The following is a 72,089-nucleotide window of genomic DNA, read 5'->3' on the forward strand; positions in this document are numbered from 1 at the left end:
CCGACAGAGAGGGCTGCCTTGCTTCTAGCTCTTAGGAAACTTTGAAGTATTTTGTTTTTTAATGTATTATTTCTTATGTAATTAGCCCATAATCTTTTTTGTGTTGCCAGGAAGAACTATTGGATATCAGAGCGGTGGTTATTCACCAGCACTACCAGCATTACGACCAGGAATACGACTTTCCTGAAGCGAATCCTTTGTTTGCAATTGAACTGATTCCAATTGAAGAGCGGTCTTCTAGTCCGACTTAGGAGGCGTGACCACCCACCGCTTCCGAGTATATTACCTGCCAATGTTCAGTCTCTGGATAATAAAGTTGAGGAGCTCAGGGCGAGGGTTGCTTTCCAGAGAGACATCAGGGATTGTAACATACTCTGTTTCACGGAAACATGGCTCTCTCGGGATATACTGTCTGAGTCGGTCCAGCCAGTTGGGTTCTCAGTTCATCGTGCAGACAGGAATAAATATCTCTCCGGGAAGCAGAAGGGCGGAGGTGTATGTTTTATGATTAACGACTCATGGTGTAGTTATGATAACATACAGGAACTCAAGTCCTTTTGTTCACCCGACCTAGAATAACTCACAATCAAATGCCGACCGTATTATCTCCCAAGATAATTCTCTTTGGTTATAGTCACGGCCGTGTATATCCCCCCTCAAGCCGAAACCACGACGGCCCTCAAAGAACTTCACTGGACTTTATGCAAACTGGAAACCACATATCCTGAGGCATTTATTGTAGCTGGGGATGTTAACAAAGCAAATTTTAGGAAAAGGCTGTAGAAACATTCGACCACTGCTAATCCAACTTCCGGGATGCCTACAAAGCCCTCCCCCACCCTCCTTTCGGCAAATCTGACCACGACTCCATTTTGCTCCTCCCTTCCTATAGGCAGAAACTCAAACAGGAAGTACCCGTGTTAAGGACTATTCAATGCTGTCTGACCAATCGGAATCCACGCTTCAAGATTGTTTCGATCACGTGGACTGGGATATGTTCCGGGTAGTTTCAGAGAATAATATCGACGTATATACTGATATGGTGACTGAGTTTATCAGGAAGTGTATAGGAGATGTTGTACCCACTGTGCCTATTAAAACCTACCCTAACCAGAAACTGTGGATAGATGGCAGCATTCGCGAACCACCGCATTTAACCATGGCAAGGTGACTGGGGATATGGCAGAATACAAACAGTGTAGTTATTCCCTCCACAAGGCAATCAAACAGGAAAAATGTCAGTATAAGGACAAAATGGAGTCCCAATTCAACGGCTCAGACACGAGACGTATGTGGCAGGGTCTACAGACAATCATGGACTACAAAAGGAAAACCAGCCACGTCGCCGACACTGACGTCTTGCTTCCGGACAAGCTAAAGACCTTCTTCGCCCGCTTTGAGGATAACACAGTGCCATCGACGTGGCCCGCTACCAAGGACTGTTGGCTCTCCTTCTCCATGGCCGACGTGAGTAAGACATTTAAGTGTGTTAACCCTCGCAAGGCTGCTGGCCCAGATGGCATCTCTAGCCGCGTCCTCAGAGCATGCGCAGAACAGCTGGCTGGTGTGTTTACGGACATATTCAATCTCTCCCCATCTCAGTCTGATGTCCCCACATGCTTCAAGATGGCCACCATTGTCACTGTACCCAAGAAAGCAAAGGTAACTGAACTAAATGACTACCGCCCCATAGCACTCACTTCTGTCATCATGAAGTTCTTTGAGAGACTAGTCAAGGATCATATCACCTCCACCTTACCTGCCACCCTAGACCCACTTAAATTTGCTTACCACCCCAATAGATCCACAGACGATGCAATCACCATCACACTGCACACTGCCCTCTCCCATCTGGACAAGAGGAATACCTATGTAAGAATACTGTTCATTGACTATAGCTCAGCATTCAACACCGTAGTACCCTCCAAGCTCATCATTAAGATCGAGGCCCTGGGTCTGAACCGCGCCCTGTGCAACTGGGTCCTGAACTTCCTGACGGGCCGACCCCAGGTGGTGAAGGTAGGAAACAACACCTCCACTTCACTGATCCTCAACACTGGGGCTCCATAAGGGTGCGTGCTCAGCCCCCTTCTGTACTCCCTGTTCACTCATGACTGCGTGGCCAAGCACGCCTCCAACTCAATCATCAAGTTTGCAGATGACACCACAGTGGTAGGCTTGATTACCAACAAGGACGAGACAGCCTACAGGGAGGAGGTGAGGGCCCTGGCGGAGTGGTGCCAGGAAAATAACCTCTCCCTCAACGTCAACAAAACAAAGGAGATGATCATGGCCTTCAGGAAACAGCAGAGGAAGCACCCCCCTATCCACATTAACGGGACCGCAGCGGAGAAGGTGGAAAGCTTCAAGTTCCTCGGCGTACACATTACTGACAAACTGAAATGGTCCACCCACACAGACAGTGTGGTGAAGAAGGTGCAACAGAGCCTCTTCAACCTCAGGAGGCTGAAGAAATTTGGCTTGGCACCTAAAACCCTCACAAACTTTTACAGATACACAATTGAGAGCATCCTGTCGGGCTGTATCACCGCCTGGTACGGCAACTGCACCGCCCGCAAACGCAGGGCTCTCCAGAGGGTGGTGCGGTCTGCCCAACGCATCATTACCGGGGGCAAACTACCTGCCCTCCAGGACACCTACAGCACCCGATGTCACAGGAAGGCCAAAAAGATAATCAAGGACAACAACCACCCGAGCCATGGCTTGTTTATCCCGCTATCATCCAGAAGGCGAGGTCAGTACAGGTGCAACAAAGCTGGGAACGAGAGACTGAAAAACAGCTTATATCTCAAGGCCATCAGACTGTTAAATAGCCTTCACTAGCACATTAGAGGCTGCTGCCTATATACATAGATTAGAAATCACTGTCCACTTTAAGAAATGGAACACTAGTCATTGTAATAATAATGTTTACATATCTTGCATTACTCATCTCATATGTATATACTGTATTCTATTCTACTCTACTGTATGCCGCTCTGACATTGCTCGTCCATATATTTATATATTCTTAATTCCATTGCTTTACTTAGATTTGTGTGTATTGGGTATATGTTGTGAAATTGTTAGATATTACTTGTTAGATATTACTGCACTGTCAGAGCTAGAAACACAAGCATTTCGCTACACCCGCAATAACATCTGCTAAACACGTGTATGTGACCAATAACATTTTATTGGATTTTATTGGATTTTATTGTCTCTGACCAGCCCTAAGATGCTATTGTCTATCTGACCAGCCCTAACATCCTATTGTCTATCTGACCAGCCCTAACATCCTATTGTCTTTCTCTGACCAGACTGACCAGCCCTAAGATCCTATTGTCTGTCTCTGATAAGCCTGACCAGCCGTAAAACCCTATTGTCTATACATGACCAGCCTGACCAGCCCTAAGATCCAATTGTCTATCCCTGACCAGCCCTAATATCCTACTGTCTATCTCTGACAAGCCTTAACAGCCTATTGTCTATCTAACCAGCTCTAAGAGCCTATTGTCTATCTACGACCAGCCTGACCATCCCTAAGATCCTATTGTTTATCCCTGACCAGCCTGACCAGCACCAAGATCCTATTGTCTATATCTGACCAGCCCTAAGATCCTATTGTCTATCCCTGACCAGCCCTAAGATCCTATTGTCTATCCCTGACCAGCCTGACGTTCCCTAAGATCATATTGCATATCTCTGACCATCCCTAAGATACTATTGTCTATCTCTGACCTGCGCTAAGATCCTATTGTTAATCCCTGACCAGCCTGACCAGTCCAAATATCATTTTGTCTATTTCTGACCAGCCTGACCAGCCCTAAGATCATATTGTCTGTATCTGAAAAGCCTGACCAGCCTTAAAACACTTTTGTCTACACATGACCAGCCTTAAGATCATATTGTCTATATCTGACCAGCCCTAATATCCTATTGCCTATCTCTAACCAGCTTGAAGATGCTATTGTCTATCCCTAACCATCCTGACCAGCCCCAAGATCCTATTGTCTATCTCTGACCAGCCTGACCTGCCCTAAGATCCTATTGTCTATCTCTGACCAGCCTGACCTGCCCTAAGATCGTATTGTCTATCTCAGACCAGCCTGACCTGCCCTAAGATCCTATTGTCTATCTCAGACCAGCCTGACCTGCCCTAAGATCCTATTGTCTATCTCAGACCAGCCTGACCAGTCCTAAGATCTTATTGACTATCGCTGACCAGCTCTAAGATTATATTGTCTGTCTGACCAGCTCTAAGATTATATTGTCTGTCTGACCAGCCCTTCAGATCCTTTTGTTTGTCTCTGAACAGCCTAACTAGACCTAAGATCATATTGTCTATCTCTGACCAGCCTGTCCAGCCCTAAGATCCAATTGTCTATCTCTGACCAGCCTGTATCATCCTTTTGTTTAACCTTGACCATCCCTATGATCATATTGTCTATCTCTGCTACACCCGCAATAACATCTGCTAAACACATGTATGTGACCAATAACATTTTATTGGATTTTATTGTCTCTGACCTGCCCTAAGATGCTATTGTCTATCTCTGACCAGCCCCAAGATCCTATTGTCTATCTCTGCCCAGCCCCAAGATCCTATTGTCTATCTCAGACCAGCCTGACCAGCCCTAAGATCCTATTGTCTATCTCTGACCAGCCATAAGATCCTATTGCCTATCTTTGACCAGCCTGACCAGCCCCAAGATCCTATTGTCTATCTCAGACCAGCCTGACCAGCCCTAAGATCCTATTGTCTATCTCTGACCAGCCATAAGATCCTATTGCCTATCTTTGACCAGCCTGACCAGCCATAAGATCCTATTGCCTATCTTTGACCAGCCTGACCAGCCCCAAGATCCTATTGTCTGTCTCTGACCAGCCTGACCAGCCCCAAGATCCTATTGTCTATCTCTGACCAGCCTGACCAGCCCCAAGTTCCTATTGTCTATCTCTGACCAGCCATAAGATCCTATTGTCTATCCCTGGTGTGACGGAGAAGTGATATGAAAACAGTCACATTCATCTAATCATTTGTTTGCAAAGTACAAGGAAGAGGGAAGGGATGGGAGTCTGATGAATGAGTGGAGTAAGGGATGGAGTAAGGGATGGGAGTCTGATGAATGAGTGGAGTAAGGGATGGGAGTCTGATGAATGAGTGGAGTAAGGGATGGGAGTCTGATGAATGAGTGGAGTAAGGGATGGGAGTCTGATGAATGAGTGGAGTAAGGGATGGAGTAAGGGATGGGAGTCTGATGAATGAGTGGAGTAAGGGATGGAGTAAGGGATGGGAGTCTGATGACTGAGTGCAGTAAGGGATGGAGTAAGGGATGGAGTAAGGGATGGAGTAAGGGATGGGAGTCTGATGAATGAGTGCAGTAAGGGATGGGAGTCTGATGAATGAGTGGAGTAAGGGATGGAGTAAGGGATGGAGTAAGGGATGGGAGTCTGATGAATGAGTGGAGTAAGGGATGGAGTAAGGGATGGAGTAAGGGATGGAGTAAGGGATGGAGTAAGGGATGGGAGTCTGATGAATGAGTGGAGTAAGGGATGGAGTAAGGGATGGGAGTCTGATGAATGAGTGGAGTAATGGATGGAGTAAGGGATGGGAGTCTGATGAATGAGTGGAGTAAGGGATGGAGTAAGGGATGGGAGTCTGATGACTGAGTGCAGTAAGGGATGGGAGTCTGATGAATGAGTGGAGTAAGGGATGGAGTAAGGGATGGGAGTCTGATGAATGAGTGGAGTAAGGGATGGAGTAAGGGATGGGAGTCTGATGAATGAGTGGAGTAAGGGATGGAGTAAGGGATGGGAGTCTGATGAATGAGTGGAGTAAGGGATGGGAGTCTGATGAATGAGTGGAGTAAGGGATGGAGTAAGGGATGGAGTAAGGGATGGAGTAAGGGATGGGAGTCTGATGAATGAGTGGAGTAAGGGATGGGAGTCTGATGAATGAGTGGAGTAAGGGATGGGAGTCTGATGAATGAGTGGAGTAAGGGATGGAGTAAGGGATGGAGTAAGGGATGGAGTAAGGGATGGAGTAAGGGATGGGAGTCTGATGAATGAGTGGAGTAAGGGATGGGAGTCTGATGAATGAGTGGAGTAAGGGATGGGAGTCTGATGAATGAGTGGAGTAAGGGATGGGAGTCTGATGAATGAGTGGAGTAAGGGATGGGAGTCTGATGAATGAGTGGAGTAAGGGATGGGAGTCTGATGAATGAGTGGAGTAAGGGATGGGAGTCTGATGAATGAGTGGAGTAAGGGATGGGAGTCTGATGAATGAGTGGAGTAAGGGATGGGAGTCTGATGAATGAGTGGAGTAAGGGATGGGAAGCTGATGAATGAGTGGAGTAAGGGATGGAGTAAGGGATGGAGTAAGGGATGGGAGTCTGATGAATGAGTGCAGTAAGGGATGGGAGTCTGATGAATGAGTGGAGTAAGGGATGGAGTAAGGGATGGGAGTCTGATGAATGAGTGGAGTAAGGGATGGAGTAAGGGATGGAGTAAGGGATGGGAGTCTGATGAATGAGTGGAGTAAGGGATGGGAGTCTGATGAATGAGTGGAGTAAGGGATGGAGTAAGGGATGGAGTAAGGGATGGGAGTCTGATGAATGAGTGGAGTAAGGGATGGAGTAAGGGATGGGAGTCTGATGAATGAGTGTAGTAAGGGATGGAGTAAGGGATGGAGTAAGGGATGGGAGTCTGATGAACGAGTGCAGTAAGGGATGTCAGTGTTCTCTCAGCCCCAGGAGAGATGACAGCTAGCTACCTCATGGTTGTGTGGTCTAAGCCCCTCCTCAGCCCCTGTGTTTTGGTTATGAGGTCCCTGGTCAAAAGTAGTGCACTATATAGGGTTAACTGTGCCATTTGGGATAAACCCCAAACCTTTCTATCTGAGAACAGAGAGAGAAAACTCAGCGGCTCCAACTTTGACTTATCTCACATAAATAAAGGGTGGGTCCCCATGACAACCCCATAACAGCTCCTATTCCTCCCCAATTATCAAATGGACAGGGCTCTCTCTCTAGCACCCACACTAGAGGAGGATTAACCCAAATTGCACACTATTACCTATTTAGTGCAGTAGGCCCTGGTCAAAAGTTTGCACTATATAGGGAAAAGGGTGTCATTTGGGACACAGAGCAGACCGTCTCCTATCCCCTCCCTGGGACACAGAGCAGACCGTCTCCTATCACCTCCCTGGGACACAGAGCAAACCGTCTGCTATCACCTCCCTGGGACACAGAGCAGACCGTCTGCTATCACCTCCCTGGGACACAGAGCAGACCGTCTGCTATCACCTCCCTGGGACACAGAGCAGACCGTCTGCTATCACCTCCCTGGGACACAGAGCAGACTGTCTGCTATCACCTCCCTGGGACACAGAGCAGACCGTCTGCTATCACCTTCCAGTGTCTTCGATCTGAGACTAAACAGACAAGAGGTTCCTCTCCTTCTCTCCTCTCCTCTCCTCTCCTCTCCTCTCCTCTCCTCTCCTCTCCTCTCCTCTCCTCTCCTCTCCTCCTCTCTCTCCTCTCCTCTCCTCTCCTCTCCTCTCCTATCCTCTCCTCTCCTCTCCTCTCCTCTTCTCTTCTCATAACAAACAGAGACATTCTTTCTTCATGAGAGTAATGCACACACACTGCAGCCAGCATGTTGATGTTGTGGTCCAATCAAACCCTGATGGAGTTATTGGATAATTCTATGGAAACAGTCTCAGTGGAGCCTGACTCGAGAGCAGGTGTTAGAGTGTGTGCGTGTCTTTGTGTGGTAGAGAGCAGAGCAGAGCCGTGCAGCTGATTGAGCAGGGTAGGGGCTATAGGAGGACTAGGACACAGCAGGGTAGGGGCTATAGGAGGACTAGGACACAGCAGGGTAGGGGCTATAGGAGGACTAGGACACAGCAGGGTAGGGGCTATAGGAGGACTAGGACACAGCAGGGTAGGGGCTATAGGAGGACACAGCAGGGTAGGGGCTATAGGAGGACACAGCAGGGTAGGGACTATAGGAGGACTAGGACACAGCAGGGTAGGGGCTATAGGAGGACACAGCAGGGTAGGGGCTATAGGAGGACTAGGACACAGCAGGGTAGGGGGCTATAGGAGGACACAGCAGGGTAGGGGCTATAGGAGGACTAGGACACAGCAGGGTAGGGGCTATAGGAGGACTAGGACACAGCAGGGTAGGGGCTATAGGAGGACTAGGACACAGCAGGGTAGGGACTATAGGAGGACTAGGACACAGCAGGGTAGGGGCTATAGGAGGACTAGGACACAGCAGGGTAGGGGCTATAGGAGGACACAGCAGGGTAGGGGCTATAGGAGGACACAGCAGGGTAGGGACTATAGGAGGACTAGGACACAGCAGGGTAGGGACTATAGGAGGACTAGGACACAGCAGGGTAGGGGCTATAGGAGGACTAGGACACAGCAGGGTAGGGGCTATAGGAGGACTAGGACACAGCAGGGTAGGGGCTATAGGAGGACTAGGACACAGCAGGGTAGGGGCTATAGGAGGACTAGGACAGCAGGGTAGGGACTATAGGAGGACAGACAGCAGGGTAGGGGCTATAGGAGGACTAGGACACAGCAGGGTAGGGGCTATAGGAGGACTAGGACACAGCAGGGTAGGGGCTATAGGAGGACTAGGACACAGCAGGGTAGGGACTATAGGAGGACACAGCAGGGTAGGGGCTATAGGAGGACACAGCAGGGTAGGGGCTATAGGAGGACTAGGACACAGCAGGGTAGGGACTATAGGAGGACTAGGACACAGCAGGGTAGGGGCTATAGGAGGACACAGCAGGGTAGGGGCTATAGGAGGACACAGCAGGGTAGGGGCTATAGGAGGACACAGCAGGGTAGGGACTATAGGAGGACTAGGACACAGCAGGGTAGGGACTATAGGAGGACTAGGACACAGCAGGGTAGGGGCTATAGGAGGACACAGCAGGGTAGGGGCTATAGGAGGACACAGCAGGGTAGGGACTATAGGAGGACACAGCAGGGTAGGGGCTATAGGAGGACACAGCAGGGTAGGGACTATAGGAGGACTAGGACACAGCAGGGTAGGGACTATAGGAGGACTAGGACACAGCAGGGTAGGGGCTATAGGAGGACACAGCAGGGTAGGGGCTATAGGAGGACTAGGACACAGCAGGGTAGGGACTATAGGAGGACTAGGACACAGCAGGGTAGGGACTATAGGAGGACTAGGACACAGCAGGGTAGGGGCTATAGGAGGACACAGCAGGGTAGGGGCTATAGGAGGACACAGCAGGGTAGGGGCTATAGGAGGACACAGCAGGGTAGGGGCTATAGGAGGACTAGGACACAGCAGGGTAGGGACTATAGGAGGACACAGCAGGGTAGGGGCTATAGGAGGACACAGCAGGGTAGGGGCTATAGGAGGACACAGCAGGGTAGGGGCTATAGGAGGACTAGGACACAGCAGGGTAGGGGCTATAGAAGGACTAGGACACAGCAGGGTAGGGACTATAGGAGGACTAGGACACAGCAGGGTAGGGGCTATAGGAGGACTAGGACACAGCAGGGTAGGGGCTATAGGAGGACTAGGACACAGCAGGGTAGGGACTATAGGAGGACTAGGACACAGCAGGGTAGGAACTATAGGAGGACTAGGACACAGCAGGGTAGGGGCTATAGGAGGACTAGGACACAGCAGGGTAGGGGCTATAGGAGGACTAGGACACAGCAGGGTAGGGACTATAGGAGGACACAGCAGGGTAGGGGCTATAGGAGGACACAGCAGGGTAGGGGCTATAGGAGGACTAGGACACAGCAGGGTAGGGACTATAGGAGGACTAGGACACAGCAGGGTAGGGACTATAGGAGGACTAGGACACAGCAGGGTAGGGGCTATAGGAGGACACAGCAGGGTAGGGGCTATAGGAGGACACAGCAGGGTAGGGGCTATAGGAGGACTAGGACACAGCAGGGTAGGGACTATAGGAGGACTAGGACACAGCAGGGTAGGGGCTATAGGAGGACACAGCAGGGTAGGGGCTATAGGAGGACTAGGACACAGCAGGGTAGGGGATATAGGAGGACACAGCAGGGTAGGGGCTATAGGAGGACACAGCAGGGTAGGGGCTAAAAGAGGACTAGGACACAGCAGGGTAGGGACTATAGGAGGACTAGGACACAGCAGGGTAGGGGCTATAGGAGGACACAGCAGGGTAGGGGCTATAGGAGGACTAGGACACAGCAGGGTAGGGGATATAGGAGGACTAGGACACAGCAGGGTAGGGGCTATAGGAGGACACAGCAGGGTAGGGGCTATAGGAGGACTAGGACACAGCAGGGTAGGGGCTATAGGAGGACACAGCAGGGTAGGGGCTATAGGAGGACACAGCAGGGTAGGGGCTATAGGAGGACTAGGACACAGCAGGGTAGGGGCTATAGGAGGACTAGGACACAGCAGGGTAGGGACTATAGGAGGACACAGCAGGGTAGGGACTATAGGAGGACTAGGACACAGCAGGGTAGGGACTATAGGAGGACTAGGACACAGCAGGGTAGGGGCTATAGGAGGACTAGGACACAGCAGGGTAGGGGCTATAGGAGGACTAGGACACAGCAGGGTAGGGGCTATAGGAGGACTAGGACACAGCAGGGTAGGGGCTATAGGAGGACACAGCAGGGTAGGGGCTATAGGAGGACTAGGACACAGCAGGGTAGGGGCTATAGGAGGACACAGCAGGGTAGGGGCTATAGGAGGACACAGCAGGGTAGGGACTATAGGAGGACACAGCAGGGTAGGGACTATAGGAGGACTAGGACACAGCAGGGTAGGGGCTATAGGAGGACTAGGACACAGCAGGGTAGGGACTATAGGAGGACACAGCAGGGTAGGGACTATAGGAGGACTAGGACACAGCAGGGTAGGGACTATAGGAGGACTAGGACACAGCAGGGTAGGGGCTATAGGAGGACACAGCAGGGTAGGGACTTAAGGAGGACTAGGACACAGCAGGGTAGGGGCTATAGGAGGACACAGCAGGGTAGGGACTATAGGAGGACTAGGACACAGCAGGGTAGGGGCTATAAGAGGACACAGCAGGGTAGGGACTATAGGAGGACTAGGACACAGCAGGGTAGGGACTATAGGAGGACACAGCAGGGTAGGGACTATAGGAGGACTAGGACACAGCAGGGTAGGGGCTTTAGGAGGACACAGCAGGGTAGGGACTATAGGAGGACTAGGACACAGCAGGGTAGGGGCTATAGGAGGACTAGGACACAGCAGCGTATGGGGCTATAGGAGGACTAGGACACAGCAGGGTAGGGGCTATAGGAGGACACAGCAGGGTAGGGGCTATAGGAGGACTAGGACACAGCAGGGTAGGGACTATAGGAGGACTAGGACACAGCAGCGTATGGGGCTATAGGAGGACTAGGACACAGCAGGGTAGGGGCTATAGGAGGACACAGCAGGGTAGGGGCTATAGGAGGACTAGGACACAGCAGGGTAGGGACTATAGGAGGACTAGGACACAGCAGGGTAGGGGCTATAGGAGGACACAGCAGGGTAGGGGCTATAGGAGGACTAGGGCACAGCAGGGTAGGGACTATAGGAGGACTAGGACACAGCAGGGTAGGGGCTATAGGAGGACACAGCAGGGTAGGGGCTATAGGAGGACTAGGACACAGCAGGGTAGGGGCTATAGGAGGACTAGGACACAGCAGGGTAGGGGCTATAGGAGGACTAGGACACAGCAGGGTAGGGGCTATAGGAGGACACAGCAGGGTAGGGCCTATAGGAGGACTAGGACACAGCAGGGAAGGGGCTATAGGAGGACACAGCAGGTTAGGGACTATAGGAGGACTAGGACACAGCAGGGTGGGGACTATAGGAGGATTAGGACACAGCAGGGTAGGGGCTATAGGAGGACTAGGACACAGCAGGGTAGGGGCTATAGGAGGACTAGGACACAGCAGGGTAGGGGCTATAGGAGGACTAGGACACAGCAGGGTAGGGGCTATAGGAGGACACAGCAGGGTAGGGACAATAGGAGGACTGGGACACAGCAGGGTAGGGGCTATAGGAGGACACAGCAGGGTAGGGACTATAGGAGGATTAGGACACAGCAGGGTAGGGACTATAGGAGGACTAGGACACAGCAGGGTAGGGGCTATAGGAGGACACAGCAGGGTAGGGACTATAGGAGGATTAAGACACAGCAGGGTAGGGGCTATAGGAGGACTAGGACACAGCAGGGTAGGGGCTATAGGAGGACTAGGACGCAGCAGGGTAGGGGCTATAGGAGGACACAGCAGGGTAGGGACTATAGGAGGACTAGGACACAGGCATAGGAGGACTGGACACAGCAGGGTAGGGGCTATAGGAGGACTAGGACACAGCAGGGTAGGGGCTATAGGAGGACTAGGACACAGCAGGGTAGGGACTATAGGAGGACACAGCAGGGTAGGGACTATAGGAGGACTAGGACACAGCAGGGTAGGGGCTATAGGAGGACACAGCAGGGTAGGGGCTATAGGAGGACACAGCAGGGTAGGGGCTATAGGAGGACTAGGACACAGCAGGGTAGGGACTATAGGAGGACTAGGACACAGCAGGGTAGGGACTATAGGAGGACACAGCAGGGTAGGGACTATAGGAGGACTAGGACACAGCAGGGTAGGGGGCTATAGGAGGACACAGCAGGGTAGGGGCTATAGGAGGACACAGCAGGGTAGGGGGCTATAGGAGGACTAGGACACAGCAGGGTAGGGACTATAGGAGGACTAGGACACAGCAGGGTAGGGACTATAGGAGGACACAGCAGGGTAGGGACTATAGGAGGACTAGGACACAGCAGGGTAGGGGCTATAGGAGGACTAGGACACAGCAGGGTAGGGGCTATAGGAGGACACAGCAGGGTAGGGGCTATAGGAGGACTAGGACACAGCAGGGTAGGGACTATAGGAGGATTAGGACACAGCAGGATAGGGGCTATAGGAGGACTAGGACACAGCAGGGTAGGGGCTATAGGATGACTAGGACACAGCAGGGTAGGGGCTATAGGAGGACACAGCAGGGTAGGGACTATAGGAGGACACAGCAGGGTAGGGACTATAGGAGGATTAAGACACAGCAGGGTAGGGACTATAGGAGGACTAGGACACAGCAGGGTAGGGGCTATAGGAGGACACAGCAGGGTAGGGACTATAGGAGGATTAGGACACAGCAGGGTAGGGACTATAGGAGGACTAGGACACAGCAGGGTAGGGGCTATAGGAGGACTAGGACACAGCAGGGTAGGGACTATAGGAGGATTAGGACACAGCAGGGTAGGGACTATAGGAGGACTAGGACACAGCAGGGTAGGGGCTATAGGAGGACTAGGACACAGCAGGGTAGGGGCTATAGGAGGACTAGGACACAGCAGGGTAGGGGCTATAGGAGGACTAGGACACAGCAGGGTAGGGGCTATAGGAGGACACAGCAGGGTAGGGGCTATAGGAGGACTAGGACACAGCAGGGTATGGGCTATAGGAGGACTAGGACACAGCAGGGTAGGGACTATAGGAGGACTAGGACACAGCAGGGTAGGGGCTATAGGAGGACACAGCAGGGTAGGGGCTATAGGAGGACTAGGACACAGCAGGGTAGGGGCTATAGGAGGACACAGCAGGGTAGGGGCTATAGGAGGACTAGGACACAGCAGGGTAGGGGCTATAGGAGGACTAGGACACAGCAGGGTAGGGGCTATAGGAGGACTAGGACACAGCAGGGTAGGGACTATAGGAGGACACAGCAGGGTAGGGGCTATAGGAGGACTAGGACACAGCAGGGTAGGGGCTATAGGAGGACTAGGACACAGCAGGGTAGGGGCTATAGGAGGACTAGGACACAGCAGGGTAGGGGCTATAGGAGGACTAGGACACAGCAGGGTAGGGACTATAGGAGGACACAGCAGGGTAGGGACTATAGGAGGACTAGGACACAGCAGGGTAGGGGCTATAGGAGGACTAGGACACAGCAGGGTAGGGGCTATAGGAGGACACAGCAGGGTAGGGACTATAGGAGGATTAAGACACAGCAGGGTAGGGGCTATAGGAGGACTAGGACACAGCAGGGTAGGGACTATAGGAGGACTAGGACACAGCAGGGTAGGGGGCTATAGTGAGGACACAGCAGGGTAGGGACTATAGGAGGACTAGGACACAGCAGGGTAGGGGTATAGGAGGACACAGCAGGGTAGGGGGCTATAGGAGGACTAGGACACAGCAGGGTAGGGACTATAGGAGGACTAGGACACAGCAGGGTAGGGGCTATAGGAGGACTAGGACACAGCAGGGTAGGGGCTATAGGAGGACTAGGACACAGCAGGGTAGGGGCTATAGGAGGACTAGGACACAGCAGGGTAGGGACTATAGGAGGACACAGCAGGGTAGGGACTATAGGAGGACTAGGACACAGCAGGGTATGGGCTATAGGAGGACTAGGACACAGCAGGGTAGGGGCTATAGGAGGACACAGCAGGGTAGGGGCTATAGGAGGACACAGCAGGGTAGGGGCTATAGGAGGACTAGGACACAGCAGGGTAGGGGCTATAGGAGGACACAGCAGGGTAGGGACTATAGGAGGACTAGGACACAGCAGGGTAGGGGTATAGGAGGACACAGCAGGGTAGGGACTATAGGAGGACTAGGACACAGCAGGGTAGGGGTATAGGAGGACACAGCAGGGTAGGGGCTATAGGAGGACTAGGACACAGCAGGGTAGGGACTATAGGAGGACTAGGACACAGCAGGGTAGGGACTATAGGAGGACTAGGACACAGCAGGGTAGGGGCTATAGGAGGACTAGGACACAGCAGGGTAGGGGCTATAGGAGGACACAGCAGGGTAGGGGCTATAGGAGGACTAGGACACAGCAGGGTAGGGGCTATAGGAGGACAAGGACACAGCAGGGTAGGGGCTATAGGAGGACACAGCAGGGTAGGGGCTATAGGAGGACTAGGACACAGCAGGGTAGGGGCTATAGGAGGACTAGGACACAGCAGGGTAGGGACTATAGGAGGACTAGGACACAGCAGGGTAGGGGCTATAGGAGGACACAGCAGGGTAGGGACTATAGGAGGACACAGCAGGGTAGGGACTATAGGAGGACTAGGACAGAGATGTGATAGCACCCTGTACGTTAGTCTTAATCAGATGTGATAGCACCCTGTACGTTAGTCTTAATCAGATGTGATAGCACTCTGTACTTTAGTCTTAATCAGATGTGATAGCACCCTGTATGTTAGTCTTAATCAGATGTGATAGCACCCTGTATGTTAGTCTTAATCAGATGTGATAGCACCCTGTACGTTAGTCTTAATCAGATGTGATAACACCCTGTACGTTAGTCTTAATCAGATGTGATAACACCCTGTACCTTAGTCTTAATCAGATGTGATAGCACCCTGTACGTTAGTCTTAATCAGATGTGATAACACCCTGTACTTTAGTCTTAATCAGATGTGATAGCACCCTGTACGTTAGTCTTAATCAGATGTGATAGCACCCTGTACGTTAGTCTTAATCAGATGTGATAGCACCCTGTATGTTAGTCTTAATCAGATGTGATAGCACCCTGTACGTTAGTCTTAATCAGATGTGATAACACCCTGTACGTTAGTCTTAATCAGATGTGATAGCACCCTGTACGTTAGTCTTAATCAGATGTGATAACACCCTGTACGTTAGTCTTAATCAGATGTGATAGCACCCTGTACGTTAGTCTTAATCAGATGTGATAGCACCCTGTACGTTAGTCTTAATCAGATGTGATAGCACCCTGTACGTTAGTCTTAATCAGATGTGATAGCACTCTGTACTTTAGTCTTAATCAGATGTGATAGCACCCTGTATGTTAGTCTTAATCAGATGTGATAGCACCCTGTATGTTAGTCTTAATCAGATGTGATAGCACCCTGTACGTTAGTCTTAATCAGATGTGATAACACCCTGTACGTTAGTCTTAATCAGATGTGATAACACCCTGTACGTTAGTCTTAATCAGATGTGATAGCACCCTGTACGTTAGTCTTAATCAGATGTGATAACACCCTGTACTTTAGTCTTAATCAGATGTGATAGCACCCTGTACGTTAGTCTTAATCAGATGTGATAGCACCCTGTACGTTAGTCTTAATCAGATGTGATAGCACCCTGTATGTTAGTCTTAATCAGATGTGATAGCACCCTGTACGTTAGTCTTAATCAGATGTGATAACACCCTGTACGTTAGTCTTAATCAGATGTGATAGCACCCTGTACGTTAGTCTTAATCAGATGTGATAACACCCTGTACGTTAGTCTTAATCAGATGTGATAGCACCCTGTACGTTAGTCTTAATCAGATGTGATAGCACCCTGTACGTTAGTCTTAATCAGATGTGATAGCACCCTGTACGTTAGTCTTAATCAGATGTGATAGCACCCTGTACGTTAGTCTTAATCAGATGTGATAGCACCCTGTACGTTAGTCTTAATCAGATGTGATAACACCCTGTACTTTAGTCTTAATCAGATGTGATAACACCCTGTACTTTAGTCTTAATCAGATGTGATAACACCCTGTACGTTAGTCTTAATCAGATGTGATAGCACCCTGTACGTTAGTCTTAATCAGATGTGATAGCACCCTGTACGTTAGTCTTAATCAGATGTGATAACACCCTGTACTTTAGTCTTAATCAGATTTGATAGCACCCTGTACGTTAGTCTTAATCAGATGTGATAGCACTCTGATTAAGAGAGTACATCACTTCCAGCAGATCTCCTTGCTGCGGGTGGCGTTGATCATGCACTGCTTCTCATGGGGTGAGCCTGATGTTTTGCATGTCACTCCTCATGTCTAAAACGTGGGGAAAAGGGGACATTAAGTAGACATTTCAATGCATCTAGAAATGCAATGTTTTACCCAATATTGTATCAAATTTGATGAGTTACTGACCTGTTCGTCCACAGGCTCGATCTGCTGTTGTCTCCACAACTGGACGTTCGCACTCTGATCACACTGGCACAGGATGTCCATGCACCAGACGGTCTGAGGGATACACTCATATTGGACTGGAAAACAAAGAGACATGGTCAGTGGTGGGTCTTTTACAATGCTGTATCAACATCTTCATCTGGACAGAAATTGCATTGTTTATCATAACACAAACCCACCTTGGACAAAGTGACAAGTGGTCCCTCAACACCCAATCATCATGTCTCATTGTTTGTTCTGGTTTCCCAATCAACAGCTCAACTTCTCTGATGAGTCTTGGAGGTTTATAAGCACTGTAAGTCTGCACCAGCACATTACTTCCGTCTCGCTTCCGCATTGTCTCCGTGCTGCTGTGCTGTTTGTTGCTACTTGGCTACCTGCCAAACTATTCACGTTTTACTTTTAATAAACGTTTAATCAATCTCTGTGTTCAACAAATTTACCAACTTTTTAGTTTTGTCCTCACTCATCTTTTTTCGTTAAACTTTTTCACCCCGGACGTTTTATCCCGAGACAGAAGAGTCATTTTCCTGTGCGTTTTAGCTGCCAATTTTACTTTATTTTCCTTTTTTCCATCGCAACTTTTTCCCTTATTCAACTTTTTCACTCCGGACGCTTTATCTGGACATGGTTCGTCAACATCTTCAACAGCCGAAGCTAAGTAGTAACATTAACATGATGTCTTCTAATTGCAGTCGCTGTACTCATAATATACAGGAGAACGATTGCCTTACGGCGAGAATAGCTGTGCTACAAGCCCAGCTTCAGACGCAATCGTTAGGCAAGGGTAATTTCAGTGTAGGAAAGGAAGAAACAGCGTCTGTGCCACCAGTAAGTACAGACAGTAACGTTAGTATAAATCCCCCGCACAGTCCCCGCGGCCGGACAACTTTCTCATGGCTTCTGGAGGGAAATACTGTTGGAATGCTCAACCGGTGTCGCTCATTCAGCCGACAGAAACCTTCAACCGGTTTTCCCCATTATGTAGCGAGTCGGAGTCTGAGTCTGAGTCTTCTCTTGTCTCTACTCCTCCCGTTACGGGGTCTGAGACGCCGAAGGCTCCCACCATTAGCTCTGACAAATTGAAAACCCTAGTCATTGGCGACTCCATTACCCGCAGTATTAGACTTAAAACGAATCACCCAGCGATCATACACTGTTTACCAGGGGGCAGGGCTACCGACGTTAAGGCTAATCTAAAGATGGTGCTGGCTAAAGCTAAAACTGGCGAGTGTAGAGAGTATAGAGATATTGTTATCCACGTCGGCACCAACGATGTTAGGATGAAACAGTCAGAGGTCACCAAGTGCAACATAGCTTCAGCTTGTAAATCAGCTAGAAAGATGTGTCGGCATCGAGTAATTGTCTCTGGCCCCCTCCCAGTTAGGGGAAGTGACGAGCTCTACAGCAGAGTCTCAGCACTCAATCGCTGGTTGAAAACTGTTTTCTGCCCCTCCCAAAAGATAACATTTGTGGATAATTGGCCCTCTTTCTGGGACTCACCCACAAACAGGACCAAGCCTGACCTGCTGAGGAGTGACGGACTCCATCCTAGCTGGAGGGGTGCTCTCCTCTTATCTACCAACATAGATAGGGCTCTAACTCCTCTAGCCCCACAGTGAAATAGGGTGCAGGCCAGGCAGCAGGCTGTTAGCCAACCTGCCAGCTTAGTGGAGTCTGCCAATAGCACAGTCAGTGTAGTCAGCTCAGCCATACCCATTGAGACTGTGTCTGTGCCTCGACCTAGGTTGGGCAAAACTAAACATGGCGGTGTTCACCCTAGCAATCTTATTAGGATAAAGACCTCCTCCATTCCTGCCATTATTGAAAGAGATCGTGATACCTCACATCTCAAAATAGGGTTACTTAATGTTAGATCCCTCACTTCAAAGGCAGTCATAGTCAATGAACTAATCACTGATCATAATCTTGATGTGATTGGCCTGACTGAAACATGGCTTAAGCCTGATGAATTTGCTGTGTTAAATGAGGCCTCACCTCCTGGTTACATTAGTGACCATATTCCCCGTGCATCCCGCAAAGGCGGAGGTGTTGCTAACATTTACGATAGCAAATTTCAATTTACAAAAAAAAAATGGCGTTTTCATCTTTTGAGCTTCTAGTCATGAAATCTATGCAGCCTACTCAATCACTTTTTATAGCTACTGTTTACAGGCCTCCTGGGCCATATACAGCGTTCCTCTCTGAGTTTCCTGAATTCCTATCAGACCTTGTAGTCATAGCAGATCATATTCTAATTTTTGGTGATTTTAATATTCACATGGAGAAGTCCACAGACCCACTCCAAAAGTCTTTCGGAGCCATCATCGACTCAGTGGGTTTTGTCCAACATGTCTCTGGACCTACTCACTGCCACAGTCATACTCTGGACCTAGTTTTGTCCCATGGAATAAATGTTGTAGATCTTAATGTTTTTCCACAAAATCCTGGACTATCGGACCACCATTTTATTACGTTTGCAATCGCAACAAATAATCTGCTCAGACCCCAACCAAGGAGCATCAAAAGTCGTGCTATAAATTCTCAGACAACACAAAAATTCCTTGATGCCCTTCCAGACTCCTTCTGCCTACCCAAGGACGTCAGAGGACAAAAATCAGTTAACCACTTAACTGAGGAACTCAATTTAACCTTGCGCAATACCCTAGATGCAGTTGCACCCCTAAAAACGAAAAAACATTTGTCATAAGAAACTAGCTCCCTGGTATACAGAAAATACCCGAGCTTTGAAGCAAGCTTCCAGGAAATTGGAACGGAAATGGCGCCACACCAAACTGGAAGTCTTCCGACTAGCTTGGAAAGACAGTACCGTGCAGTACCGAAGAGCCCTCACTGCTGCTCGATCATCCTACTTTTCCAACTTAATCGAGGAAAATAAGAATAATCCAAAATTTCTTTTTGATACTGTTGCAAAGCTAACTAAAAAGCAGCATTCCCCAAGAGAGGATGGCTTTCACTTCAGCAGTAATAAATTCATGAACTTCTTTGAGGAAAAGATCATGACCATTAGAAAGCAAATTACGGACTCCTCTTTGAATCTGCGTATTCCTCCAGGGCTTAGCTGTCCTGGATCTGCACCAGCTCTGCGAGGGCCTGGGATCGGGAGAGACACTTAAGTGTTTTAGTACTATATCTCTTGACACAATGATGAAAATAATCATGGCCTCTAAACCTTCAAGCTGCATACTGGATCCTATTCCTACTAAACTGCTGAAGGAGCTGCTTCCTGTGCTTGGCCCTCCTATGTTGAACATAATAAACAGCTCTCTATCCACCGGATGTGTACCAAACTCACTAAAAGTGGCAGTGATAAAGCCTCTCTTGAAAAAGCCAAACCTTGACCCGGAAAATATAAAAAACTATCGGCCTATATCGAATCTTCCATTCCTCTCAAAAATTTTAGAAAAAGCTGTTGCGCAGCAACTCACTGCCTTTCTGAAGACAAACAATGTATACGAAATGCTTCAGTCTGGTTTTAGACCCCATCATAGCACTGAGACTGCACTTGTGAAGGTGGTAAATTACCTTTTAATGGCGTCAGACCGAGGCTCTGCATCTGTCCTCGTGCTACTAGACCTTAGTGCTGCCTTTGACACCATCGATCACCACATTCTTTTGGAGAGACTGGAAACCCAAATTGGTCTACACGGACAAGTTCTGGCCTGGTTTAGATCTTACCTGTCGGAAAGATATCAGTTTGTCTCTGTGAATGGTCTGTCCTCCGACAAATCAACTGTACATTTCGGTGTTCCTCAAGGTTCCGTTTTAGGACCACTATTGTTTTCACTATATATTTTACCTCTTGGGGATGTTATTCGAAAACATAATGTTAACTTTCACTGCTATGCGGAAGACACACAGCTGTACATTTCAATGAAACATGGTGAAGCCCCAAAATTGCCCTCGCTAGAAGCCTGTGTTTCAGACATAAGGAAGTGGATGGCTGAAAACTTTTTACTTTTAAACTCGGACAAAACAGAGATGCTTGTTCTAGGTCCCAAGAAACAAAGAGATCTTCTGTTAAATCTGACAATTCATCTTGATGGTTGTAAAGTCGTCTCAAATAAAACTGTGAAGGACCTCGGTGTTACTCTTGACCCTGATCTCTCTTTTGACGAACATATCAAGACTGTTTCAAGGACAGCTTTTTTCCATCTACGTAACATTGCAAAAATCAGAAATTTTCTGTCCAAAAATGATGCAGAAAAATTAATCCATGCATTTGTTACTTCTAGGTTAGACTACTGCAATGCTCTATTTTCCGGCTACCGGATAAAGCACTAAATAAACTTCAGTTAGTGCTAAATACGGCTGCTAGAATCCTGACTAGAACCAAGAAATTTGATCATATTACTCCAGTGCTAGCTTCCCTACACTGGCTTCCTGTTAAGGCAAGGGCTGATTTCAAGGTTTTACTGTTAACCTATAAAGCGTTACATGGGCTTGCTCCTACCTATCTTTCCGAGTTGGTCCTGCCGTACATACCAATACGTACGCTACGGTCACAAGACGCAGGCCTCCTAATTGTCCCTAGAATTTCTAAGCAAACAGCGGGAGGCAGGGCTTTCTCCTATAGATCTCCATTTTTATGGAACAGTCTGCCTACCCATGTGAGAGACGCAGACTCGGTCTCAACCTTTAAGTCTTTACTGAAGACTTATCTCTTCAGTAGGTCATATGATTGAGTGTAGTCTGGCCCAGGAGTGTGAAGGTGAACGGAAAGGCTCTGGAGCAACGAACAGCCCTTGCTGTCTCTGCCGGGCCGGTTCCCCTCTCCACTGGGGTTCTCTGCCTCTAACCCTGTTGCAGGGGCTGAGTCACTGGCTTGCTGGTGCTCTTTCATGCCGTCCCTGGGAGGGGTGCGTCACTTGAGTGGGTTGAGTTACTGACGTGATCTTCCTGTCTGGGTTGGCGCCCCCCTTGGTTTGTGCTGTGGTGGAGTCCTCTGTGGGCTATACTCGGCCTTGTCTCAGGATTGTAAGTTGGTGGTTGAGGATATCCCTCTAGTGGTGCGGGGGCTGTGCTTTGGCGGAGTGGGTGGGGTTATATCCTTCCTGTTTGGCCCTGTCCGGGGGTTTCTTCGGATGGGGCCACAGTGTCTCCGGACCGCTCCTGTCTCAGCCTCCAGTATTTATGCTGCAGTAGTTTATGTGTCGGGGGGGCTGGGGTTAGTTGGTTATACCTGGAGTACTTCTCCTGTCTTATCCAGTGTCCTGTGTGAATTTAAGTATGCTCTCTCTAATTCTCTCGTTCTCTCTTTCTCTCTGAGAACCTGAGCCCTAGGACCATACGTCAGGACTACCGGGCATGATGACACCTTGCTGTCCCCAGTCCGCCTGGCCTTGCTGCTATTCCAGTTTCAACTGTTCTGCCTGCGGTTACGAAACCCCTACCTGTCCCAGACCTGCTGTTTTCAACTCTTAATGATCGGCTATGAAAAGCCAACTGAGAGACCTGAGCCCTAGGACCATACGTCGGGACTACCGGCCGTGGTGACTCCTTGCTGTCCCCAGTCCGCCTGGCCTTGCTGCTATTCCAGTTTCAACTGTTCTGCCTGCGGTTATGGGAACCCCTACCTGTCCCAGACCTGCTGTTTTCAACTCTTAATGATCGGCTATGAAAAGCCAACTGAGATTTATTCCTGATTATTATTTGACCATGCTTGTCACTTATGAACATTTTTGAACATCTTGGCATGGTTCTGTTATAATCTTCACCCGGCACAGCCAGAAGAGGACTGGCCACCCCTCATAGCCTGGTTCCTCTCTAGGTTTCTTCCTAGGTTTTCGCCTTTCTAGGGAGTTTTTCCTAGCCACCGTGCTTCTACACCTGCATTACTAGCTGTTTGGGGTTTTAGGCTGGGTTTCTGTACAGCACTTCGAGATATTAGCTGATGTAAGAAGGGCTATATAAAATAAAATTGATTGAAAAATTGATTGATTACTACACTGCTCAAAAAAATAAAGGGAACACTTAAACAACACAATGTAACTCCATGTCAATCACACTTCTGTGAAATCAAACTGTCCACTTAGGAAGCAACACTGATTGACAATACATTTCACATACTGTTGTGCAAATGGAATAGACAACAGGTGGAAATTATAGGCAATTAGCAAGACACCCCCAATAAAGGACTGGTTTTGCAGGTGGTGACCACAGACCACTTCTCAGTTCCTATGCTTCCTGGCTGATGTTTTGGTCACTTTTGAATGCTGGCGGTGCTTTCACTCTAGTGGTAGCATGAGACGGAGTCTACAACCCACACAAGTGGCTCAGGTAGTGCAGCTCATCCAGGATGGCACATCAATGCGAGCTGTGGCAAGAAGATTTGCTGTGTCTGTCAGCGTAGTGTCCAGAGCATGGAGACGCTACCAGGAGACAGGCCAGTACATCAGGAGACGTGGAGGAGGCCGTAGGAGGGCAACAACCCAGCAGCAGGACTGCTACCTCCGCCTTTGTGCAAGGAGGAGCAGGAGGAGCACTGCCAGAGCCCTGCAAAATGACCTCCAGCAGGCCATAAATATGCATGTGTCTGCTCAAACGGTCAGAAACAGACTCCATGAGGGTGGTATGAGGGCCCGACGTCCACAGGTGGGGGTTGTGCTTACAGCCCAACACCGTGCAGGACGTTTGGCATTTGCCAGAGAACACCAAGATTGGCAAATTCGCCCCTGCGCCCTGTGCTCTTCACAGATGAAAGCAGGTTCACACTGAGCACGTGACAGACGTGACAGAGTCTGGAGACGCCGTGGAGAACGTTCTGCTGCCTGCAACATCCTCCAGCATGACCGGTTTGGCGGTGAGTCAGTCATGGTGTGGGGTGGCATTTCTTTGGGGGGCTGCACAGCCCTCCATGTGCTCGCCAGAGGTAGCCTGACTGCCATTAGGTACCGAGATGAGATCCTCAGACACCTTGTGAGACCATATGCTGGTGCGGTTGGCCCTGGGTTCCTCCTAATGCAAGACAATGCTAGACCTCATGTTGCTGGAGTGTGTCAGCAGTTCCTGCAAGAGGAAGGCATTGATGCTATGGACTGGCCCGCCCGTTCCCCAGACCTGAATCCAATTGAGCACATCTGGGACATCATGTCTCGCTCCATCCACCAACGCCACGTTGCACCACAGACTGTCCAGGAGTTGGCGGATGCTTTAGTCCAGGTCTGGGAGGAGATCCCTCAGGAGACCATCCGCCACCTCATCAGGAGCATGCCCAGGCATTGTAGGGAGGTCATACAGGCACGTGGAGGCCACACACACTACTGAGCCTCATTTTGACTTGTTTTAAGGACATTACATCAAAGTTGGATCAGCCTGTAGTGTGGTTTTCCACTTTAATTTTGAGGGTGACTCCAAATCCAGACCTCCATGGGTTGATACATTTGATTTCCATTGATAATTTTTGTGTGATTTTGTTGTCAGCACATTCAACTATGTAAAGAAAAAAGTATTTAATAAGATTATTTCATTCATTCAGATCTAGGATGTGTTATTTTAGTGTTCCCTTTATTTTTTTTAGCAGTGTATATCAATGCACAGTTTGTCGCTATGTCTTTTGTGAGATGCCATCTCTGTGGTTCAGGAATGGAGGAACGTTCACAGTGACTCCTGCAGGCATCAAGCTCTGGATCAAGAAGCCTTTGTCTGCCAAAATCATGTCTCCAGACATGAACATCTTCTCAAACCCTGACTTCTGGACAATGGCTTTGTCTGACACAGATCCTGGATACAGATCACTGCAGTATGTTATCACAGGATTAGGTGCAACTCCCAGAGAGTAGCTTGAAGGAGTGCATTGAACTGTACAGTTGCTGCTTCAGATCCATCGGACTTGGAGTAGCAACTTCTATGTCAGTACAGTCAGTGACCATCCTGCAGTTTCTGCTGGACGCCGGAAAAGACGCAGGCAAGCACGTTTGGTTCTTCTTCCGACTTGGAACAGTCTTCATGAGGCTAATGAAAAAAAGCTTGTGGATCACGTGAATGAAAGCGATGGTAACATTGCTGACAGTGCTTGCACTACAATGGAATAGTTGAGCCAGGTGCAAGTTGGTGTAGCAGTGACCCACCTTCATAAGCGCCATAAACACTTGATCCTCAAATGACAGCATCTCGACCCTCCACTTGGCAAAGTAGACAACGCAGTCCATGTAACGTTCCAAGTATTCAACAACGATGTTGAACATGTCTTTGTCTGGAAGTCCTGTTTCCATCCTATGTACTTTATCAGACAGCTGTGATGCTGAATACCTGTTGCAGGTATACAGCTGATTCTCCTGTAGAATCTTCAACTGCACTAATGTTTCCTCAAAATGCACCTCAGTGAGAACATTCTGCAACTGTGCAGACAGCAGCCTCCTACATTCTTCAGTGGCTGAGGGGCCTGGATCCTCCTCTTCTGTCATGGTGGATGAGTCAATTTTCCTCTTCTGTCATGGTGGATGAGTCAATCTTACTTTTCTGTCATGGTGAATGAGTCAATCTTCCTCTTCTGTCATGGTGGATGAGTCTGGATCTTCCTCTTCTGTCATGGTGGATGAGTCTGGATCTTCCTCTTCTGTCATGGTGGATGAGTCTGGATCTTCCTCTTCTGCCATGGTGGATGAGTCTGGATCTGCCTCTTCTGTCATGGTGGATGAGTCTGGAAATTCCTCTTCTGTCATGGTGGATGAGTCTGGATCTTCCTCTTCTGTCATGGTGGATGAGTCTGGATCTCCCTCTTCTGTCATGGTGGATGAGTCTGGATCTTCCTCTTCTGTCATGGTGGATGAGTCAATATTCCTCTTCTGTCATGGTGGATGAGTCTGGATCTTCCTCTTCTGTCATGGTGGATGAGCCTGGATCTTCCTCTTCTGTCATGGTGGATGAGTCAATATTCATCTTCTGTCATGGTGGATGAGTCAATCTTCCTCTTCTGTCATGGTGGATGAGTCTGGATCTTCCTCTTCTGCCATGGTGGATGAGTCTGGATCTTCCTCTTCTGTCATGGTGGATGAGTCTGGATCTTCCTCTTCTGCCATGGTGGATGAGTCTGGATCTGCCTCTTCTGTCATGGTGGATGAGTCTGGATCTTCCTCTTCTGTCATGGTGGATGAGTCTGGATCTTCCTCTTCTGTCATGGTGGATGAGTCTGGATCTTCCTCTTCTGCCATGGTGGATGAGTCTGGATCTGCCTCTTCTGTCATGGTGGATGAGTCTGGATCTTCCTCTTCTGCCATGGTGGATGAGTCTGGATCTGCCTCTTCTGTCATGGTGGATGAGTCTGGATCTTCCTCTTCTGTCATGGTGGATGAGTCTGGATCTCCCTCTTCTGCCATGGTGGATGAGTCTGGATCTTCCTCTTCTGTCATGGTGGATGAGTCAATATTCCTCTTCTGTCATGGTGGATGAGTCTGGATCTTCCTCTTCTGTCATGGTGGATGAGCCTGGATCTTCCTCTTCTGTCATGGTGGATGAGTCAATATTCCTCTTCTGTCATGGTGGATGAGTCAATCTTCCTCTTCTGTCATGGTGGATGAGTCTGGATCTTCCTCTTCTGCCATGGTGGATGAGTCTGGATCTTCCTCTTCTGTCATGGTGGATGAGTCTGGATCTTCCTCTTCTGCCATGGTGGATGAGTCTGGATCTGCCTCTTCTGTCATGGTGGATGAGTCTGGATCTTCCTCTTCTGTCATGGTGGATGAGTCTGGATCTTCCTCTTCTGCCATGGTGGATGAGTCTGGATCTTCCTCTTCTGTCATGGTGGATGAGCCTGGATCTTCCTCTTCTGTCATGGTGGATGAGTCAATATTCCTCTTCTGTCATGGTGGATGAGTCAATCTTCCCCTTCTGTCATGGTGGATGAGTCTGGATCTTCCTCTTCTGCCATGGTGGATGAGTCTGGATCTTCCTCTTCTGTCATGGTGGATGAGTCTGGATCTTCCTCTTCTGTCATGGTGGATGAGTCAATCTTCCTCTTCTGTCATGGTGGATGAGTCAATCTTCCTCTTCTGTCATGGTGGATGAGTCTGGATCTTCCTCTTCTGCCATGGTGGATGAGTCTGGATCTTCCTCTTCTGTCATGGTGGATGAGTCTGGATCTTCCTCTTCTGCCATGGTGGATGAGTCTGGATCTGCCTCTTCTGTCATGGTGGATGAGTCTGGATCTTCCTCTTCTGTCATGGTGGATGAGTCTGGATCTCCCTCTTCTGCCATGGTGGATGAGTCTGGATCTTCCTCTTCTGTCATGGTGGATGAGTCTGGATCTCCCTCTTCTGCCATGGTGGATGAGTCTGGATCTTCCTCTTCTGCCATGGTGGATGAGCTACCTTTTCTGGTAAATACAGGACCATTTCTCTTTCCCACCAGAAAATGGCAGATGCAGAACTGTGTTGTCACTGGGTTTCCGGTCCGCCCGTCTGAAAGGTTGATTACTAAAATGGTAACATCTATATTTAAATACCATAACCCACAGACTTGACTATAGTAACGATAAAATAGACGGGGCTTTGGTCTATCTGCACATCAAAAATCCTAGTGATAGGAGGATCGTCTGAAATTGACATACAGGGATGTAACATAAGGACTGGCCAGTAGAGCACGATTTCTACATTCAGGTCCTAAATCGATGTTTGTAAAGTTAAAACTTCACTGCTGTCTCAGACTAGTTTGGCACATTGTCTACTAGCCCTAGACTCGGGCTAGCTTAATTCTGATAGACGAAGAGACCTAACGAAGGTTAGTTAGTTCACTACAAAGGCCAGGCAGAGGGTAATTCAAACAATTTGAGTAATAAAAAAATTGTAAGGTAGCTAGCTAGGTAATTCTGAAAAATGCTAAAAAGAATACATTCAAGGAACACAATATAAATTATTTACCAGAGAAACTAAAAATGCTATAATATCTACTCGCTAGTGCAGGAACAATGTCACTGTGGAAGGTTAACAGTTTCCTTTTCAGTTTTCCCCGAAAGATGGGATCAAACATCACCCAGACAACTAGCACACCCTCTACAGAATGTGAACACCACAAACTGACATGACCTTCAATGGGTTACTGCCATCTGCACACCACCTTCACTGGGTTACTGCCATCTGCACACCACCTTCACTGGGTTACTGCCATCTGCACACAACCTTCACTGGGTTACTGCCATCTGCACACCACCTTCACTGGGTTACTGCCATCTGCACACCACCTTCACTGGGTTACTGCCATCTGCACACCACCTTCACTGGGTTACTGCCATCTGCACACCACCTTCACTGGGTTACTGCCATCTGCACACCACCTTCACTGGGTTACTGCCATCTGCACACCACCTTCACTGGGTTACTGCCATCTGCACACCACCTTCACTGGGTTACTGCCAACTGCCTCTGTAATTGATAGTAGTGGGAGTTTTCTTTTTAATGCAAACAATGGTATGGACTTCATGCAGAGGAAATGACTGCTTACTGCCATTGACCTGAACTGCCTGTACTGGGGACAGGTCTCTGCAGGAGTAGAGACATTTCACCTCCACCAGTCCGTAAGGTTAATCCACACAGGACTCATCCTTCACCAGTCTGTCAGGACTGGCTGCCAGCAGGCCGTTCCCCAGATCAACAAACAAGCCGCACTCATATAGCCTTATTGCAGCTCCGTCCTCTTGTTTATGTCTAACATACTGCAGCCCCATCCTCATGCTCCTCTCTAACCAGGATGACGTTACAACTCATCCAGAACGCTGCAGCCCGTCTGGTGTTCAACCTTCCCAAGTTCTCCCACGTCACCCCGCTCCTCCGCACACTCCACTGGCTTCCAGTTGAAGCTCGCATCTGCTACAAGACCATGGTGCTTGCCTACAGAGCTGTGAGGGGAACGGCACCTCCGTACCTTCAGGCTCTGATCAGTCCCTACACCCAGGCGAGGGCATTGCGTTCATCCACCTCTGGCCTGCTGGCCCCCGGACCTCTGCGGAAGCACAGTTCCCGCTCAGCCCAGTCAAAACTGTTCGCTGCTCTGGCACCCCAATGGTGGAACAAGCTCCCTCACGACGCCAGGACAGCGGAGTCACTCACCACCTTCCGGAGACACTTGAAACCCCACCTCTTTAAGGAATACCTGGGATAGGATAAAGTAATCCTTCTACCCCCCCTTACCCCACCCCAAAGAAAGAAAAAAAAAAAAAAAAGTAAAGTGGTTATCCCACTGGCTATAAGGTGAATGCACCAATTTCTAAGTCGCTCTGGATAAGAGCGTCTGCTAAATGACGTAAATGTAAAATATATTTTTTTAATGTAATGTGAATGATGCTCCTGATTAACCCTGAACTCTTCTCCTTTCAAGCACATCTCTTGGCTAAGCTTGCTGATATCCTTCCTTTCCTAAGCCTGTCTCTTGCCTGTCTTTTTTAATCTGATCATACCAGAAAAGTGTTAAAAATAGCCCACATAAACATATGTAGTTTAAGAAACAAGGTTCATGAAATTAATAATTTGCTAGTAACAGATTACATTCATATTCTGACAATCTCTGAAACTCACTTAGATAATACCTTTGAAGATACATTGGTAGCAATACATGGTTATAACATTTACAGAAAAGACAGAAATGCCAGTGGTGGAGGTGTTGCTGTTTATATTCAGAACCACATTCCTGTAAAGCTTAGAGAGGATCTCATGTTAAATACTGTTGAAGTAATATGGCTACAGGTTCACCTGCCTCACCCAAAGCCCATTCTGGTGGGAAGCTGCTATAGACCACCAAGTGCTAACAGTCATTATCTGGATAATGTGTGTGAAATGCTTGATAATATATGTGATATCAATAGAGAGGTATACTTTCTGGGTGATGTGATTTATTGACTGGCTTTCATCAGGCTGGGTCAAATAGCCGACCAATCAGCCTGTGTCACGTTCGTTGAAGGACGGGTCAGACCAAGGCGCAGCGTGATATGCGTACATGTTTATTAACGTAATAAACAACACAACAAAACAACAAAGGAAACGAAACGTGAAGTCCAAGGTAGTACAGAACAACATACCTTACACGGAACAAGATCCCACAACTAGACAGTGCCAATAGGCTGCCTAAGTATGGACCCCAATCAGAGACAACGAGCGACAGCTGCCTCTGATTGGGAACCACACCGGCCAACATAGATCCACACATACTAGATCGACAACATAGAAAAAGCACAACAAGGAATATACACACCCTGACTCAACATATAAGTTGTATATATATACATATACTAGAGTCCCCTGAGTCAGGGCGTGACAGTACCCCCCCCCCCCCAAAGGTGCGGACTCCGACCGCACAACATAAACATAACAGCGTAGGGGCCGGGTGGGCATTCCGCCTCGGAGGCGGATCCGGCTCGGGGCGTGACGACCTCTCACTCTCCGCCTCCCTGTTGCGCCCCTGGTCTGGTCTGGATCTCGGCGCACTGCTTCCCCTCTCCTTCCTCCTACGATACTCCAGGCCCTGTCTGGACCCTGGTGTGGGAGACCCCGAACCTGGAGAGAGGCTGACGTCATGGTATGGACTGGAGCCGCTGACCGGAGCTGGACTGGGCACCGGTGGAGCGGACTGCTCTGGCTCCGGAGTGGAGCCGCTGACCGGAGCTGGATCAGGCACCGGTGGAGCGGACTGCTCTGGCTCCGGAGTGGAGCCGCTGACCGGAGCTGGACTCGACCCCGGTGGAGCGGACTGCTCTGGCTCTGGAGTGGCGCAGCTGACCGGAGCTGGATCAGGCACCGGTGGAGCGGACTGCTCTGGCTCCGGAGTGGAACAGCTGACCGGAACTGGATCAGGCACCAGTGGAGCGGACTGCTCTGGCTCCGGAGTGGAATAGCTGTCAGGCACCGGTGGAACGGGCACGGGCCGTGCCGGACTGGACAAACGCACCACTGGTCTGGTGCGTGGAGCAGGCACGGGCCGGACCTGACTTGGAACACGCCCCACTGGCTTGGTGCGAGGGACAGGAACAGGCCGGGCCGGGCTGGCGACGCGCACCACTGCCTTGGTGCGAGGAGCAGGAACAGGCCGGGCCGGCGACGCGCACCACTGGCTTAGTGCGAGGAGCAGGAACAGGCCGGGCCGGACTGGCGAGGCGCACCACTGGCTTGGTGCGAGGAGCAGGAACAGGCCGGGCCGGGCTGGCGACGCGCACCACTGGTTTGGTGCGAGGAGCAGGACTGGGATCCTTTATTAACCCCCACTCCTTCTGCTGCCTAACCAGCTCCTCTCGCCGTGCCTCTACTCTTTCCTTCTCCCTTTTAGCCTCCTGTAGCGCCTCCCTCTGACCGAATAACTCCTGCTCCCTCTGAACCAATAGCCCCCGTAACATGGTGGCCTCCTCTCCTAACCTGCAGATCCGCCCTTTAACGGCCTCCTGCTGCCTCGTCATCCACACCGTGTGCCCCCTCCCAAAATTTTCTTGGGGTTGCCTCTCGGGTCTCCGTCGTCGGCACTGTTGGCACCGTTTCTCCTCTCCTACCTGGGCATCCTCCTTCATCGCCCTCCGATAACGGACGGCCTCCTCCTCCGTAATTCTCCCCCAACCGAGGAGGACATCTACTAACGTAACCTCCTGTTGAGTCCCAGGCGTTTGCTCCTTCTCTGCACGCTGCTTGGTCCTTGTTTGGTGGGATCTTCTGTCACGTTCGTTGAAGGACGGGTCAGACCAAGGCGCAGCGTGATATGCGTACATAGAAAAAGCACAACAAGGAATATACACACCCTGACTCAACATATAAGCGTCCCCTGAGTCAGGGTGTGACAGCCTGTTACCAACCCTTAGTAAACTTTTGGAAAAAATGGTGTTTGACCAGATAAAATGCTATTTTACAGTAAACAAATTGACAACAGACTTTCAGCACGCTTATAGGGAAGGACATTCAACAAGCACAGCACATACACAAATGACTGATGATTGGCTGAGAGAAATTGATGATAAAAATATTGTGGGGGCTGTTTTGTTAGACTTCAGAGCAGCTTTTGACATTATCAATCATAGTCTGTTGCTGGAAAAACGTATGTGTTATGGCTTTACACCCCCTGCTATATTGTGGATAAAGAGTTACCTGTCTAACATAACACAGAGGGTGTTCTTTAATGGAAGCCTCTCCAACATATCCAGGTAGAATCAGGAATTCCCCAGGGCAGCTGTCTAGGCCCATTACTTTTTTTAATCTTTACTAACGACATGCCACTTTGAGTAAAGCCAGTGTGTCTAAGTATGTGGATGACTCAACACTATACACGTCAGCTACCACAGCAACTGAAATGACTGAAACACTTAACAAAGAGCTGCAGTTAGTTTCAGAATGGGTGGCAAGGAATAACTTAGTCCTAAATATTTCAAAAAATAAAAGCATTGTATTTGGGACAAATCATTCACTAAACCCTAAACCTCAACTAAATCTTGTAATGAATAATGTGGAAACTGAGCATGTAGAGGAGACTAAACTGCTTGGAGTAACCCTGGATTGTAAACTGTAATGGTCAAAACATATTGATACAACAGTAGCTAGAATGGGAAGAAGTCTGTCTATAATAAAGCGCTGCTCTGCATTCTTAACAGCACTATCAACTAGGCAGGTCCTAAAGGCCCTAGTTTTGTCGCACCTGGACTAGTGTTCAGTCGTGTGGTCAGGTGCCACAAAAAGGGATTCAGGAAAATTGCAATTGGCTCAGAACAGGGCAGCACTGCTGGCCCTTGGATGTACACAGAGAGCTAACATTAATAATATGCATGTCAATCTCTCCTGGCTCAAAGAGATTGACTTCCTCACTACTTGTATTTTGAGAGGTATTGACTTGTTGAAATCACAGAGCTGTCTGTTTGAACTACTGGCACACATGCATACCCCACAAGACATGCCACCAGAGGTCTCTTCACAATCCCCAAGTCAAGAACAGACTATGGGAGGCGCACAGTACTACATAGAGCCATGACAACATGGAACTCTACTCTACTATTTCTAAAACAGATAAAAATACACCTTATGGAACAGCGGGGACTGTGAAGCAACACAAACATAGACACATGCATACACACACACGATAACATACGGACTATACACACATATACACATGGATTTTGTGTTGTAGATATGTGGTAGTAGAGTAGAGGCCTGAGGGCACACACTTAATATATTGTGAAATCTGTTATGAATGTATTGTAATGTTTTAAAATGTATAACTGCCTTAAGTTTGCTGGACCCCAGGAAGAGTAGCTGCTGCCTTGGGGATCCATAATAAATACAAATACAAATACTTTGCTTCTTCTAAACATAGCCTATATTCTCTCTCTAGTATAGTCTATATTCTCACTCTCTAGTATAGTCTATATTCTCTCTCTCTAGTATAGTCTATATTCTCTCTCTCTAGTATAGTCTATATTCTCTCTCTCTAGTAAGGTCTATATTCTCTCTCTAGTATAGTCTATATTCTCTCTCTCTAGTATAGTCTATATTCTCTCTCTCTAGTATAGTCTATATTCTCTCTGTAGTATAGTCTATATTCTCTCTCTCTAGTACAGTCTATATTCTCTCTCTCTAGTATAGTCTATATTCTCTCTCTCTAGTATAGTCTATATTCTCTCTCTCTAGTAAGGTCTATATTCTCTCTCTAGTATAGTCTATATTCTCTCTCTCTAGTATAGTCTATATTCTCTCTCTCTAGTATAGTCTATATTCTCTCTGTAGTATAGTCTATATTCTCTCTCTCTAGTACAGTCTATATTCTCTCTCTCTCGTATAGTCTATATTATCTCTCTCTAGTATAGTCTATATTCTCTCTCTAGTATAGTCTATATTCTCTCTGTAGTATAGTCTATATTCTCTCTCTCTAGTACAGTCTATATTATCTCTCTCTAGTATAGTCTATATTCTCTCTCTCTAGTATAGTCTATATTCTCTCTGTAGTATAGTCTATATTCTCTCTCTCTAGTATAGTCTATATTATCTCTCTCTAGTATAGTCTATATTCTCTCTCTCTAGTATAGTCTATATTCTCTCTCTAGTATAGTCTATATTCTCTCTCTCTAATATAGTCTATATTCTCTCTCTCTAGTAAGGTCTATATTCTCTCTCTAGTATAGTCTATATTCTCTCTCTCTAGTATAGTCTATATTCTCTCTGTAGTATAGTCTATATTCTCTCTCTCTAGTATAGTCTATTTTCTCTCTATAGTATAGTCTATATTTTCTCTCTCTCTAGTATAGTCTATATTCTCGCTCTCTAGTATAGTCTATATTCTCTCTCTCTAGTACAGTCTATATTCTCTTTCTCTAGTATAGTCTATCTTCTCTCTCTAGTATAGTCTATATTCCCTCTCTGTAGTATAGTCTATATTCACTCTCTTTAGTATAGTCTATATTCTCTCTCTAGTATAGTCTATATTCTCTCTCTCTAGTATAGTCTAGATTCTCTCTCTAGTATAGTCTATATTCTCTCTATAGTGTAGTCTATATTCCCTATCTCTAGTATAGTCTATATTATCTCTCTCTAGTACAGTCTATTCTCTCTCTCTAGTATAGTCTATATTCTCTCTCTAGTATAGTCTATATTCTCTCTCTCTAGTATAGTCTATATTCTCTCTCTAGTATAGTCTATATTCTCTCTCTCTAGTATAGTCTATAATCTCTCTCTCTAGTATAGTCTATATTCTCTCTCTCTAGTATAGTCTATATTCTCTCTCTAGTATAGTCTATATTCTCTCTCTCTAGTATAGTCTATATTATCTCTCTAGTATAGTCTATATTCTCTCTCTCTAGTATAGTCTATATTATCTCTCTCTAGTATAGTCTATATTCTCTCTCTCTAGTATAGTCTATATTATCTCTGTAGTATAGTCTATATTCTCTCTCTCTCTAGTATAGTCTATATTATCTCTCTCTAGTATAGTCTATATTCTCTCTCTCTAGTATAGTCTATATTCTCTCTGTAGTATAGTCTATATTCTCTCTCTCTAGTATAGTCTATATTATCTCTCTCTCTAGTATAGTCTATATTCTCTCTCTCTAGTATAGTCTATATTCTCTCTCTATAGTATATTCTATATTCTCTCTCTCTAGTAAGGTCTATATTCTCTCTCTAGTATAGTCTATATTCTCTCTCTCTAGTATAGTCTATATTATCTCTCTAGTATAGTCTATATTCTCTCTCTCTAGTATAGTCTATATTCTCTCTCTAGTATAGTATATATTCTCTCTCTCTAGTATAGTCTATATTCTCTCTCTCTAGTACAGTCTATATTCTCTCTGTAGTATAGTCTATATTCTCTCTCTCTAGTATAGTCTATATTCTCTCTCTCTAGTATAGTCTATATTCTCTCTCTATTATAGTCTATATTCTCTCTCTCTAGTATAGTCTATATTCTCACTCTCTAGTATAGTCTATATTCTCTCTCTAGTATAGTCTATATTCTCTCTCTCTCTAGTATAGTCTATATTCTCTCTCTCTAGTATAGTCTATATTCTCTCTGTAGTATAGTCTATATTCTCTCTCTCTAGTATAGTCTATATTATCTCTCTCTCTAGTATAGTCTATATTCTCTCTCTCTAGTATAGTCTATATTCTCTCTCTAGTATAGTCTATATTCTCTCTCTCTAGTATATTCTATATTCTCTCTCTCTAGTAAGGTCTATATTCTCTCTCTAGTATAGTCTATATTCTCTCTCTCTAGTATAGTCTATATTATCTCTCTAGTATAGTCTATATTCTCTCTCTCTAGTATAGTCTATATTCTCTCTCTAGTATAGTCTATATTCTCTCTCTCTAGTATAGTCTATATTCTCTCTCTCTAGTACAGTCTATATTCTCTCTGTAGTATAGTCTATATTCTCTCTCTCTAGTATAGTCTATATTCTCTCTCTCTAGTATAGTCTATATTCTCTCTCTATTATAGTCTATATTCTCTCTCTCTAGTATAGTCTATATTCTCACTCTCTAGTATAGTCTATATTCTCTCTCTAGTATAGTCTATATTCTCTCTCTCTCTAGTATAGTCTATATTCTCTCTCTCTAGTATAGTCTATATTCTCTCTGTAGTATAGTCTATATTCTCTCTCTCTAGTATAGTCTATATTCTCTCTCTCTAGTATAGTCTATATTATCTCTCTCTAGTATAGTCTATATTCTCTCTCTCTAGTATAGTCTATATTCTCTCTGTAGTATAGTCTATATTCTCTCTCTCTAGTATAGTCTATATTCTCTCTCTCTAGAATAGTCTATATTCTCTCTCTAGTATAGTCTATATTCTCTCTCTCTCGTATAGTCTATATTCTCTCTCTCTAGTATAGTCTATATTCTCTCTCTAGTATAGTCTATATTCTCTCTCTCTAGTATAGTCTATATTCTCTCTCTAGTATAGTCTATATTCTCTCTCTCTCTAGTATAGTCTATATTCTCGCTCTCTAGTATAGTCTATATTCTCTCTCTCTAGTATAGTCTATATTCTCTTTCTCTAGTATAGTCTATATTCTCTCTCTAGTATAGTCTATATTATCTCTCTCTAGTATAGTCTATATTCTCTCTCTCTAGTATAGTCTATATTCTCTCTGTAGTATAGTCTATATTCTCTCTCTCTAGTATAGTCTATATTCTCTCTCTCTAGTATGGTCTATATTCTCTCTCTCTAGTATAGTCTATATTATCTCTCTCTAGTATAGTCTATATTCTCTCTCTCTAGTATAGTCTATATTCTCTCTCTCTAGTATAGTCTATATTCTCTCTCTCTAGTATAGTCTATATTCTCTCTCTAGTATAGTCTATATTTTCTCTCTCTCTAGTATAGTCTATATTCTCGCTCTCTAGTATAGTCTATATTCTCTCTCTCTAGTATAGTCTATATTCTCTTTCTCTAGTATAGTCTATATTCTCTCTCTAGTATAGTCTATATTCCCTCTCTGTAGTATAGTCTATATTCACTCTCTTTAGTATAGTCTATATTCTCGCTCTCTAGTATAGTCTATATTATCTCTCTCTAGTATAGTCTATATTCTCTCTCTCTAGTATAGTCTATATTCTCTCTGTAGTATAGTCTATAATCTCTCTCTCTAGTATAGTCTATATTCTCTCTCTCTAGTATAGTCTACATTCTCTCTCTCTAGTATAGTCTATATTCTCTCTGTAGTATAGTCTATATTCTCTCTCTCTAGTATAGTCTATATTATCTCTCTCTCTAGTATAGTCTATATTCTCTCTCTCTAGTATAGTCTATATTCTCTCTCTAGTATAGTCTATATTCTCTCTCTCTAGTATATTCTATATTCTCTCTCTCTAGTAAGGTCTATATTCTCTCTCTAGTATAGTCTATATTCTCTCTCTCTAGTATAGTCTATATTATCTCTCTAGTATAGTCTATATTCTCTCTCTCTAGTATAGTCTATATTCTCTCTCTAGTATAGTCTATATTCTCTCTCTCTAGTATAGTCTATATTCTCTCTCTCTAGTACAGTCTATATTCTCTCTGTAGTATAGTCTATATTCTCTCTCTCTAGTATAGTCTATATTCTCTCTCTCTAGTATAGTCTATATTCTCTCTCTATTATAGTCTATATTCTCTCTCTCTAGTATAGTCTATATTCTCACTCTCTAGTATAGTCTATATTCTCTCTCTAGTATAGTCTATATTCTCTCTCTCTAGTATAGTCTATATTCTCTCTCTCTAGTATAGTCTATATTCTCTCTGTAGTATAGTCTATATTCTCTCTCTCTAGTATAGTCTATATTCTCTCTCTCTAGTATAGTCTATATTATCTCTCTCTAGTATAGTCTATATTCTCTCTCTCTAGTATAGTCTATATTCTCTCTGTAGTATAGTCTATATTCTCTCTCTCTAGTATAGTCTATATTCTCTCTCTCTAGAATAGTCTATATTCTCTCTCTAGTATAGTCTATATTCTCTCTCTCTCGTATAGTCTATATTCTCTCTCTCTAGTATAGTCTATATTCTCGCTCTAGTATAGTCTATATTCTCTCTCTCTAGTATAGTCTATATTCTCTCTCTAGTATAGTCTATATTCTCTCTCTCTCTAGTATAGTCTATATTCTCGCTCTCTAGTATAGTCTATATTCTCTCTCTCTAGTATAGTCTATATTCTCTTTCTCTAGTATAGTCTATATTCTCTCTCTAGTATAGTCTATATTATCTCTCTCTAGTATAGTCTATATTCTCTCTCTCTAGTATAGTCTATATTCTCTCTGTAGTATAGTCTATATTCTCTCTCTCTAGTATAGTCTATATTCTCTCTCTCTAGTATGGTCTATATTCTCTCTCTCTAGTATAGTCTATATTATCTCTCTCTAGTATAGTCTATATTCTCTCTCTCTAGTATAGTCTATATTCTCTCTCTCTAGTATAGTCTATATTCTCTCTCTCTAGTATAGTCTATATTCTCTCTCTAGTATAGTCTATATTTTCTCTCTCTCTAGTATAGTCTATATTCTCGCTCTCTAGTATAGTCTATATTCTCTCTCTCTAGTATAGTCTATATTCTCTTTCTCTAGTATAGTCTATATTCTCTCTCTAGTATAGTCTATATTCCCTCTCTGTAGTATAGTCTATATTCACTCTCTTTAGTATAGTCTATATTCTCTCTCTAGTATAGTCTATATTCTCTCTCTCTAGTATAGTCTAGATTCTCTCTCTAGTATAGTCTATATTCTCTCTATAGTGTAGTCTATATTCCCTATCTCTAGTATAGTCTATATTATCTCTCTCTAGTACAGTCTATTCTCTCTCTCTAGTATAGTCTATATTCTCTCTCTAGTATAGTCTATATTCTCTCTCTCTAGTATAGTCTATATTCTCTCTCTAGTATAGTCTATATTCTCTCTCTCTAGTATAGTCTATATTCTCTCTCTCTAGTATAGTCTATATTCTCTCTCTCTAGTATAGTCTATATTCTCTCTCTAGTATAGTCTATATTCTCTCTCTCTAGTATAGTCTATATTATCTCTCTAGTATAGTCTATATTCTCTCTCTCTAGTATAGTCTATATTATCTCTCTCTAGTATAGTCTATATTCTCTCTCTCTAGTATAGTCTATATTATCTCTGTAGTATAGTCTATATTCTCTCTCTCTAGTATTGTCTATATTATCTCTCTAGTATAGTCTATATTATCTCTCTCTCTAGTATAGTCTATATTATCTCTCTCTAGTATAGTCTATATTCTCTCTCTCTAGTATAGTCTATATTCTCTCTGTAGTATAGTCTATATTCTCTCTCTCTAGTATAGTCTATATTCTCTCTCTCTAGTATAGTCTATATTCTCTCTCTAGTATAGTCTATATTCTCGCTCTCTAGTATAGTCTATATTATCTCTCTCTAGTATAGTCTATATTCTCTCTCTCTAGTATAGTCTATATTCTCTCTGTAGTATAGTCTATAATCTCTCTCTCTAGTATAGTCTATATTCTCTCTCTCTAGTATAGTCTATATTCTCTCTCTCTAGTATAGTCTATATTCTCTCTGTAGTATAGTCTATATTCTCTCTCTCTAGTATAGTCTATATTATCTCTCTCTAGTATAGTCTATATTCTCTCTCTCTAGTATAGTCTATATTCTCTCTCTAGTATATTCTATATTCTCTCTCTCTAGTATATTCTATATTCTCTCTCTCTAGTAAGGTCTATATTCTCTCTCTAGTATAGTCTATATTCTCTCTCTCTAGTATAGTCTATATTATCTCTCTAGTATAGTCTATATTCTCTCTCTCTAGTATAGTCTATATTCTCTCTCTAGTATAGTCTATATTCTCTCTCTCTAGTATAGTCTATATTCTCTCTCTCTAGTACAGTCTATATTCTCTCTGTAGTATAGTCTATATTCTCTCTCTCTAGTATAGTCTATATTCTCTCTCTCTAGTATAGTCTATATTCTCTCTCTATTATAGTCTATATTCTCTCTCTCTAGTATAGTCTATATTCTCACTCTCTAGTATAGTCTATATTCTCTCTCTAGTATAGTCTATATTCTCTCTCTCTAGTATAGTCTATATTCTCTCTCTCTAGTATAGTCTATATTCTCTCTGTAGTATAGTCTATATTCTCTCTCTCTAGTATAGTCTATATTCTCTCTCTCTAGTATAGTCTATATTATCTCTCTCTAGTATAGTCTATATTCTCTCTCTCTAGTATAGTCTATATTCTCTCTGTAGTATAGTCTATATTCTCTCTCTCTAGTATAGTCTATATTCTCTCTCTCTAGAATAGTCTATATTCTCTCTCTAGTATAGTCTATATTCTCTCTCTCTCGTATAGTCTATATTCTCTCTCTCTAGTATAGTCTATATTCTCTCTCTAGTATAGTCTATATTCTCTCTCTCTCGTATAGTCGATATTCTCTCTCTCTAGTATAGTCTATACGTCCTTTAACATACAGTACAGCTAGCGGAGAGAACGTCCTTTAACATACAGTACAGCTAGGGAGAGTACGTCCTTTAACATACAGTACAGCTAGGGAGAGAACGTCCTTTAACATACAGTACAGCTAGGGAGAGAACGTCCTTTAACATACAGTACAGCTAAAGAGAACGTCCTTTAACATACAGGACAGCTAGGGAGAGTACGTCCTTTAACATACAGTACAGCTAGGGAGAGAACGTCCTTTAACATACAGTACAGCTAGGGAGAGAATGTCCTTTAACATACAGTACAGCTAGGGAGAGAACGTCCTTTAACATACAGTACAGCTAAGAGAACGTCCTTTAACATACAGGACAGCTAGGGAGAGTACGTCCTTTAACATACAGTACAGCTAGGGAGAGAACGTCCTTTAACATACAGTACAGCTAGGGAGAGAACGTCCTTTAACATACAGTACAGCTAGGGAGAGAACGTCCTTTAACATACAGTACAGCTAAAGAGAACGTCCTTTAACATACAGGACAGCTAGGGAGAGTACGTCCTTTAACATACAGTACAGCTAGGGAGAGAACGTCCTTTAACATACAGTACAGCTAGGGAGAGAACGTCCTTTAACATACAGTACAGCTAGGGAGAGAACGTCCTTTAACATACAGTACAGCTAGGGAGAGAACGTCCTTTAACAAACAGTACAGCTGGGGAGAGAACGTCATTTAACATACAGTACAGCTGGGGAGAGAACGTCCTTTAACATACAGGACAGCTAGGGAGAGAACAATCTTTAACATACAGTACAGCTAGGGAGAGAACAATCTTTAACATACAGTGCAGCTAGGGAGAGAACGTCCTTTAACATACAGTACAGCTAGGGAGAGAACGTCCTTTAACATACAGGACAGCTGGGGAGAGAACGTCCTTTAACATACAGGACAGCTAGGGAGAGAACGCCCTTTAACATACAGTACAGCTAGGGAGAGAACGTCCTTTAACATACAGTACAGCTAGGGAGAGAACGCCCTTTAACATACAGTACAGCTAGGGAGAGAACGTCCTTTAACATACAGTACAGCTGGGGAGAGAACGTCCTTTAACATACAGGACAGCTAAAGAGAACGTCCTTTAACATACAGTACAGCTAAAGAGAACGTCCTTTAACATACAGGACAGCTAGGGAGAGAACGTCCTTTAACATACAGTACAGCTGGGGAGAGAACGTCCTTCAACATACAGGACAGCCCGATGGCTGAGAGTCTTTGTTCCCCTGGGCCGGTTCTGATAACTACTTTTATCTCTCCGCTCTCTAATCCCCCTCTACCTGGACATTGAAGGAAATGAAAACGTGTATTTGATTCCATAAATCCTTATTGGCACATTAACAAAGCTGTCTCTCTGTGTGTTCTCTCGGGTTGTGGTTAGACCTGTGTGTGTGTGTGTGTGTGTGTGTGTGTGTGTGTGTGTGTGTGTGTGTGGTGTGTGTGTTCTCCAGAGAGAGAGAGAGAGAGAGAGAGATCATCATCATGTTACTAGCAGCATTCAGACCTGTGTTTTCTCTACTGGAAAGGCTTAGAGCCTATGACCCTATTCCATCTCTCCTTCACCCGCTCCAGTCTCTCCATTCTGTCTTAATTGTCTGTTATTTAACCACAGTATTGGATAACATCAAACGCAGGCAGTGCACTTCTATTCTTTTAGACCTCTTAGGTTGCACATAGTATGGCCACCATTTCCACAATCACAGATACTTCTGATATACATTTGAAGTCGGAAGTTTACATACACTTAGGTTGGAGTCATTCAAACTCATTTTTCAACCACTCCACAAATTGCTTGTTAACAAACTATAGTTTTGGCAAGTCGGTTAGGACATCTACTTTGTGCATGACACAAGTAATTTTTCCAACAATTGTTTACAGACAGATGATTTCACTTATAATTCACTGTATCACAATTCCAGTGGGTCAGAAGTTTACATACACTAAGTTGACTGGGCCTTTAAACAGCTTGGAAAATTCCAGAAAATGATGTCATGGCTTTAGAAGCTTCTGATAGGCTAATTTACATCATTTGAGTCAATTGGAGGTGTATCTGTGGATGTATTTCAAGGCCTACCTTCAAACTCAGTGCCTCTTTGCTTGACATTATGGGAAAATCAAAAGAAATCAGCCAAGACCTCAGAAAAATAATTGTAGACACCTCCACAAGTCTGGTTCATCCTTGGGAGCAATTTCCAAACGCCTGAAGGTACCACGTTCATCTGTGCAAACAATAGTATGCAAGTATAAACACCATGGGACCACGCAGCCGTCATACCGCTCAGGAAGGAGACGCGTTCTGTCTCCTAGAGATTCATGTACTTTGGTGTGAAAAGTGCAAATCAATCCCAGAACAACAGCAAAGGACCTTGTGAAGATGCTGGAGGAAACAGGTACAAAAGTATCTACAGTGAGGGAAAAAAGTATTTGATCCCCTGCTGATTTTGTACGTTTGCCCACTGACAAAGAAATGATCCGTCTATCATTTTAATGGTAGGTTTATTTGAACAGTGAGAGACAGAATAACAACAACAAAAATCCAGAAAAACGCATGTAAAAAATGTTATGAATTTATTTGCATTTTAATGAGGGAAATAAGTATTTGACCCCTCTGCAAAACATGACTTAGTACTTGGTGGCAAAACCCTTGTTGGCAATCACAGAGGTCAGACGTTGCTTGTAGTTGGCCACCAGGTTTTCACAGATCTCAGGAGGGATTTTGTCCCACTCCTCTTTGCAGATCTTCTCCAAGTCATTAAGGTTTCGAGGCTGACGTTTGGCAACTCGAACCTTCAGCTCCATCCACAGATGTTCTAAGGGATTAATGTCTGGAGACTGGCTAGGCCACTCCAGGACCTTAATGTGCTTCTTCTTGAGCCACTCCTTTGTTGCCTTGGCCGTGTGTTTTGGGTCATTGTCATGCTGGAATACCCATCCACGACCCATTTTCAATGCCCTGGCTGAGGGAAGGAGGTTCTTACCCAAGATTTGACGGTACATGGCCCCGTCCATTGTCCCTTTTATGCGGTGAAGTTGTCCTGTCCCCTTAGCAGAAAAACACCCCCAAAGCATAATGTTTCCACCTCCATGTTTGACGGTGGGGATGGTGTTCTTGGGGTCATAGGCAGCATTCCTCCTCCTCCAAACACGGCGAGTTGAGTTGATGCCAAAGAGCTCCATTTTGGTCTCATCTGACCACAACACTTTCACCCAGTACTCCTCTGAATCATTCAGATGTTCATTGGCAAACTTTTAGACGGGCATGTATATGTGCTTTCTTGAGCAGGGGGACCTTGCGGGCGCTGCAGGATTTCAGTCCTTCACGGCATAGTGTGTTACCAATTGTTTTCTTGGTGACTATGGTCCCAGCTGCCTTGACAAGATCATAGACAAGATCCTCCCGTGTAGTTCTGGGCTGATTCCTCACCGTTCTCATGATCATTGCAACTCCATGAGGTGAGATCTTGCATGGAGCCCCAGGCCGAGGGAGATTGACAGTTATTTTGTGTTTCTTCCATTTGCGAATAATCGCTCCAACTGTTGTCACCTTCTCACCAAGCTGCTTGGCGATGGTCTTGTAGCCCATTCCAGCCTTGTGTAGGTCTACAATCTTGTCCCTGACATCCTTGGAGAGCTCTTTGGTCTTGGCCATGGTGGAGAGTTTGAAATCTGATTGATTGATTGCTTCTGTGGACAGGTGTCTTTTATACAGGTAACAAACTGAGATTAGGAGCACTCCCTTTAAGAGTGTGCTCCTAATCTCAGCTCGTTACCTGTATAAAAGACACCTGGGAGCCAGAAATCTTTCTGATTGAGAGGGGGTCAAATACTTATTTCCCTCATTAAAATGCAAATCAATTTATAACATTTTTGACATGCGTTTTTCTGGATTTTTTTGTTGTTATTCTGTCTCTCACTGTTCAAATAAACCTACCATTAAAATTATACACGGATCATTTCTTTGTCAGTGGGCAAATGTACAAAATCATCAGGGGATCAAATACTTTTTCCCCTCACTGTATATCCACAGTAAAACGAGTCCTATATCGATGTAACCTGAAAGGCCGCTCAGCAAGGAAGAAGCCACTGCTGCAAAACCACCATAAAAAAGCCAGACTATGGTTTGCAACTGCACATGGGGACGAAGATCGTACTTTTTGGAGAAATGTCCTCTGGTCTGATGAAACAAAAATAGAACTGTAATGACCATAATGACCATCGTTATGTTTGGAGAAAAAAGGGGGTAGGCTTGCAAGCCGAAGAACACCATCCCAACCGTGAAGCACGGGGGTGGCAGCATCATGCTGTGGGGGTGCTTTGCTGCATGAGGGACTGGTGGACTTCACAAAATAGATGGCATCATGAGGAAGGAAAATTATGTGGATATATTGAAGCAACATCTCAAGACATCAGTCAGGAAGTTTAAGCTTGGTCGCAAATGGGTCTTCCAAATGGACAATGACCCCAAGCTTACTTCCAAAGTTGTGGCAAAATGGCTTAAGGACAACAAAGTCAAGGTATTGGAGTGGCCATCACAAAGCCCTGACCTCAATCCTATAGAAAATGTGTGGGCAGAACTGAAGAAGCATGTGCGAGCAAGGAGGCCTACAAACCTGACTCAGTTACACCAGCTCTGTCAGGAGGAATGGGCTAAAATTGGAGGGCTACCCAAAACGTTTGACCCAAGTTAAACCATTTAAAGGCAATGCTACCAAATACTAATTGAGTGTATGTAAACTTCTGACCCACTGGGAATGTGATGAAAGACATAAAAGCTGAAATAAATCATTCTCTCTACTATTATTCTGACATTTCACATTCTTAAAATAAAGTGGTGATCCTAACTGACCTAAGACAGGGAATTTTTACTAGGATTAAATGTCAGGAATTGTGAAATACTGAGTTTAAATGTATTTGGCTAAGGTGTATGTAAACCTCCGACTTCAATTGTAAATAGTATTACTGTATGCGGTTCTATAGTCAGCTGACTGTTTTCCTCAGACCACCAAAGAGAAACAGGTAGGAGGATCTGTGCAGCACCAAGGAGATGGCCTGTTCTCTTTTTCTCCTCCATCTCCTCCATCTCGTCATCATCTAGTCTGTTGATCTGTGGCGGTCTTTCCGTCCTGTCAAGCTGTCTGAAGCTTCAGGGCTGAACAGTAGAGTGGTGCTGGTACAAACACTAAGATGGCGCCGACTGAGAGGACTGCCTCGCTTCTAGTCTAGGAAAACTTTGCAGTATTTAGTTTTTTTAAATGTATTATTTCTTACATTGTTAGCCCAGAAAATCTTAAGTGTTATTACATACAGCCGGGAAGAACTATTGGATATCAGAGCGGCGTCAACTTACCAGCACTACGACCAGGAATACGACTTTCCCGAAGCGGATCCTTTGTCCGCACCACCCAGGGCATTTTAACTGATTCCAGAGGCCGACCCAAAACAACGCCGCCGGAGGAGAGGGAGCCGGAGCGGTCTCCTAGTCAGACTCAGGAGGAGCGCACACCACCCATCGCCTCAGAGTATATTACTCGCTAATGTCCAGTCCCTAGACAACAAAGTGGACGAGATCAGGGCAAGGGTTGCTTTCCAGAGAGACATCAGGGATTGTAACATCCTCTGTTTCACGGAAACATGACTCTCTCGGGATATACAATCTCGTCCATACAGCCATCTGGTTTCTCAGTACATCGCGCAGACAGGAATAAACATCTCTCCGGGAAGAAGAGGGGTGGGGGGGTATGTTTCATGACTAACGACTCATGGTGTAATTGTAGTATCATACAGGAACTCGAGTCCTTTTGTTCACCCGACCTAGAATACCTCACAATCAAATGCCGACCGTTTTATCTCCCAAGAGAATTCTCTTCGGTTATAGTCACGGCCGTGTATATCCCCCCTCAAGCCGATACCACGACGGCCCTCAAAGAACTTCACTGGACTTTATGCAAACTGGAAACCATATATCCTGAGGCTGCATTTATTGTAGCTGGGGATTTTAACAAAGCAATTTTGAGAAAAAGGCTACCTAAATTCTATTAGCATATTGACTGTAGCACTCGCGCTGGAAAAACTCTGGACCATTGTTACACTCATTTCCGCTATGCATACAAGGCCCTCCCCCGCCCTCCTTTCGGCAAATCTGACCATGACTCCATTTTGCTCCTCCCTTCCTATAGGCAAAAACTCAAACAGGAAGCATCCGTGCTTAGGACTATTCAACGCTGGTCTGACCAATCGGAATCCACGCTTCAAGATTGTTTTGATCACGCGGACTGGGATATGTTCCAGGTAGCCTCTGAGAATAATATAGATGTATACGCTGATTCGGTGAGTGGGTTTATAAGGAAGTGTATAGGAGATGTATATGAGATGTCGTACCCACTGTGACTATTAAAACCTACCCTAACCAGAAAACCGTGGATAGATGGCAGCATTTGCGAAAAACTGAAAGCACGAACCACCGCATTTAACCATGGCAAGGTGACGGGGAATATCGCAGAAAACAAACAGAGTGGTCGATCCCTCCGCAAGGCAATTAAACAGGCAAAACGTCAGTACAGAGACAAAGTGGAGTCGCAATTCAACAGCTCAGACACGAGACGTATGTGGCAGGGTCTACAGACAATCACGGACTACATTAGGAAAACCAGCCACGTCGCTGACACCGACATCTTGCTGCCAGACAAGCTAAACAAGTACTTTGCCCGCTTTGAGGAAAACACACTTCCACCGATGCGGCCAGCTATCAAGGACTGTGGGCTCTCCTTCTCCATGGCCGACATGAGTAAGACATTTAAACGTGTTAACCCTCGCAAGGCTGCCGGCCCAGGTCCTCAGAGCATGCACAGACCAGCTGGCTGGAGTGTTTACGGACATATTCAATCTCTCCCTATCCCAGTCTGCTGTCCCCACATGCTTCAATATGGCCACCATTGTTCCTGTATCCAAGAATGCAAAGGTAACTGAACTAAAGGACTATCCCCCCGTAGCACTCACTTCTGTCATCATGAAGTGCTTTGAGAGACTAGTCAAGGATCATATCACCTCCACCTTACCTGTCACCCTAGACCCACTTCAATTTGCATACCGCCCCAATAGGTCCACAGACGATGCAATCGCCATCACACTGCACACTGCCCTATCCCATCTGGACAAGAGGAATACCTATGTAAGAATGTTGTTCATTGACTATAGCTCAGCATTCAACACCATAGTACCCTCCAAGCTCATCATTAAGCTCGAGGCCCTGGGTCTGAACCCCGCCCTGTGCAACTGGGTCCTGGACTTCCTGACGGGCCGACCCCAGGTGGTGAAGGTAGGAAACAACACCTCCACTTCACTGATCCTCAACACTGGGGCTCCATAAGGGTGCGTGCTCAGCCCCCTCCTGTACTCCCTGTTCACCCATGACTGCGTTGCCATGCACGCCTCCAACTCAATCATCAAGTTTGCAGATGACACAACAGTAGTAGGCTTGATTACCAACAACGATGAGACAGCCTACAGGGAGGAGGTGAGGGCTCTCGGAGTGTGGTGTCAGGAAAATAACCTCTCACTCAACCTAAAAAAAAACAAAGGAGATGATCGTGGCCTTCAGGAAACAGCGGAGTGAGTACCCCCCTATCCACATCGACGGGACAGCAGTCGAGAAGGTGGAAAGTTTTAAGTTCCTCTGCGTACATATCACTGACAAACTGAAATGGACCACCCAAGACATTTGTACTGTCAACTAAAACCCTCATAAACTTTTACAGATGCACAATTGAGAGCATCCTGTCGGGCTGTATCACCGCCTGGTATGGCAACTGCACAGCCCACAACCACAGGGCTCTCCAGAGGGTGGTGCGGTCTGCCCAACGCATCACCGGGGGCAAACTACCTGCCCTCCAGGACACCTACAGCACCCGATGTCACAGGAAGGCCACAAAGATAATCAAGGACAACTACCACCCGAGCCACTGCCTGTTCAGCCCGCTATCATCCAGAAGGCGAGGACAGTACAGGTGCATCAAAGCTGGGACTGAGAGACTGAAAAACAGCTTCTATCTCAAGGCCATCAGACTGTTAAACAGCGTTTGGCGACGAATATGTAGTTAGGGCCAGCCAATGAGAGCGTACAGGTCACAATGGTGGGTAGTATATGGGGCTTTGGTGACAAAACAGATGGCACTGTGATAGACTACATCCAATTTGCTGAGCAGAGTGTTGGAAGCTATTTTGTAAATGACATCGCCGAAGTCAAGGATCGGTAGGATAGTCAGTTTTACGAGGGCATGTTTGGCAGCATGAGTGAAGGAGGCTTTGTTGCGAAATAGGAAGCTGATTCTAGATCTGACTTTTGATTGGAGATACTTAATGTGAGTCTGGAAGGAATGTTTACAGTCTAACCAGACAGCTAGGTATTTGTAGTTGTCCACATTCTCTAGGTCAGACCTGCCAAGAGTAGTGATTCTAGTCGGGTCGGCGGGTGCAAGCAGCGTTCGGTTGTTAACACAGTGTCCAATGAAGGGCCAGATGTATACAAAATGGTGTCGTCTGCGTAGAGGTGGATCTGAGAGTCACCAGCAGCAAGAGAGTCACCAGCAGCAAGAGCGACATCATTGATATACACAGAGAATAGAGTCCGCCCGAGAATTGAACCCTGTGGCACCCACATAGAGACTGTCAGAGGTCCAGACAACAGGCCCTCCGATTTGACACATTGAACTCTATCTGAAAAGTAGTTGGTGAACCAGGCGAGGCAGTCAGTTGAGAAACCAAGGCTATTTAGTCTGCCAATAAGAATGCGGTGGTTGACAGAGTCAAAAGCCTTGGCCATGTCGATGAAGACGGCTGCACAGTACTGTCTTTTATCAATCACGGTTATTAAATCGTTTAGGACCTTGAGCGTGGCTGAGGTGCACCCATGACCAGATCGGAAACCGGATTGCATAGCGGAGAAGGTACGGTGGGATTCGAAGTTGTCGGTGATCTGTTTGTTAACTTGGCCTTCAAATACTTTCGAAAGACAGGGTAGGATGGATATAGGTCTGTAACAGTTTGGATCTAGAGTGTCAACCCCTTTGAAGAGGGGGATGACCGCGGCAGCTTTCCAATCTCTGGGGATCTCAGACAATACGAAAGAGAGATTGAACAGGCTAGTAATAGGGGTTGCAACAATTTCGGCGGCTAATTTTAGAAAGAAAGGATCCAGATTGTCTAGCCCAGCTGATTTGTAGGGGTCCAGATTTTGCAGCTCTTTCAGGACATCAGCTATCTGAATTTGGGTGAAGGAGAAGCGGGGGGGGCATGGGCAAGTTGCAGCGGAGGGTGCAGAGCTGGTGGCCGGGGTAGGGGTAGCCAGGTGGAAAGCATGGCCAGCCGTAGCAAAATGCTTATTGAAATTCTCGATTATCGTAGATTTATCGTTAGTGACAGTGTTTCCTAGCCTCAGTGCAGTGGGTAGCTGGGAGGAGGTGCTTTTATTCTCCATGGACAATACAGTGTCCCAAAACGTTTTGGAGTTAGTGCTACAGGATGCACATTTCTGTTTGAAAAAGCTAGCCTTTGCTTTCCTAACTGATTGTGTATATTGGTTCCTGACTTCCCTGAAAAGCTGCATATCGCGGGGGCTGTTCGATGCTAATGCAGTACGCCACAGGATGTTTTTGTGCTGGTCAAGGGCAGTCAAGTCTGGGGTGAACCAGGGGCTATATCTGACGGAATGAGGTCAATATCCATCCAGGATACCCGGGCCAGGTCAATTAGAAAGGCCTGCTCGCTGAAGTGTTTTAGGGAGCGTTTGACAGTGATGAGGGGTGGTCGTTTGACCGCGGACCCGTTACGGACGCAGGCAATGAGGCAGTGATCGCTGAGATCCTGGTTGAACACAGCGGAGGTGTATTTAGAGGGTAAGTTAGTCAAGATGATATCTATGAGGGTGCCCATGTTTACGGATTTAGGGTTGTACCTGGTAGGTTCCTTGATAATTTGTGTGAGATTGAGGGCATCTAGTTTAGATTGTAGGTTGGCCGGGGTGTTAAGCATATCCCAGTTTAGGTCACCAAGCAGTACGAACTCTGAGGATAGATGGGGGGCAAGCAATTCACATATGGTGTCCAGGGCACAGCTGGGGGCTGAGGGGGGTCTGTAGCAAGCGGCAACAGTGAGAGACTTATTTCTGGAAAGGTGGATTTTTAGAAGTAGAAGCTCAAACTGTTTGGGCACAGACCTGGATAGTATGATAGAGCTCTGCAGGCTATCTCTACAGTAGATTGCAACTCCGCCCCCTTTGGCAGTACTATCTAGACGGAAAATGTTGTCTAGCTGGACAATTACTCAGGAGGGAAAACAAGTAAAACAAGTAAGTTATTTTGCTGTCGGTAGCTAGATAGCAATATAAGCTCTCTTTTTAAAAGAGTTGTTCAGTACAATTTGGTGATCAATTCAGCCATAACGGGGCTTGCTAGTGCCACTACAAGTTTAGCTAGCTAGCTGTGTTTGCTATACCTAGAATGTGCTGTAGTCTAATGTTATAGCCAGCTAGCTAACTAGCCTCAGTGCCTCAGTAGGATCAAAACTGGAGAAATGTTTTGATGATGTCGGAGAGTAAAGGAATGACTTTGGCCTGATGACTCATAATAGTCTTGGAGTAACTATACCAATGATTGCTGATCAATGTGTAATAGTGTTTTTCGTCTTTCTCTCACAGACTGCTTGGATACAAAGAAGTTGATGACTTTCAAGAGAAAATGTGAAAGGTCCCATAACATTGATCTCCCCTTGTATCAAAGTGACTCCGAACACCTCACTGCACCACCCAAAACACGCCAGTATTCCCTTTGTAGAACTGTAGTATTTATTATAGGCGTTAGCACTATATTTTATTCTACTGATATACAGTGCATTCGGAAAGTATTCAGACCCCTTCCCTTTTCCACATTTTGTTACATTACGGCCTTATTCTAAAATTGATTAAATAAATAAAAATCATCATCAATCTACCCACAATACCCCATAATGACAAAGTGAAAACAGGTTTTTAGAATTTTTTGCAAATGTATTAACACTAACAAACAGAAATACCTTATTTACATAAGTATTCAGATCTTTTGCTATGAGACTCGAAATTGAGTTTAGGTGCATCCTGTTTCCATTGGTCATCCTTGAGATGTTTCTACAACTTGATTGGAGTCAATTGATTGGACATGATTTGGAAAGGCACACAATTGTCTACATAAGGTCCCACAGTTGACGGTGAATGTCAGAACAAAAACCAAGCCATTAGGTCGAAGGAATTGTCCGTAGAACTCCGAGACAGGATTGTGTCGAGGCACAGATCTGGGGAAGGGTACTAAAACATTTCTGTAGCATTGAAGGTCCCCAAGAACACAGTGGCCTCCATCATTCTTAAATGGAAGAAGTTTGGAACCACCAAGACTCTTCCTAGAGCTGGCCGCCCGGCCAAAGTGAGCAATCGGGGGAGAAGGGCCTTGGTCAGGGAGGTGACCAAGAACCCAATGGTCACTCTGACAGAGCTCTAGAGTTCCTCTGTGGAGATTGGAGAACCTTCCAGAAGGACAACCATCTCTGCAGCACTCCACCAATCAGGCCTTTATGGTAGAGTGGCCAGACGGAAGCCACTCCTCAGTAAAAGGCACATGACAGCCCGCTTGGAGTTTGCCAAAAGGCGCCTAAAGAACTATCAGACCATGAGAAACAAGATTCTCTGGTCTGATGAAACCAAGATTGAACTCTTTGGCCTGAATGCCAAGCGTCACATCTGGAGGAAACCTGGCACCATCCCTACGGTGAAGCATGGTGGTGGTAGAATCATGATGTGGAGATGTTTTTCAGCAGCAGGGACTGGGAGACTAGTCAGGATGAGGGAAAGATGAATGGACCAAAGTACAGAGAGATCCTTGATGAAAACCTGCTCCAGAGCGCTCAGGACCTCAGACTGGGACGAAGGTTCACCTTCCAACAGGACATCAACCCTAAGCACACAGCCAAGACAATGCAGGAGTGGCTTCGGGACAAGTCTCTGAATGTCCTTGAGTGGCTCAGCCAGAGCCCGGACTTGAACCTGATCTAACATCTCTGGAGAGACCTGAAAATAGCTGTGCAGCGACTCTCCGCATCCAACCTGACAGAGCTTGAGAGGATCTGCAGAGAAGAATGGGAGAAACTCCCCAAATACTGGTGTGCCAAGCTTGTAGCGTCAAACCCAAGAAGACTTGAGGCTATAATTGCTGCCAAAGGTGCTTCAACAAAGTACTGAGTAAAGGGTCTGAATACTTATGTAAATGTAATATTCCGTTTTTTATTTGGAACACATTTGCCAAAAAATATTTTAAAAACTGTTTTTGCTTTGTCATTATGGGGTATTGTAATGACGCTCCAGGAGAGTGAGGATCCATTTGCAGTTTTATTACAATCTGGGTCGTACAAACAGGGTCAATCGCCAGCAGACACAACAGTAGGGATAAGGCAACTCGTAATCCAGGTACAGGCATAAGGTCAGGGCAGGCAGCAAGCTTACCAAAATCAGTCCAGTAAAGAATATAGTCCAGGGCAGGCAGCAAAGAATCAAGGAGGGAAAAACAGTCCAGAGTAAATCCACGGGCAGACAGACACAGGCGAAAACGCACAGAAATGATCACCAGGGTAAACAAACCAAACCCAACAAAACGAATACACCCTGGCTCAAATACAAAGTCCCGGAGCCAGAGTGTGACAGGTATTGTGTGTAGATTGATGAGGGGGGTGAAACAATTGAATCCACTTTAGAATAAGGCTGTAACATAACAAAATGTAGAAAAAGTCAAGGGGTCTGAATCCTTTCCCAATGCACTGTATGTCCATACTGTACGGCCATAACTGGTCCTGCATACTGCTGTGTTAACTCACCTCGGGATCCAGAGCAATTACACTTTTTCTTGAATACAAGCCATGTCTATTTATTTGCTATATTGACAGACTAATCTACTGTTTTATTAAAACATGTTTACTTGCCAAATGTTTTTGTTTATATCAGTGGTCGCCAACCTTTTCTGAGTCATGATCACTTTCTGAGTCAAAATGCAAGCCGACATCTACCGCTCAGATTTTTTAAAAACATGACTTAAAAACTGGGGCGGCGCACAATTGGCCCAGCGCCGTCTAGGGTAGGGGAGGGTTTGGTCGGCAGGGATGTCCTTGTTCCACTAGCGACTCCTGTGGCGGGCCGGGCGCAGTGCACGCTGACTCAGTCGCCAGGTGTACGGTGTTTCCTCCGGCACATTGGTGCGGCTGGCTTCCGGGTTAAGCGGGCACTGTGTCAAGAAGCAGTGCGGCTCGGTTGGGTTGTGTTTCGGAGGACGCACGACTCTCAACCTTCGCCTCTCCCGTGTCCGTACAGGAGTTGCATCTATGGGACAAGACGGTAACGACCAATTGGATACCACGAAATTGGGGAGAAAAAGGGGGTAAAATACCACAAAAACAAAACACCAATTCAGACTCAAAACATCTCCAGCTTAAACTGACACATTTTGATGGGGATTTTTTTATTATGTTACTTAGATTGACGCACGGGTGTTCCAACTTCCCCCGGTCTCCCCTTACCAATAGATATGTTCCCACTTCCCCCGGTCTCCCCTTACCAATAGATATGTTCCCACTTCCCCCGGTCTCCCCTTACCAATAGATATGTTCCAACTTCCCCCGGTCTCCCCTTACCAATAGATATGTTCCCACTTCCCCGGTCTCCCCTTACCAATAGATATGTTCCCACTTCCCCGGTCTCCCCTTACCAATAGATATGTTCCCACTTCCCCGGTCTCCCCTTACCAATAGATATGTTCCCACTTCCCCCGGTCTCCCCTTACCAATAGATATGTTCCCACTTCCCCCGGTCTCCCCTTACCAATAGATATGTTCCCACTTCCCCCGGTCTCCCCTTACAAATAGTGAGCAAGCAACTTTCAAACAATTTCCCCCACTCCCCCACAATTTTCTCCACTCCCCCTTTAATTTCCCTCACTCTTTCCTAACAAGGAAGTTCTGACAAGCGTGACAAAGAAAGTAAAGTAAAGGACTGTTACCAGTAAAATAGGAAGTCCAGGTTTCAATAGAAATTAATGAAGAACAAGTTAAGAAGTGAATGTGTCATGAAAGGAGTGTGGATATTTGGCGAAGCGGTTTTATGCGCTGACTGAATGGGAGCTGATAATGTGTATGTGACAATAAAAATATTTTTTATATCATTATTATGAGTTTTTTTAATCCTCTGGTCTCGGGAAGAAATTAGGAGTCCTCATTGGCCAACACCGAGTCAAGACCAAGTCAAAATGTATCAGACACCAAGACATAGACCGAGACACTCAATATGTTGTCTGGAGACCAGACTGAATCACTACATCACTGTTAAAGGACCAGCTGTGATGGAACACTGGCAGATTCCAGAACACTGGCAGTCCTGAGAAGACTGATTTGACAGTAGAAGGCTTTTCTAAACCACAAACTCTCCAACGGTAGACTATTTATTTAACTTCATGGACCCGAGTAAGGAGTAGCAGTGCAGTGGACAGGTTTTGGATGAGCCAGTCTGAAGCTAAGGAAGAATAGGCCTGGCCAAGTCTCCGTCCCAAATGGCACCTTTTTCCCTATATAGTACACTTTAGGGAACAGGTTTTCATTTGGGACACTATCCAGGGTAGTAGGAGGCTACTGTGTGAAGTCCAGCAACCACAGAAACACAGAACAGACATGGAACTGGAGCCGTTTTATCTCCATGGGAACAGAGCCTCAAGGCCTTCTGGGTCCTAACTCTCTCTGATACATCCTGGTCCCCTGCAGCGCTGCAGTTTCCTCTCCTCTCATGGATTTACAGCCTCTCAACAGGCAACTAACGGCCAGTGTTGGGGAGTAGTGAACTACATGTAGTTCAACTAGTAATTTAACTATATTTTGCAGTAGCTCAGCTTGGTCTCAGAGCAAAACGTATTATATTTTACACAAATCTGTGCCACTCCATGTAGTGGGATATGTTACTTTAAGTTAGGTTACATTGCATTGGCCTATGTAAATCTGGGACACCCAAATTACTATGATGTGTTATGTTTTGCATGGCAGTACGTTACTTATCACGAACAACTTTAGCATTTTAGCTAATTAGCATTGGCTTACTACTTTTTACATAGTTTGCAAGTAGTTAGCGTGTTAACTAACCCTTCCCCTAACCATAACCCCTAACACCTAACCCTTCCCCTAAAGCTTTAACCTAACTCCTAACCCTAACCCCTAACCCAACGTAGCATATCATACTAAAGCAGTCGATGGTAATATATCATACTAAATGATCAAGACGTAGGATACAATACGTCCTACAATTCATATTATATTGTACGACCCGCTATTACATTGGTAGGCTGATTTGAGTCAAATATCATACGTTTTGCTCTGAGACCCGGTTGTGTAGCTTGGTGGTAGTTGAACCTAATTCAAATGTAGTAGTAGCAGTGTAGCTAACTACTGGAACTACACACTTAGAACATATGGGGGAAGAAGGCAATCATTTCCTTTCTTTGTCGGCATCAGATCTAATTAATTCTGACTTGAAACATAGTTGTTGTGTTTAATAGGCTACATTCCACATTCTGTTAACATGTGACCCCCCATAGTGATCTGTTCCACATTCTGTTAACATGTGACCCCCCATAGTGATCTGTTCCACATTCTGTTAACATGTGACCCCCCCATAGTGATCTGTTCCACATTCTGTTAACATGTGACCCCCCATAGTGATCTGTTCCACATTCTGTTAACACGTGACCCCCATAGTGATCTGTTCCACATTATGTTAACATGTGACCCCCCATAGTGATCTGTTCCACATTCTGTTAACATGTGACCCCCCATAGTGATCTGTTCCACATTCTGTTAACATGTGACCCCCCATAGTGATCTGTTCCACATTATGTTAACATGTGACCCCCCATAGTGATCTGTTCCACATTATGTTAACATGTGACACCCCATAGTGATCTGTTCCACATTATGTTAACATGTGACCCCCCATAGTGATCTGTTCCACATTCTGTTAACATGTGATCCCCCATAGTGATCTGTTCCACATTCTGTTAACACGAGACCCCCCATAGTGATCTATTCCACATTATGTTAATATGTGACCCCCCCATAGTGATCTGTTCCACATTCTGTTAACATGTGACCCCCCATAGTGATCTGTTCCACATTCTGTTAACATGTGACCCCCCATAGTGATCTGTTCCACATTCTGTTAACATGTGACCCCCCATAGTGATCTGTTCCACATTATGTTAACACGAGACCCCCCATAGTGATCTGTTCCACATTATGTTAACATGTGACCCCCCCATAGTGATCTGTTCCACATTCTGTTAACATGTGACCCCCCAAAGTGATCTGTTCCACATTCTGTTAACATAATGGGCGACAGGTAGCTTAGTGGTTAAGAGCGTTGTGCCAGTATCTGAAAGGTCGCTGGTTCTAATCCCCGAGCCGACTAGGTGAAAAATCTGTCCTTGAGCAAGGCACTTAACCCTAATTGCTCCTGTAAGTCGCTCTGGATAAGAGCGTCTGCTAAATGACTAATAATAACAATGACCCCCCAAAGTGATCTGTTTTTGTAGTCTATGACATGTTAGATTTGATAATTTATCACAAAGTAGTTCTGATGTAGTGAACTACTTTTTTTAAAGTAACTTTAGTTCAGTAAAATATGATTTTTTTTAAGGGTAGCTTTAGTGTAGCTTAACTTCTTCCATACACTTAGAAAAAAAGGTGCTATCGAGAACCAAAAAGGGTTCTACCTGGAATCAAAAAGGGTTCTCTTATGGGGAGAGCCTCAGAACCCTTTTGAAACCCGTTTTTCTAAGACTGTAGTGAAGTAATTGCTAGCTTGGTAAACTATATTTTCAGAGTAGCTTCCCCAACACTGCTAACGGCCCTGTGCGGCTCTGCTGGCTCTCTAACTCACAAACTGCTGTTTGTTTGCCTGGTTACTCAAATTCCTTGCTCCGGCCAAACTCTACGCCATGCCCACAGACGTTAGTTTCTTCTCCACAATGAGTCTGGATCTGAGTACCTCCCCAACAATTTCTAGAATGCAAACACATTCTAGCCATTCTGATTGGTCCCAGAAACCGATGGGTTGGGCCAGAGCCAGGGCTGGGGGGGCGAGGGGTTGGATGGCGAGGGTCTGGGAGGAGAGGAGATGGAGGGGAGGGGCAAGCCTTGCACGGCAGGCAAAGAGAGTGCGAGAAAAGCAGAGAGCTTTGGGTTTCAGGTCTTTGAAAGTGATATGGGTGAGCTGCTTCTCTCAGACCTGACCTCAAATCTGCTGTTGATGGACAGACCTCCCAGCTCTCCGCTCTTACAGCCCGAGACAGAGGCTCCTCCACCCTCCATCTACCCCCATCAGACTCCTCTACCCCATCAGACTCCTCTACCCCATCAGACTCCTCTACCCCATCAGACTCCTCTACCCCATCAGACTCCTCCACCCTCCATCTACCCCCATCAGACTCCTCAACCCCCATCAGACCCCACTACCCCCATCAGACTCCTCAACCCCATCAGACTCCACTACCCCATCAGACTCCACTACCCCCATCTAGCCCCATCAGACTCCTCAACCCCATCAGACTCCACTACCCCATCAGACTCCACTACCCCCCATCTACCCCCATCAGACTCCTCAACCCCATCAGACTCCACTACCCCCATCTACCCCATCAGACTCCACTACCCCCATCTACCCCCATCAGACTCCTCAACCCCATCAGACTCCACTACCCCCATCTACCCCCATCAGACTCCTCAACCCCATCAGACTCCACTACCCCCATCTACCCCCATCAGACTCCTCAACCCCATCAGACTCCACTACCCCCATCTAGCCCCATCAGACTCCTCAACCCCATCAGACTCCACTACCCCCATCTACCCCCATCAGACTCCTCAACCCCCATCTACCCCATCAGACTCCTCAACCCCCATCAGACTCCACTACCCCCCATCAGACTCCTCCACCCCCATCAGACTCCTCTACCCCATCAGACTCCTCTACCCCATCAGACTCCTCAACCCCCATCAGACTCCACTACCCCCATCAGACTCCACTACCCCCATCAGACTCCTCCACCCCCATCAGACTCCTCTACACCATCAGACTCCACTACCCCCATCAGACTCCTCTACCCCATCAGACTCCTCAACCCCATCAGACTCCACTACCCCCATCTACCCCCATCAGACTCCACTACCCCCATCTACCCCCATCAGACTCCTCAACCCCCATCAGACTCCTCAACCCCCATCTACCCCCATCAGACTCCTCTACCCCATCAGACTCCTCTACCCCCCATCAGACTCCTCAACCCCCCATCAGACTCCTCAACCCCATCAGACTCCTCAACCCCCATCAGACTCCACTACCCCCATCTACCCCCATCAGACTCCTCAACCCCATCAGACTCCACTACCCCCATCTACCCCCATCTACCCCCATCAGACTCCTCAACCCCATCAGACTCCACTACCCCCATCTACCCCCATCAGACTCCTCAACCCCATCAGACTCCACTACCCCCATCTACCCCCCATCAGACTCCTCAACCCCATCAGACTCCACTACCCCCATCTACCCCCATCAGACTCCTCAACCCCCATCAGACTCCACTACCCCCATCTACCCCCATCAGACTCCTCAACCCCCATCAGACTCCTCTACCCCCATCAGACTCCTCAACCCCATCAGACTCCACTACCCCCATCTACCCCCATCAGACTCCTCAACCCCCATCAGACTCCACTACCCCCATCTACCCCCATCAGACTCCTCAACCCCATCAGACTCCTCAACCCCCATCAGACTCCTCAACCCCCATCTACCCCCATCAGACTCCTCTACCCCATCAGACTCCACTACCCCCATCTACCCCATCAGACTCCTCTACCCCATCAGACTCCTCTACCCCATCAGACTCCTCTACCCCATCAGACTCCTCTACCCCATCAGACTCCTCTACCCCATCAGACTCCTCTACCCCCATCAGACTCCTCTACCCCATCAGACTCCACTACCCCCATCAGACTCCTCTACCCCCATCAGACTCCTCTACCCCATCAGACTCCTCTACCCCATCAGACTCCTCTACCCCCATCAGACTCCTCAACCCCCATCAGACTCCACTACCTCCATCTACCCCATCAGACTCCTCTACCCCATCAGACTCCTCTACCCCATCAGACTCCACTACCCCCATCAGACTCCTCAACCCCCATCAGACTCCTCTACCCCATCAGACTCCACTACCCCCATCAGACTCCTCTACCCCATCAGACTCCTCTACCTCCATCAGACTCCTCTACCCCATCAGACTCCTCTACCCCATCAGACTCCTCTACCCCCATCAGACTCCTCTACCCCATCAGACTCCACTACCCCCATCTACCCCATCAGACTCCTCAACCCCCATCAGACTCCTCTACCCCATCAGACTCCTCTACCCCATCAGACTCCTCTACCCCATCAGACTCCACTACCCCATCAGACTCCACTACCCCATCAGACTCCTCTACCCCATCAGACTCCACTACCCCCATCTACCCCCATAAGACTCCACTACCCCCATCAGACTCCTCTACCCCATCAGACTCCACTACCCCCATCTACCCCCATGAGACTCCTCAACCCCCATCTACCCCATCAGACTCCTCTACCCCATCAGACTCCACTACCCCCCATCAGACTCCTCTACCCCATCAGACTCCACTACCCCCATCAGACTCCTCAACCCCATCAGACTCCACTACCCCCATCTACCCCCATCAGACTCCTCAACCCCATCAGACTCCACTACCCCCATCTACCCCATCAGACTCCTCTACCCCATCAGACTCCTCTACCCCATCAGACTCCTCTACCCCATCAGACTCCTCTACCCCATCAGACTCCTCTACCCCATCAGACTCCCTCAACCCCCATCAGACTCCTCTACCCCCATCAGACTCCTCTACCCCATCAGACTCCTCTACCCCATCAGACTCCTCTACCCCATCTACCCCCATCAGACTCCTCTACCCCATCAGACTCCTCTACCCCCATCGGACTCCTCTACCCCATCAGACTCCTCTACCCCATCAGACTCCTCAACCCCCATCAGACTCCTCTACCCCCATCAGACTCCTCTACCCCATCAGACTCCTCTACCCCATCAGACTCCTCTACCCCATCACACTCCTCTACCCCATCAGACTCCTCTACCCCATCAGACTCCACTACCCCCATCTAGCCCCATCAGACTCCTCTATCCCATCAGACTCCTCTACCCCATCAGACTCCACTACCCCCATCTAGCCCCATCAGACTCCTCTATCCCATCAGACTCCTCTACCCCATCAGACTCCTCAACCCCCATCAGACTCCTCAACCCCCATCAGACTCCACTACCCCCATCAGACTCCTCAACCCCATCAGACTCCACTACCCCCATCTACCCCCATCAGACTCCTCAACCCCCATCAGACTCCTCAACCCCCATCTACCCCATCAGACTCCTCTACCCCATCAGACTCCTCTACCCCCATCAGACTCCTCAACCCCCATCAGACTCCTCAACCCCCATCTACCCCCATCAGACTCCTCAACCCCCATCAGACTCCTCAACCCCATCAGACTCCACTACCCCCATCTACCCCCATCAGACTCCTCAACCCCATCAGACTCCTCAACCCCCATCAGACTCCACTACCCCCATCTACCCCCATCTACCCCCATCAGACTCCTCAACCCCATCAGACTCCACTACCCCCATCTACCCCCATCAGACTCCTCAACCCCATCAGACTCCACTACCCCATCTACCCCCATCAGACTCCATAGCCCCATCAGACTCCACTACCCCCATCTAGCCCCATCAGACTCCTCAACCCCATCAGACTCCACTACCCCCATCTACCCCCATCAGACTCCTCAACCCCATCAGACTCCACTACCCCCATCTACCCCCATCAGACTCCTCAACCCCATCAGACTCCACTACCCCCATCTACCCCCATCAGACTCCTCAATCCCCATCAGACTCCACTACCCCCATCTACCCCATCAGACTCCTCAACCCCCATCAGACTCCTCTACCCCCATCAGACTCCTCAACCCCATCAGACTCCACTACCCCCATCTACCCCCATCAGACTCCTCTACCCCATCAGACTCCACTACCCCCATCTACCCCATCAGACTCCTCTACCCCATCAGACTCCTCTACCCCATCAGACTCCACTACCCCCATCAGACTCCTCTACCCCATCAGACTCCTCTACCCCATCAGACTCCACTACCCCCATCAGACTCCTCTACCCCATCAGACTCCACTACCCCCCATCTACCCCATCAGACTCCTCAACCCCATCAGACTCCTCTACCCCATCAGACTCCTCTACCCCATCAGACTCCTCTACCCCCATCAGACTCCTCTACCCCATCAGACTCCACTACCCCCATCAGACTCCTCTACCCCATCAGACTCCTCTACCCCATCAGACTCCTCTACCCCATCAGACTCCACTACCCCCATCAATCAATCAATCAATTTCAATCAATTTTATTTTATATAGCCCTTCTTACATCAGCTAATATCTCGAAGTGCTGTACAGAAACCCAGCCTAAAACCCCAAACAGCTAGTAATGCAGGTGTAGAAGCACGGTGGCTAGGAAAAACTCCCTAGAAAGGCGAAAGCCTAGGAAGAAACCTAGAGAGGAACCGAGGCTATGAGGGGTGGCCAGTCCTCTTCTGGCTGTGCCGGGTGGAGATTATAACAGAACCATGCCAAGATGTTCAAAAATGTTCATAAGTGACAAGCATGGTCAAATAATAATCAGGAATAAATCTCAGTTGGCTTTTCATAGCCGATCATTAAGAGTTGAAAACAACAGGTCTGGGACAGGTAGGGGTTCCATAACCGCAGGCAGAACAGTTGGAACTGGAATAGCAGCAAGGCCAGGCGGACTGGGGACAGCAAGGGAGTCACCACGGCCGGTAGTCCCGGCGTATGGTCTAGGGCTCAGGTCTCTCAGTTGGCTTTTCATAGCCGATCATTAAAGAGTTGAAAACAGCAGGTCTGGGACAGGTAGGGGTTTCGTAGCACGCAGGCAGAACAGTTGAAACTGGAATAGCAGCAAGGCCAGGCGGACTGGGGACAGCAAGGTGTCATCATGCCCGGTAGTCCTGACGTATGGTCCTAGGGCTCAGGTTCTCAGAGAGAAAGAGAGAATGAGAGAATTAGAGAGAGCATGCTTAAATTCACACAGGACACTGGATAAGACAGGAGAAGTACTCAGGTATAACCAACTATCCCCAGCCCCCCCGACACATAAACTACTGCAGCATAAATACTGGAGGCTGAGACAGGAGCGGTCCGGAGACACTGTGGCCCCATCCGAAGAAACCCCCGGACAGGGCCAAACAGGAAGGATATAACCCCACCCACTCCGCCAAAGCACAGCCCCCGCACCACTAGAGGGATATCCCCAACCACCAACTTACAATCCTGAGACAAGGCCGAGTATAGCCCACAGAGGTCTCCACCACAGCACAAACCAAGGGGGCGCCAACCCAGACAGGAAGATCACGTCAGTAACTCAACCCACTCAAGTGACGCACCCCTCCCAGGGGACGGCATGAAAGAGCACCAGCAAGCCAGTGACTCAGCCCCTGCAACAGGGTTAGAGGCAGAGAACCCCAGTGGAGAGGGGAACCGGCCCGGCAGAGACAGCAAGGGCTGTTCGTTGCTCCAGCCTTTCCGTTCACCTTCACACTCCTGGGCCAGACTACACTCAATCATATGACCTACTGAAGAGATAAGTCTTCAGTAAAGACTTAAAGGTTGAGACCGAGTCTGCGTCTCTCCCATGGGTAGGCAGACTGTTCCATAAAAATGGAGATCTATAGGAGAAAGCCCTGCCTCCCGCTGTTTGCTTAGAAATTCTAGGGACAATTAGGGAGGCCTGCGTCTTGTGACCGTAGCGTACGTATTGGTATGTACGGCAGGACCAACTCGGAAAGATAGGTAGGAGCAAGCCCATGTAACGCTTTATAGGTTAACAGTAAAACCTTGAAGTCAGCCCTTGCCTTAACAGGAAGCCAGTGTAGGGAAGCTAGCACTGGAGTAATATGATCAAATTTCTTGGTTCTAGTCAGGATTCTAGCAGCCGTATTTAGCACTAACTGAAGTTTATTTAGTGCTTTATCCGGGTAGCCGGAAAATAGAGCATTGCAGTAGTCTAACCTAGAAGTAACAAATGCATGGATTAATTTTTTCTGCATCATTTTTGGACAGAAAATTTCTGATTTTTGCAATGTTACGTAGATGGAAAAAAAGCTGTCCTTGAAACAGTCTTGATATGTTCGTCAAAAGAGAGATCAGGGTCAAGAGTAACACCGGGGTCCTTCACAGTTTTATTTGAGACGACTTTACAACCATCTAGATGAATTGTCAGATTTAACAGAAGATCTCTTTGTTTCTTGGGACCTAGAACAAGCATCTCTGTTTTGTCCGAGTTTAAAAGTAAAAAGTTTTCAGCCATCCACTTCCTTATGTCTGAAACACAGGCTTCTAGCGAGGGCAATTTTGGGGCTTCACCATGTTTCATTGAAATGTACAGCTGTGTGTCATCCGCATAGCAGTGAAAGTTAACATTATGTTTTCGAATAACATCCCCAAGAGGTAAAATATATAGTGAAAACAATAGTGGTCCTAAAACGGAACCTTGAGGAACACCGAAATGTACAGTTGATTTGTCGGAGGACAGACCATTCACAGAGACAAACTGATATCTTTCCGACAGGTAGGATCTAAACCAGGCCAGAACTTGTCCGTGTAGACCAATTTGGGTTTCCAGTCTCTCCAAAGAATGTGGTGATCGATGGTGTCAAAGGCAGCACTAAGGTCTAGTAGCACGAGGACAGATGCAGAGCCTCGGTCTGACGCCATTAAAAGGTAATTTACCACCTTCACAAGTGCAGTCTCAGTGCTATGATGGGGTCTAAAACCAGACTGAAGCATTTCGTATACATTGTTTGTCTTCAGAAAGGCAGTGAGTTGCTGCGCAACAGCTTTTTCTAAAATTTTTTGAGAGGAATGGAAGATTCGATATAGGCCGATAGTTTTTATATTTTCCGGGTCAAGGTTTGGCTTTTTCAGAGAGGCTTTATCACTGCCACTTTTAGTGAGTTTGGTACACATCCGGTGGATAGAGAGCTGTTTATTATGTTCAACATAGGAGGGCCAAGCACAGGAAGCAGCTCCTTCAGCAGTTTAGTAGGAATAGGATCCAGTATGCAGCTTGAAGGTTTAGAGGCCATGATTATTTTCATCATTGTGTCAAGAGATATAGTACTAAAACACTTAAGTGTCTCTCCCGATCCCAGGCCCTCGCAGAAGTCTAGGCGGATCCAGGACAGCTAAGCCCTGGAGGAATACGCAGATTCAAAGAGGAGTCCGTAATTTGCTTTCTAATGGTCATGATCTTTTCCTCAAAGAAGTTCATGAATTTATCACTGCTGAAGTGAAAGCCATCCTCTCTTGGGGAATGCTGCTTTTTAGTTAGCTTTGCAACAGTATCAAAAAGAAATTTTGGATTGTTCTTATTTTCCTCAATTAAGTTGGAAAAGTAGGATGATCGAGCAGCAGTGAGGGCTCTTCGGTACTGCACGGTACTGTCTTTCCAAGCTAGTCGGAAGACTTCCAGTTTGGTGTGGCGCCATTTCGTTCCAATTTCCTGGAAGCTTGCTTCAAAGCTCGGGTATTTTCTGTATACCAGGGAGCTAGTTTCTTATGACAAATGTTTTTCGTTTTTAGGGGTGCAACTGCATCTAGGGTATTGCGCAAGGTTAAATTGAGTTCCTCAGTTAAGTGGTTAACTGATTTTTGTCCTCTGACGTCCTTGGGTAGGCAGAAGGAGTCTGGAAGGGCATCAATGAATTTTTGTGTTGTTTGAGAATTTATAGCCACGACTTTTGATGCTCCTTGGTTGGGGTCTGAGCAGATTATTTGTTGCGATTGCAAATGTAATAAAATGGTGGTCCGATAGTCCAGGATTTTGTGGAAAAACATTAAGATCTACAACATTTATTCCATGGGACAAAACTAGGTCCAGAGTATGACTGTGGCAGTGAGTAGGTCCAGAGACATGTTGGACAAAACCCACTGAGTCGATAATGGCTCCGAAAGACTTTTGGAGTGGGTCTGTGGACTTCTCCATGTGAATATTAAAATCACCAAAAATTAGAATATGATCTGCTATGACTACAAGGTCTGATAGGAATTCAGGAAACTCAGAGAGGAACGCTGTATATGGCCCAGGAGGCCTGTAAACAGTAGCTATAAAAAGTGATTGAGTAGGCTGCATAGATTTCATGACTAGAAGCTCAAAGATGAAAAGCCATTTTTTTTGTAAATTGAAATTTGCTATCGTAAATGTTAGCAACACCTCCGCCCTTTGCGGGATGCACGGGGAATATGGTCACTAGTGTAACCAGGAGGTGAGGCCTCATTTAACACAGCAAATTCATCAGGCTTAAGCCATGTTTCAGTCAGGCCAATCACATCGAGATTATGATCAGTGATTAGTTCATTGACTATGACTGCCTTTGAAGTGAGGGATCTAACATTAAGTAACCCTATTTTGAGATGTGAGGTATCACGATCTCTTTCAATAATGGCAGGAATGGAGGAGGTCTTTATCCTAATAAGATTGCTAGGGTGAACACCGCCATGTTTAGTTTTGCCCAACCATCAGACTCCTCTACCCCATCAGACTCCACTACCCCCATCTACCCCATCAGACTCCTCTACCCCATCAGACTCCTCTATCCCATCAGACTCCTCTACCCCATCAGACTCCTCTACCCCATCAGACTCCTCTACCCCCATCAGACTCCTCTACCCTATCAGACTCCTCTACCCCATCAGACTCCTCTACCCCATCAGACTCCTCTACCCCATCAGACTCCTCTACCCCATCAGACTCCACTACCCCCATCTACCCCCATCAGACTCCTCTACCCCATCAGACTCCTCTACCCCATCAGACTCCTCTACCCCATCAGACTCCTCTACCCCATCAGACTCCTCTACCCCATCAGACTCCTCTACCCCCATCAGACTCCTCTACCCCCATCAGACTCCTCTAACCCATCAGACTCCTCTACCCCATCAGACTCCTCTACCCCCATCAGACTCCACTACCCCATCAGACTCCTCAACCCCATCAGACTCCTCTACCCCATCAGACTCCTCTACCCCATCAGACTCCACTACCCCATCAGACTCCTCAACCCCATCAGACTCCACTACCCCCATCAGACTCCTCTACCCCATCAGACTCCTCTACCCCATCAGACTCCTCTACCCCATCAGACTCCTCAACCCCCCATCAGACTCCTCTACCCCCATCAGACTCCTCTACCCCATCAGACTCCTCTACCCCATCACACTCCTCTACCCCATCAGACTCCTCTACCCCATCAGACTCCACTACCCCATCTAGCCCCATCAGACTCCTCTATCCCATCAGACTCCTCTACCCCATCAGACTCCTCAACCCCCATCTAGCCCCATCAGACTCCTCTATCCCATCAGACTCCTCTACCCCATCAGACTCCTCTACCCCATCAGACTCCACTACCCCATCAGACTCCTCTACCCCCATCAGACTCCTCTACCCCATCAGACTCCTCTACCCCATCAGACTCCTCTACCCCATCACACTCCTCTACCCCATCAGACTCCTCTACCCCATCAGACTCCACTACCCCCATCAGACTCCTCTACCCCATCAGACTCCTCAACCCCCATCAGACTCCTCTACCCCATCAGACTCCTCAACCCCCATCAGACTCCTCTACCCCCATCAGACTCCTCTACCCCATCAGACTCCTCTACCCCATCAGACTCCTCTACCCCATCTACCCCCATCAGACTCCTCTACCCCATCAGACTCCTCTACCCCCATCAGACTCCTCTACCCCATCAGACTCCTCTACCCCATCAGACTCCTCAACCCCATCAGACTCCTCTACCCCATCAGACTCCTCTACCCCATCAGACTCCTCTACCCCATCAGACTCCTCTACCCCATCACACTCCTCTACCCCATCAGACTCCTCTACCCCATCAGACTCCAATACCCCCATCTAGCCCCCATCAGACTCCTACCCATCAGACTCCTCTACCCCATCAGACTCCACTACCCCATCTAGCCCCATCAGACTCCTCTATCCCATCAGACTCCTCTACCCCATCAGATCTACCCCCATCAGACTCCTCAACCCCATCAGACTCCACTACCCCATCAGACTCCTCAACCCCATCAGACTCCACTACCCCATCTCTCTACCCCCATCAGACTTCAACCCCCATCAGACTCCTCAACCCCCATCACCCCATCAGACCCTCTCCCATCAGACTCCTCAACCCCCATCAGACTCCTCAACTCCCCCATCAGACTCCTCAACCCCCATCTACCCCCATCAGACTCCTCAACCCCCAACCCCGTCAGACTCCTCTACCCCCATCAGACCTCCCCTTCACCCCATCGGACTCCTCAACCCCATTACCCCATCGGACTCCTCAACCCCATCGGACTCCACTACCCCCATCTACCTCTGCCCCATCAGACTCCTCTACCCCCATCAGACTCCTCAACCCCCATCAGACTCCTCACCCCCATCTATCCCCCATCAGACTCCTCAACCCCCCATCAGACTCCTCAACCCCATCAGACTCCACTACCCCCATCTACCCCCATCAGACTCCTCAACCCCCATCAGACTCCTCCCCCACACCCCCATCAGACTCCACTACCCCCATACTACCCCCATCTACCCCCATCAGACTCCTCAACCCCATCAGACTCCACTACCCCCATCTACCCCCATCAGACTCCTCAAACCCCATCAGACTCCACTACCCCCCACCCCCATCAGACTCCCAACCCCATCAGACTCCACTACCCCATCTAGCCCCATCAGACTCCTCCAACCCCATCAGACTCCACTACCCCCATCTACCCCCATCAGACTCCTCAACCCCCATCAGACTCCAACTACCCCTCATCACCCCCATCAGACTCCTCAACCCCATCAGACTCCACTACCCGCATCTACCCCCATCAGACTCCTCAATCCCCATCAGACTCCACTACCCCCATCTACCCCATCAGACTCCTCAACCCCCATCAGACTCCTCTACCCCCATCAGACTCCTCAACCCCATCAGACTCCACTACCCCCATCTACCCCCATCAGACTCCTCTACCCCATCAGACTCTCTACCCCATCAGACTCCTCTACCCCATCAGACTCCTCTACCCCATCAGACTCCTCTACCCCCATCAGACTCCTCTACCCCATCAGACTCCTCTACCCCATCAGCTCCACTACCCCATCAGACTCCTCTACCCCATCAGACTCCTCTACCCCATCAGACTCCTCTACCCCCATCAGACTCCTCAACCCCCCATCAGACTCCACTACCCCACTACCCCATCAGACTCCTCTACCCCATCAGACTCCTCTACCCCATCAGACTCCTCTACCCCATCAGACTCCTCTACCCCATCAGACTCCTCTACCCCATCAGACTCCTCTACCCCATCAGACTCCTCTACCCCATCAGACTCCTCTACCCCATCAGACTCCTCTACCCCATCAGACTCCTCTACCCCATCAGACTCCTCTACCCCATCAGACTCCACTACCCCCATCAGACTCCTCTACCCCATCAGACTCCACTACCCCCATCAGACTCCTCAACCCCCATCAGACTCCTCTACCCCATCAGACTCCACTACCCCCATCAGACTCCTCTACCCCATCAGACTCCTCTACCTCCATCACACTCCTCTACCCCATCAGACTCCTCTACCCCATCAGACTCCTCAACCCCATCAGACTCCACTACCCCCATCTACCCCATCAGACTCCTCAACCCCATCAGACTCCTCTACCCCATCAGACTCCTCTACCCCCATCAGACTCCTCTACCCCATCAGACTCCACTACCCCATCTACCAGATTACTCCCCATCAGACTCCTCTACCCCATCAGACTCCTCTACCCCATCAGACTCCTCTACCCCATCAGACTCCTCTAACCCATCAGACTCCTCTACCCCATCAGACTCCTCAACCCCATCAGACTCCACTACCCCCATCTACCCCCATCAGACTCCACTACCCCCATCTACCCCCATCAGACTCCTCAACCCCCCATCAGACTCCTCAACCCCATCTACCCCCATCAGACTCCTCTACCCCATCAGACTCCTCTACCCCCATCAGACTCCTCAACCCCCATCAGACTCCTCAACCCCATCAGACTCCTCAACCCCCATCAGACTCCACTACCCCCATCTACCCCCATCAGACTCCTCAACCCCATCAGACTCCACTACCCCCATCTACCCCCATCTACCCCCATCAGACTCCTCAACCCCATCAGACTCCACTACCCCCATCTACCCCCATCAGACTCCTCAACCCCATCAGACTCCACTACCCCCATCTACCCCCATCAGACTCCTCAACCCCATCAGACTCCACTACCCCCATCTAGCCCCATCAGACTCCTCAACCCCATCAGACTCAACCCCCACTACCCCATCAGACTCCTCAACCCCATCAGACTCCACTACCCCCATCTACCCCCATCAGACTCCTCAACCCCATCAGACTCCACTACCCCCATCAGACTCCCTAACACCCCCATCAGACCCAACCCCATCAGACTCCACTACCCCCATCTACCCCCATCAGACTCCTCAATCCCCATCAGACTCCTCTACCCCCATCAGACTCCTCAACCCCATCAGACTCCATCATCTACCCCCATAAGACTCCTCAACCCCATCAGACTCCACTACCCCCATCTACCCCCCATCAGACTCCTCTAACCCCATCAGACTCCTCTACCCCCATCAGACTCCTCAACCCCACTCTACCCCATCAGACTCCTCTACCCCATCAGACTCCACTACCCCCATCTACCCCCATCAGACTCCTCTACCCCATCAGACTCCTCTACCCCATCAGACTCCTCTACCCCATCAGACTCCTCTACCCCCATCAGACTCCTCTACCCCCATCAGACTCCTCTACCCCATCAGACCCTACCCCATCAGACTCCTCTACCCCATCAGACTCCACTACCCCCATCAGACTCCTCTACCCCATCAGACTCCTCTACCCCATCAGACTCCACTACCCCATCAGACTCCTCAACCCCCATCAGACTCCTCTACCCCCATCAGACTCACTCTACCCCATCAGACTCCTCTACCCCCATCAGACTCCTCTACCCCATCAGACTCCCCCTCTACCCCCATCAGACTCCTCTACCCCCATCAGACTCCTCTACCCCATCAGACTCCTCCAGCCCCATCAGACTCCCTCTACCCCATCAGACTCCTCTACCCCATCAGACTCCTCTACCCCATCAGACTCCTCTACCCCATCAGACTCCTCTACCCCATCAGACTCCTCTACCCCATCAGACTCCACTACCCCATCAGACTCCTCTACCCCATCAGACTCCTCTACCCCCATCAGACTCCTCTACCCCATCAGACTCCTCTACCCCCATCAGACTCCTCTACCCCATCAGACTCCTCTACCCCATCAGACTCCTCTACCCCATCAGACTCCTCTACCCCCATCAGACTCCTCTACCCCCATCAGACTCCTCTACCCCATCAGACTCCTCTACCCCCATCAGACTCCTCTACCCCCATCAGACTCCTCTACCCCCATCAGACTCCTCTACCCCATCAGACTCCACTACCCCCATCAGACTCCTCTACCCCATCAGACTCCTCTACCCCCATCAGACTCCTCCTACCCCATCAGACTCCTCTACCCCATCAGACTCCTCTACCCCATCAGACTCCTCTACCCCATCAGACTCCTCTACCCCATCAGACTCCTCTACCCCACAGACTCCTCTACCCCATCAGACTCCTCTACCCCATCAGACTCCTCTACCCCATCAGACTCCACCCCCATCTAGCCCCATCAGACTCCTCTACCCCATCAGACTCCTCTACCCCATCAGACTCCTCTACCCCCATCAGACTCCCCTACCCCATCAGACTCCTCTACCCCATCAGACTCCTCTACCCCATCAGACTCCTCTACCCCATCAGACTCCTCTACCCCCATCAGACTCCTCTACCCCATCGCTCACCCCATCAGACTCTCTACCCCATCAACTCCTCTACCCCATCAGACTCCCACCATCAACCCTCACCCCATCAGACTCCTCTACCCCCATCAGACTCCTCTACCCCATCAGACTCCCTCAACCCCCATCAGACTCCTCTACCCATCTACCCCCATCAGACTCCTCTACCCCATCACTCCTTCTAACCCCATCAGACTCCTCTACCCCCATCAACTCCCTACCCCATCAGACTCCTCAACCCCCATCAGACTCCACCTCTACCCCCATCAGACTCCTAACCCCATCAACTCCCTACCCATCAACTCCTACCCCCATCCCTACCCCATCAGACTCTCCTCCCATCAGACTCCACCCCCATCTAGCCCCATCAGACTCCTCAATCCCCATCAGACTCCTACCCCCATCAATCCCCATCACCCCTAGCCCCAT

Source organism: Coregonus clupeaformis, unplaced genomic scaffold (genome assembly GCF_020615455.1).
Source record: "Coregonus clupeaformis isolate EN_2021a unplaced genomic scaffold, ASM2061545v1 scaf0022, whole genome shotgun sequence".
NCBI classification, from domain to species: domain Eukaryota; kingdom Metazoa; phylum Chordata; class Actinopteri; order Salmoniformes; family Salmonidae; genus Coregonus; species Coregonus clupeaformis.